The 64,148-nt window shown below is 50.8% G+C and overlaps 1 long non-coding RNA gene across 1 annotated transcript; it reads right to left on the bottom strand.

Moving 5' to 3' along the window:
- Window positions 1–4,440: 4,440 nt before the first annotated feature.
- Window positions 4,441–31,980, bottom strand: LOC116666935. The gene is made up of 4 exons (XR_004323738.1): window positions 31,970–31,980; window positions 24,486–24,489; window positions 11,260–11,264; window positions 4,441–8,405 (listed from the first exon to the last, which is right to left on the bottom strand). It is a non-coding gene; the product is annotated as an uncharacterized LOC116666935 (long non-coding RNA).
- Between the last annotated feature and the right edge of the window lie 32,168 nt (window positions 31,981–64,148).

Here is a 64,148-nt window from a genome sequence, read left to right as displayed (position 1 = left end):
ATGTGAACAGGCAGGCCGGATAAAAAGAAAACAAACAAACAAAAAAACCTCAAGCACAGTTCTAGAACACAAGGTGCCCAGAGAGATGGGCCAGGTCTGCAGCCTGATGCTTCGCCAATATTGAAATCTGGCTGAGATGACTCTCTGGTCACGTATCAAACAAGTTACTACACTGCTCAAGTCCAGATGGATTCTTTACCGCATTATCGTAAAACACAGACACAGATCGTCTCACGCTGCCCGAAAAACAGCAGCAACAGAGAAACAAGCCACGCACGTATCCAGAATTTATCATTTTAAGATTGCAACAGAGGTCAATGGCGAAACCCCAACATTAAGAAGCAAAACCGGAAGGAGGCTGCTGCTGGGGGCGTGTCTCTCTTTAAAATCTGTTTGCAAGGAGAGCATAACTCCAGCAGGCTCAGCCTGGCTTAGACCTTGCAGATCATTTTCCATATTCCCATGGATTAAGATTTTACATAGCCCACCAGGGACCTTAGGTGCAATAATGGAAAGAACAGGGGGAGGGTGTAGCTCAGTGGCAGAGCAAATGCGTAGCACGCATGAAGTCCTGGGTTCAATCCCCAGTACCTCCATTAAAAAAAAAGAAAAAAAGCAAAGAACAGCAGTTATTTAGATAAGGGGAAGCCCCACACAGGAGTATTAAAACATGTCCTTAAACACACAAACAGGTCCCCAAGAAGCACCACCACAGATTGGAACAGGACCCTCCAACTGCAGGTTCCACGACAAAGAATTCACAACAAAAACAAAAGCTGGGAATCATGAGGCTACAACGGCCGTGTGCAATTAGCGTGTTTAAAAATGAGACAGTTCGCATATTGGCAGCCATTTAAACCTCAGAGTGTTTCGTCTGCACCCACATCTCCCTCAACCTGAGATTCAGCTAGAATCTTTAGCTGAAGAGAAATGCCAGTTTAAAAAAAAAATTTTTTTTTGAACGAGAAATACTGAACATTTACTGTGGGAAAGAAAGCGGGTACAAGTCCATTTCCAGGAACAAGAGGCCCACGGAAACGCAAGGTAATTTAAAAGGGCAGTGCCTGCCCCGTCTCCCTGCACCCGGGTCAGTACATATTAAACTTGGGGACATGGCCCGCTTAAGCCAATATTATTCCCCAAACGCCGCTGGTCTCCAAAGGTCAGAGCTCTGTGACCCTGACTGACTACAGAGGAACTGGCCCAAGTACCACCTGGAGACGCTCCCCAGGGTCCCCAGTCTGTTACTTGAGCACCACGGCCTCCATTTCTGACCCAAAAATGCCAGTAAGGCTGCATGTTAACTGGGAGAAAATGCCCTGGCAGATGGCAAAGAGACTCAAATCCTCCCCCAGTCCCCTCCAACTCCTAGGACGCACAACAAGACAAAAAGGAAAAAATGAACAGGCCGCACTGCAAAACAGAGGAGTTTCCACGTCTGAGAGCAGCCTGCCGGCACCCGCGTCCCTAATTCCCCTGCTGGCACGCTCGCCGTCGTGGGCTGCAAGGCCCGGGCAGGGGAGACAGAGGTACCCAGCCTGGCCACACACCAGACAATGTTTACACGTCTCACCAGCAGCCTGAGGATGTGTTCACTTTAGAAGATACATCAAAAAGGACAGGAGAACGTTGGAGCCCCGGACCAAATGGAAACAGCACTATCTGGTTACAGCAGCTCTGCTCCCAGCTCCGCAGGGCAGGCGGGGGCCGGCCGGCCGGTAGGGTGCGCCCAATTCCTGCAGGTTTTCTCTTAGGGGCACTGCTGAGAAACCGGGCAGCGCTTCCCTGCCTCCGGAAAGGAGAGGGCTGAGAAAGACGGAGAGTCTCCCTGGTCACCCTTCTGAGAAGAAGTACAAGGAGACAGGATTGCATGGAAACGAGCCTGGTGTATCAGGCAGGACACACCTTCACTAACCAGGTGACTGCCAGCAGCCCCAGCCCACACCTGCCTTGTCACCTCCTTCTTTCAGTCTTGGAGCTTTTTTTTGCCTTTTAGGCTCCCAGGGGGCTTGTGCCCCATTGCTGCTGCCACTGCCAGGTCTCCCCGTCCTCCGCTGGCAGAGAACACAGCTGGCTGGCCAGGAGGAAAGGCCATACAAGACGACCAGAAACAGGGCATCTCTGACATCATGTCTTCCCTGTGGGAGAAAACTTTTGTTCAATGTTTGTACTGGGCCCTGTTCTAGCTGTTTTGTCCATAAATGACTCGGCAGGCAAGTATGATTGTATCACATCCCAGATGCTGGGGAGGGCGAGGTTGGGTGCCTTGCCCAGTCACACTCCCTCTGCTTTCTGGAATTCCACTACCTGGGGTAACAGCCCTGCTGGTGCTGGAGAGGGGGAAGCTCTATAACGAAGTAATTCTGTTAATTTTCTTATGATTTTCCAAACCCCTCAAAATATTAACTAACCGCTTGAGTATCAGAAAGTAACTCCTAAAGCCCTCAAAATGGGGTGCAGTGGGACCCTGTCAGAGCCAGGGCCCTCGGCCTTTAGCCGATGTATGGCACTGGCCTGGGGGCATCAGTGTTACACCATCTCGACATTTCCTTTTCCTTCCTTGTCATAAAAAAAAAAAGATTTAACATCACGCGGCGTTAATGCTACAAAACCCCACTTGTAGTGCAGACATGTGTGGGTGAGCTGTCTGTGCAGCATCTTCTGCAGTGGGGTAGCTGTCGGTAACTCACCCAGTTTATGGATAACCAGTTTCTGGTTCGAGGTCTCCACCTGAGCAGGACAGCCCAGAAGAATGAATACCTCATTGCCCCCAAGAAAGCAGTAGCAGGTTTTTGAAAAGGTGCCCAAGATGTAATACCAAGGAGAGGACAGCAGTGGGCAAACGAGCTTCAGGGAGGAGACACCCTCTGCCCCGGCCGAGGAGGCCCAGATTCACTTCCATCGACTTCCAACCTATTCTGCTTGGAAGCCTCCCAAACTCACGCAGCCTCAGCTCTGCAGTCCGCCAAATATTATGACAGATGTTTTCCTGTATTAGGTGAAAACACCTGTAACTGGACTTGCACTCTTCTAAACGCTCCAGCAGGTTTTTTTAAGCTCACTGCAGTCTTGTAGGAAAGCGCTGATTTTCAGAAAATCTCATGTTGACTAAATAAAGCGAGATCGGACCAATTTCTGAAAGATTAATGAGTCTCATGGACTTTACTTTTTAATCCTGTAAAGAGTCTCACTACAGGAAGTTGCATGAATTCAGGAACAACCCACCTTCTGAAAGTTGAGAAAGAGACAATCCCTTCTCTCGCAGACAAAATAAACCCAAATTGAGCTGATCCTGTAGAATAATCTGAACTGTAACCCCCTCGTTCTAAGCGACACCCACCAAAGCCAATCCGGGAACTCCCTGTGCAACGTCAGGCAACCGTAGAGACCTGACAACTCTTGAGATGACCTAGATGGTTTCAGAAGAGCAGGGAAGGAAGCTGAGGAGGGGGCGACCACCTACCCCTTCCTTCCACGGAGCAGTCCCCAGGCAGATCACCCACAAGCATTTTATGTTCTGGGAAACTGCTTGAAAAGAATGGGAAATAGAACTACCGCTCTGGGGTCTAGTCCTCACTTAAACACAAACAAACAAACAAAAAAACCCAACCAGGTATCTGGTGGAATCAGGGCATCTAAAGGCTGGACTCCCATGAAGGTCGCTGGGCCTGCCTGCCTGTCTCCCGACAGCTGTGTTGTTTCCTGGCCTGGCCCAGGGGATGCTTGTTCCTTCTCAGGAGGAGGCAGCCAGCAGCGCTGGAGCATGACTTGGCCAGCCTTCCCCATGCTGGGCTGTCAGCTCCCAGGTCTCCAGTCCTTGGGGCCATGAGCCCAAGGCAGCTCTGAAAGCAAAGGCAGAAAGAAGGAAACCCCCGAGATGCTTCCCCGCGCCTGCTGTTCACCAGGCGAGGCCAGTGCGGCGCCCTCGCCCCCGCCCCGCCGCAGGCAGCACCTCCTGGGGACGCTGCCGAGGTTAGTGGGTTACACACTGTTCCCCGGCAGAGGTGGCCAAAAATAGGCCTTTGACATCCCACTTCCGACTTTTAAATGTGTACAGGCTGTGTTGGGTTTTTGTCTCTGTCAATGTTTAAAAATAGCTTTCTGCCTTTAAAAAGTTTTCTTTCCTTCTGTCCTCCACCCCCCACCCCCAGCATCTCCTCCCAAAGCAACTTACTTGGTTAATCTACATCAGAGAAGGAGAAACAAACCCCAAGTGCACTGGCAAAACAGCAAAAGGGCCTGGCGGGACTGGAAGAGCCTTCGCCTAAGTGAGATGAGAACAGACCGCTACCGACCAGAACTTCCAGCAGTCCCAGGGGCAACGCAGCGCCAGAGGCCCCTGGATGCTGGCTCCAGGCTCAGGAGCTGGAGGCTGTAAGTCATCAGCATAATCCTCCAGAGAAAACCCAAGGCCTGAGGTGGAGCCTTGCAACCAAACCAACCCTTCCAAGATGAGCTGCACTCTCAACAGTCCCAGCCCTCCCCCCAGTTACTCAAGATTCAGCCATTTTAAATGAAAATGATGGCTCCTGACTCGATTTCTCGACTAGATTATAAAACGTAATGAGAGTCACGTTAGGAAAATAAGGTTTGATTCCCACTTGTTATGGGATACAAAAAAGAAAAGTATCTTTTACGGCATGATTCTGAGCGTGCCGGTGGAGCAGAAAGTGTGAGCTGGGACCCTGGCATGGAGGCAGCGCCAGGGCAAACCACAGGCCAGAGTCTGCCTGGAAAGGCGGTGCGGGATCCTCGACAGCACCTGGCAGGAGGTCCCTTCAGGCAGGTGCTCCAGGAACACCACTTCCTTCTCCTCCATAAAGTCCTCCAATGACAGCGCCTCCTGCAAGATCTCAGCGTCTCAGGTGACCCCCCCAATTCATCTAGACATTGCCACCCCTCACCCCAACACACTCGTATTTTAGATCTCCTCGTTTCTATTGGGTTCAGAATTTCCAGAATGTCGTCCTCTCACCTTGGTTGATGCCCCAGTCATTTCCAGCCACCAGGGTCCAGCTCAAATAACCCCCCTGTAGGTAGCTTCCTGAAGTCCCCCCGTCACTCTGTCCTACTTCAAAGAAATCTGCCAGCTAGCAAGGCGAGACCACCATCCAGATAACCCAGGGGACCAGATATCCCAGGGGTGCATCAACCTGCATCCATGGTTTTCTCTCTCACATAGTGATGGAGCCCTGTCCCCATGACGTGCCTGCCTCTGTCCATCACGGGCTCATTTGTTGGACACATGGCTTGTATAAAGTGTAAACAGTGGCCTGCTGAGTATGACTCTGTACAAGGAACAGGACTTGAAGACAACAGCCAGTCCTTACCCTCAAGGAGTGCATGCTGTGATGGGGGAAAGGACAGAGGTGTACGCGGTCACCACGAAGCCCCGACCCATGGCCACCCCGCCTCTGAACCCAGGCCCAGGCTGAAGCCGGCCTTCTCCTCACTTGCAAGGCCCCGGGTGCAGAGGGCATTAAGCTAAGACGACAGAGAAGACAACAGCCCTGAAGGCATGACATGGCCTGGCAGGGCCCACAATGTCCTGGCCTGTGGTGCAGTTTCTCACTTGGGTCCTGATTGGACAGTCAAGAGGATGAGCTACAGAGACCTTCTGTGGACACGAAAGGTCTGACCAGCCACCATGTTTGTTTCCCCCATTCCAGGGGGCTACTGGGAGAGGAGGGCCCTCTGAGCACAAACATCTCTCCAACCAGGACTTGGGAAACAAGCCCCGTGGAGGTCCCAGCCCCTCTGATGAACAAGTGACATGCACGAAAGATAGGAAGTGTGGAAAGCGTGGCGAGCAGGTGCACCCCAAGGCCCAGAACGCTCAGCCCAGCTGCCGGTGCTGAGCCAGCTTCTTGCCTGGACCTGGAAGGGGAGCTGGCATCTCGGAAGGCCACCTGAGGCCTCTCCGGAGATGGACACACCTGAGCTTTAGGGCAAGCGAGTCAATGTTCAGGATGTCCATCAAATAATGGTTTGAGGAACTGAGTATCAATCAGTCGGGACAAGTGCCTCCTTTCCCACGTGTTATTTGTAAGGTTCTAAAAAGGCTGGCAGGAAGCCAGCAGCAAAGTGTATCTTGGGGTTCTGGTATCAGTCACCCCCAAATACCTGTAATTAAGTTGAGCCACGTGGGACACCCTCTGAACTTGTGCAGGGTGCCGTCAGCGGGCCTACAGCTCTTCAGAGCCAGATGGCTCTGCTGTCTTTAGACCTACTCCAGCGAAGAAGGCTTGGCCTAGATGCTGGAACCCCTGTCCCTGTGAGGTGTTTATAAGGCCTGGAGCAGACACTCCTTCCTCAAAGGTACAAGTGATGAAGAAAAAATGCACCCAGGGGAGAGCAGGCTTGGAAGACGAGGCTGGTGGCTCACACTCGGGAGGTGTGACCCCAGAGGCCACAGAGATGGGCCGCCCACCTGGGGGAAGAGCACGACCCGCCGCGGTAGCCACAAAGCAAACCCCAGACACTGACAAGCACCCACACCGGCCACAGACTAGAGTCAACACACCCCCACCTCCAAGGTGGACACAGAGCAGCCTTAACAGGCTGCTTTTAAAAATGACGGGAGTCTAAATAAATCTGCCAACTATGGTGAGAGCCCACAGGCAAACCAACAAGTGCAAAGAGAAGCTGAAGCCTGCATTTTACCAACGAGAAACAGCAGACAAACGATACAACACTGAACCCAGTTCTCATCTGCAGAAACTGAGGGCCCATTGGGTGCGGGCAATTCTACACACCTGATTCCTAGATGACAGCGGGCATCCCAGGGGAGCGGTCGTTACTCCAAATTTACCTTAAAACTAGGACCTGATAAGTCAAAATGTGGATTTTTATCCCTCACAAATGACATCTATGAAGCTTCAACTTGACTATTCTCCCTTCCTCTCCTGATTCTTTACACAAGCACAACGTTGTTTCATTATATTCATTTATACTACAGAGTTTTAAGTCATGTCTGGTTGACTATTGTATATTTACATAGCTAATGTAATTATCACTAATCACATAATCACTGGAAATGTACATAATTGCCTGATCCAAACATAATTATAATGTATAGCAACATTATGAATCCCATTTTTAAGATCTACATTTTGGGGCTATTTAAAGATATTTATTAGAAGTGATTATGGACTACCCCCAGGCGGTCAGCTTCAACTGCAGTTTCTTGATAAGATGCTCCAAGTGCTTTAAAAAAACAAAACAAGTAGTGATTCTACAATGCATTTTTAAAAGACAGATAAAACCAAAGGCATACAAATAAAAGACAAAGTGATTCTAGCCTAAGTCTGGAGACTGCTCTTCCCAGGAGAAAACACAGGTGAATCCTTGCCCTCTGTGGGCTCTCATGGGTGTGAGCCAGGCCATGAAGGCCACTGAGAGAAAGTGCCCCAGTCCTCCCTGCTGGCCCGGACGCCACTCCACTTCCGCCACCTCAACGACCAAGAAGCTCTTAAATATCACCTTTTCTTCTTGAAAATTCTGGGACCATGGATGAGCTTTCCTGCGGTCTTGGGGGGTGGGGAGGGAACACTGCACTGAGACGTACGTTCACAACAGCCAGCTCATCCTATTAAGAGCAGAGTGACACTGGAGAAAAAGTCCTCCTCCACCTCATCGCTGCAGCATTTTCTGTGATTTTCTCCTCCTCCTCGGGAACAAAGTTGATGTAGACAAGGATTCCCAGGGTTTATAACCATCTATGTGTTTAGCAGACACCGGCTGGTCTCCATTTCCCCCACATCCATCCATCAACCAGCCCATCTTCCTCACCGCCTTTTATCCCCCATGCTCATGAGAACATCCCAGAGGTAAGAAAGGTTGAATTCGATGGTTTATTGAAAAGGAGGTTCGTATCACTTCTTTTTACCCTGCAGAGGAAAGGAGTCCTCTCCTGAGTTATGTTACGAAGGGGCCTTATCACAGCTCAGCTGATAGAATCCTCAGGACCATTTTTCCACATGCATAAGACATTTGAACAAAATGAAGTAAAATGAAATATCTACTTTTTTCCAAATTACATTTCTAATAGCCACAGGAAAGAATGGTGTTTAGTGATTTATTCTACCATAAGCCACAATAAGATGTTCTAACAAAAAGTCATCAGCAAGGCCATTGTGGTATATTACAGTTCTATAAACCCAGGTCTCCAGAAAATGCTTTTCGGGGTTACTTTTGCAAAGCTGAGCAATAGCAAGCCCCCTTCTCTGGCCAACAAATACTTGGGGCAAATCAAACCAGTTCTGCCATGATGCAGTTACATATTAAATCTCTAACTAGTGCAATTCACAAATGTAGTATGTCAATTACGCCAGCAAACTAAACAGTGCAAACCAAGACCTACATCACACATCCAAAAGAAGAGGCCGCAATCTGGTCTGACCAGTCTGTTAGTGGACCTTGCTCTGTAAAATGTTTGCACAACAGCCCTAGGATTAGTTGATATTAGGCATCAAGAAAGAGCAGAGAACAAATTACAAATATCAAGAGAGGAACTGCTTAAGAAAAAAATTTGGCTTTTAAGTCAGCTTGAAAGACCATCATTCTAATGGATTGGGATGGAGTCCCAAAGACTTTGGGTGGTGAGAAGCAAAGCTGTATTCTGTACTTTGCTTAATTTCGAGCAGAAACATCCCCTGGAGTGGGTGGGGCATACCAAGGTTCAGATTCTGGGCTCACAGACTGATCAGGATGCCTCGGGTTCAGGAGTAAGAGACCCCAAGGCTGGTGTGGAAGGTTTCATGGAGGAAGGGACTGGGCTGTGGGAGGCAGACAGGGATTCTGGAAGCAATAACTGAACAGGGATGATGCCCATATCCCAGAAGACTGGCTTGGCTAGAGGAAAGAATTTGAAGGAACATGTGTTCCCAGAGGCCAAGAGCAAGAAGACAAAGTTCCTACAAGCCCAGAGCAGAGAGGGGCAGCTTCATGGCTTTTAATCATACAATTAAAACAACCAACCAAACCAAACCAGATCAAAAAACAGTGAGAGACACAGGAAGTCCTTGGGGTGGGGTGTGGGTGGTAGGAAGGAGAGACCCGTTTGTGGGGCTCGCTGGACTTCCAAGTAGAACATTCAAGAACAGTTAGTTCAGGTTTACAGAACAGAGACTGGTGAGCATCCAAAGGGAGGTGTATGGGGCTTTCAGGAAGAAGGAAACGGAACCCACGGAGCTGACTGGAGGGAAACGCCAAATAGAGAACAGCAGGCCGCCTGGGCACACACCCTGCACTGCTCTGTAACTCACTGGCGGCACCTGGGAAACGGGCGCCCCATCCTGACCTTTAAAGGTGCTAACCCAGCTTATAAATGCATGAAGCGCCAACGAAGCACCTTGGAGCAGCGGTCACACTTAACGGGACACCAAATGAACGTTCGGGATCACGGATTACCCGCCACCCTGAGTGACCTCATGTCACACGTCTATCTCGATAGTAGCTGTTGGGAAATTAAAAACAAACAAACAAAACAAAACTGTCTCAGGAACACCGTTCACGGATAAAGGTGATGCTGGAATTTCTGTCATAAAAAAAGAGGTGGGGGACTGGTGAGCCGTGCCTCGGGGAAAGGGCCTGAAAGAACCATTGATGGTTCTGGCATCGCCAACCACGTGGAGAAGGAGGGCCACTGGCCCTTCAATCCCATTCTTGACCCCAGTGGGGCATCTCTAGATGAACAGTGGGGTTGAGGGGGTGGAATCAGCCCCACAGACATTCCTGACACTGACTTTGGGAGCGACTCACTAGCGCTTTCTGGAATGGGGACTCGGTACTGAAGGTGAAGCACCTTTCCACGGGAGGGAAAAACTAAATTTTTAAAATCCCCCAAACACTCAGGTGAACCCAGACTGTGGGACATGGGTAAACCAGCTGGCTTGGCTCCGTAGTGTCAATACTTCTGAAAGTCAAAAGGGAAATTATTTTAGACTAAGGAGACCAAAGAGCCATGACAACTAAACGCCACATTATGTCCCTTTATTGGTTTCTGCACAAGCAAACAAAGCGGCTAAACACAAAAGCGTGGGGGAGAGGTGAATACGCCATCTATGTTAGATAGTGTTGTAATGGGGTCCAGGCCCCTGGGGGTGACTGAGGTGGCGTGTTTCTGTAGGAAAGGATCCTTTAACACATGCCATACATACTTAAGAGTAAACTGCTGCATCTACAGCTTTCTTTCAGGTGGTTCTGAAAAAAAATCCATCCACCCATCCATCCACACACACATTACTTACGTATCTATAAAAAGAAAGCAAATGATAACAAATGTTATCAACTGGTAAATACAGCTGAACAAAATATCAGTGTCCATTGTACTATTCTATCAATAGTTAAAAAAAAAACAAACCCTTAAATCCCAAACCCCTTACACTGCAGCAGAACCCCAGGGATGTGGGGGGACAGTCAATGCTCTTAAATTCTTTTAGCACGGAGCTGTTGCAGGGCACCCCGACACACAGGAGAACACGCCTCTGATGCCTTCACCTCACGAAGCTTGAGCCGTGGCTAAAGGACCAACAAGTCCACATGGACAGCTTGTGGATACAGATTCCCGTGCCCGAGTGAGCTGGCCAGCCAGTGTGCTAGCACATTCGGGGGACTGGAGGGGGCTGCTGGCCTCCCCCGGCCCAGGGGCTCCCCTCCACGGCCTCTGTGGTGAACCCTGTGGTGAAGTCACCAGACGCCATGCTGCACCGAGCCCAGCCGGCAGCACAGACTCAGGCTGGGCAAGGAGCACTTCACGCGAAGGCCAGGTCCACACTCAGGATGTCCTGCCCCTCCCTAATTAGGAGAGGATGGTGCTTAATCAACATTTCAGAGTTTTGTCCCCATGTTTCCATTAGATTTTAATTATGTTTATTTTTCCTTTCATGAATAAAACACTTCCAGACATTTTCAAAGATACCAGGGATGTGAACACATCACCAGGGACTCTGCTGGGCTCTTCAGGAATACCTTGGAATTCATGATTGTAAACCTTTTAATTTGAAACAGATAAAGTCCAGGAACTTCAGGAAGTAAAAAAAGATGGTCCTAATAGGCAGTGTCTTTCATATGCAAAGTGATCTCGGGATGGAAAATGGGCCTCAGGGCCTGCCCCCTCCCCAACTTCCCTCCTAGCCCCACCCCTACCCTGGAAGCCACCTCAGCCTACTCGAAGGCCAGGCCTGCTGACCGCACCAAGGCAGAGGGTGAGAGGTGCCGGGGGAGGGGGGCCTCTGGCTGGAGGGTGGGCTGTGGTACAGAGCCTGGCTGGGGGCTGGTTCCCACAGGTCGGCAGGTGGAGGCCTCGAGGTCGGGGCTCCGCATCTTTGGTTAAAAACCGCCAATCACGCTGGCTCTTACCTTCACAAATTCTGTCCAACCGCTGTCGCTTGACTTTGTGCTTATCCACAAGGGCCATTCTTTATCGAGCTTTGCGCCTCTCTGATTCAGAAGGCAAAGCGGTCCTCTAAGAACTCAGGGGCACTCGCGGGAGTCTGCGGGCATTACGCCACTACGCACCCTGAAACAAGGAGAAAAGAATCCTTACTCTCTGGGCACCCTGGGGGCAAGGACGACAGATCGTGCAGGCTTGGCTGCCACTTTCTAAGAGGGGACCTGCCCTCGGGCACTTGCTCTCCTGGACGCGTCCACTGCACAGTCTCCTGCCTCCGACTCGCAGCAGGAAGCGAACACACGAGGGTCACTGGCTCCCGAGAGCAGTAAAGGCAGCATCTGGGTCTCTGGCTTTTGACTTCGGGGCTATAAACACCAATTACTGACCAACCTGAAGCAAAATCATTTGTACTCCAGTGTCTGAGACCAAGACAGCCGGCAGAGCCGGCCCTGTACTGCTCTGAACCACAGAGGGAGGGGCAGGGTCACAGCAGGCGGGCTCAGACCCGCCCGGACCGCCTGGGAGCACGTCCCACGGCCCTCTGCACTAAGATGCAGACATCCAGCCGTCCCTACCCACAGGAGGGGCTCTCCCAAGGCCTTGCCAGGCAGTTTACAAACCTTCCAAAACTGCCCTTTGGCCACTGCTCAGCACCTCGCAAGCCCCTCACCCCACTGCACGGGAACAGGGGCAGGAAGGTAGCACCTAACCGAGGCCTGCCGGTGCCATCTTCCGGAGCCGTCCCTGCATCCTGAGGGGACTACAGCTGGCATCGGGGAGGGCGGTGTCCAGGCTGCTGGGCTTGACCCTAGGCAGTGGCAATGGTGCCAGTCCCGCAGCCGTGGTGTTTCAGGCGAGAGTGAGGCAGGTGAGGAAGGGGCTCCCATTTGGGTTGGGGTACTTGGGCCTCTCCCGAGGGGAACCCACATGCTATCCCACCTGAGGAATGTTTGTGGAGACAATCAGGGCTGCGTGTTCTGGAAGGCTCTGCCCTTCACTTCCTGCTCATCTAGTGGACCAGTTGAGGCCACAGGTCACTGTCTGTAACCCCCAAAGCCCTAAGGCTTTGACTCATCGCTGCAGTCTTATCCTAACAACTCTCTTTTTCTCTCTCTCCCCGTCTCTGTTGCTATCTCTGTCTCTCTCACACACACATGCACAGGTCCTCAGCAAGCAAATGGGGGGGGGGGGGGACGACAGGAGACAAAGTGAGGCTCCAGGGTTAATAATGAGAATTATTATGTGTGGTCATCAATTATGCAAAATGCTGGGAGTTACTCTATCAAAGGTCAGAAGGCAGGTCTGACTATGAAAAGGTAGGCGACTTTCTGAAAGTTAATGGCTAATTTCTCAGCAATGAGGCTGCAAAAGCACCTAAAAGATTTATAGCAATAATTATGTGGTTTTTGTTAAAGAGCTAGGGGAAAAAAGGCACAATTTCTAATCACATAAATAATGAACGCAACATCCAAGAGATACCAAACCCTTTCCAAACCTGCGGCGTTCCCCACACCTGGAATGACCCTATTGGACCTGGAAGGAGATGAAGATTGTCCTAACGTGACCTGGGGAGGTACTGGGAAGATTTGGGTGGACAGAGATGGAGTAGACATTTCCAAAAGTCTGGTTCACTTTTGCTGGGCTGTATGAAAGGTAATCATGCAAAGAGGGTATGATGGTTCCTAACAGGCCAACTTGAGACAGACAGACACACAGACAGAGGAGCAGGACTACTGGACCCAGGGGTTTGTGCCCGAGAGAGACCCTCAGAGGCTGCTCGGTCTGAGCGCCCATCACCAGATTCCAGTGCGGCCCCTCCTCGGCTCTGGTGTGGAGACAGAGCAGAGACGGGAGTTGGCCGCCGTATCCAGGGTGAGAGAATTAATTAGTTAATATTTGTGAAGTGCCTCGGAGATGAGAAATGACAGCATTATCATCCGAGGCAAGGCGGGCTTCACACCCTCCTCCTTCAATTCCCCGAGTGAGGACATAATCATTCTTTTTGCTTTCCTTTGAATTTTAATTTGTATAATTAGATGGCTTCCTGAAAAATTGATAAGTAGAATCTCGATTATGCAATCAAAGGAAAGATCAGGCATCAGCTTACACAAACTGTCTGCGTCCTATTATTTTTAAAAAAAGGCGGCGTGGGGGAACTGATTCTGTGTCTGGTTGGGTTTTGGGGTGGGGTGGGGGTTAAGGGGATACTCTCTGTGGCTAGCTCTTCCATGGGAACCCCTCCAGCAGTGGCAGCCACCCATGTTCAGACTGGCCACGATGACAGAGAATTCAGACTTGGGAGGCCACTGGGTGGCATGTGGTCTGGACTTTATGGCCGTGACCACTGATTCCTGTAGCCTCGGTCTCCTTCCCCCAGTATTTCTTTTGAAGCAAGAATGTATGTAATGTGACATTTTCCTTCTCCGTCCTCTGAAGGAGAAAGCTATTTACGAAGACTCAACACAACCCTCTTCCTGATGACAGGAACAGGCCCTCCTCAGGGCTGCGCTGTGAGCAGCGGTCTCCACGCTGACAGTGCCAGCACCCCACCATCCACACGGGCCCTGGGCTCCCTCAGCAGAGCCCACAATGCCAATCTCTGCCTTTACACCAGTCTCCACTCATAAATCATCAACTTTCTTGCCACTGAATTTATTGCTACTATCAGTAATTGACACTATCTGGTCAATGTTTAACTACAAATAAAGAAAGGTCCTCATAGGGAAGAAAAACCAGGGGGGTGGGGTGAGGGTAGGGTAATGAAGAATTACACTGTCCCACTTTTATTGAAATTGTGAACCTTCAAACCATGGTGCTGCTGTAGGTTCTAGAACCTACTTGCAGAGTGACCATGGATTAGCAGCTCTGTGTTTGTACAATGGGGATGATGTCATTTATGTTCCAAGGTGGTGGGAGGATCAGATGAGAACCTGCAGGAAAACACTTGGTGCCCAGCAGCAGGCCTCTAAGAACCGCTCTTGCCCTCCTCTGGTGAGAGGCCTTCTTAGATGCGCACCTGAGCTGTCTGTGAGCACTCCCTCCCTACTGCTTAGCCTGGGGGGTAGACCTCAGCGAAACTCAAGAAAGGTCAAAAGGAAATTCAGGTCTTTTCACAAGTAGAAAGGGCATTCTGCTGCCAATCCTTACAAAACAACAAAAACAAAATAATTTTAAAAAATCAAAAAACCAGAAAACACTGCCTTCTACCCCAAAAGAGTTGCTGAAATCACACAGCAAACCACAGAAAGGTCTACCTAACGTTCTGTCAGCTTAAGATGGGGGTGTTGATCTAGGACTGAAAGGTTTGGTGTTAGGGAATTCAACTCATTTTAGAAAGAGAAAGAAGCCTGCTTAAGAAAGCTAGTTGGAAATGCTGCTAACCATCTGAGCCTTCAAAAAGGCAAGTCGTAGTAGAGGGGGGAAAAAAAAGCTACTTGGAGATTCTTGGCAATTACTAGAAAGTGACAGGTCTTGAAGAATTGTCCATGTGGGCTTCGGAGAGAAGCATGAGTTAAGAAAAGGCAGAACAAGTAGGCAGCCTTGGTTTTACAACCACTACGTTCGCGATCAAATGCAAAACAAACACCCCACAGTGAGTGCGAGAAAAACGGGGTCCTCATCAATCATCGTCTAAAATCTGGGCAGGTTAAGTTTACTGAACGACCATTAGCAGCCCTACCTGCCACGACCAAACCACTACAGGGCACAGAAATCCTGTCTTCACTAATTTACATTCTTAAAATCTCAAGTAAGTTTTAAAGACACCCTCAGTTCCATTATTCTGGTTCCTAATCTTTACAAAGATTAGGCAAAGGAGTTTACACAAAGTAAACGATGCCTTCAATGGTGTCTTTCAAAATGAAAAGTCCTCTAAAACCAGTTAAACATGATGACAGCCTTCAATCCCCTTAAGGAAATCTACTTAAACATAATGTTAATACAGAGATCAAGTTTTACGACATGCTAATGAACTGATATTGTTTTCGTTCAGTTACTGCCAAAGTTCTCTGAGTGGACCCCTGGAGTCTTCAGAATACATTTCATCGTTAAGCCTGCAAATGGGGGTGGATTGAAAGTTAGAGAGGTTGCTGGGACACAATGCAAGGAGAAAAGGCGCCCGCAGCCCTGGCGGCATCTGTGCACAGGCCTCCCACCTTCATAGGTCTCCCACCTTTACAAGCCTGAGATGATACCACCCCTGGGGTCACCACAGCCTACAAGGGTCTCCAGATGCGGCCACAGCGTCACTTACCGACCTGTGAATGGCCCAGCAGGTGGGTGCCGCCCACAGGGTCTGCATTTTAATGGTCCTTCCAGGGATGCTGGCTCACCAAGGACCCCGACGCCCTCAGCTTCGTCATCTAGCCCCAGATAAAGCAAAGCCATGGACCTTCAGGCTACCTCAGAAGAACCTGTTCCAGGATCTTCAGAAGCCAAATGAACAACAGATGATAGATAAGCTGGGGAGAATCCCCAAACAGGCGATCTGGGTTTTGCTTTGTAAACTGTACCCGAAGGACCGACTGAAATCCAAACAGAGCAAAAGAAATGTCCTACAGGGGTGAGGGATCAGCGGGAAAAACCCTGGCTTAGCCTTTGGTTAAGTGGTTGCCATAATGCCACAGTGAGTAACAAAATGATGTAAACTGCACTTCAAGAAGGAAAATGAAGCTTTGGAGGAAGATAGATGGTGGGAAATGAGCTTTCTGAAGTCAATTTTGTAAATGTCCAAAAGCTACTACTGCTCCCTGATTATGTACTCAGGTCAGTAGCTTTGGGGCATATTTAGGTTTCAGTTTTTATTTTTTCTTGGTTGGGGCGTGGGGGGAGGGAAACATATGGTTCAGACATCTAGTAACATAAAAAGGTGCACAGGGAGGTCTCCCGCTCTGAAAGCCCCCATCACATGGCCCAGGAAGAACCAGCAGGACACTTCAACACACCCTGAAGCTTCACTCTGGTTCCTGGAGCCACGCCTGTTCCCCATTAGGCAGAACTGCTCATCTTTCCTCAGGGAATGCCAAGCAGCCCAACCCAGGGTGACAAGGTCACACCCCGGTCACATGCCCTCCATCTGATCCAGGGCCCCACCCTCTGATCCCCTGGGGCTGATACAACACTGGTGTCCCAGAGAGAAGTGCACAGACAGCTCCAGTGCTGTGAGCACAGGTTCCCCACCCTTTCCAACACCAGAGGCCAGGCAGGCTTCAGAATTCAGATGGGATTTAAAAAGGCAACCCAGAGTTTATATAACACGATGATGGATGCCAAAATTAACCGTTAACAATTCTGCACTAGGACACAGGGGTAACCTTACCCAATCGGATTCATAGACAGAATATACAAAAATATTCCCCAACAATTCAGGCCAGGGCAAAAATCTGCCACCCAGTGGGTTACGAAGAATTAAAGCTCTCAGAGGTTTTCACAATTTGGATGTGAGGTTAAGGAATTTAGGGCCTGTGATTTCATTCCCCTCTGCCCAATCTAACCCCTACCAAAATATTCTCTGGGACTTTGAAGGAGACAGAGCAATGAAAAGTGAAGACCCTGTAATCTACATGGAGCTTGTAAGGTCAAAGAAACACATAAACCAAGTTATTTTAGCAGGTGGAATCCCCATGCTGGTGGAGGAGCATTCTGTGAGGTTTGAGAGCCACAAGGAAGAAGCAAATGTGCAAACCACACGTCTGCTGAGACGATCTCCTTGGCCAACAAAGAATTTCCGAGTGAATCGTTCTGTCTGGTTTAGATTTAGAAAATACGTCTCCTGGTGTTAAATGCAAAAACTCAAGAACGCTAAATATTTTCACTTGCTAAAAGCTTTCATCAGGAACGGAGGATCTGAGCAGAAACTAGCCATGATTTTCTTAATCGGTTGTTGTATTTGTGTCATAATGAAAATTAAGTGTTGCTGGAGAAAATGAGACGCTTTCTGTGTTAAGAATTTTCACACATTTTTTAAGCACCTGACTTACAAATATGCTTTAAAAATAAATACATTCATTTGAATACTAACACATTCTTTAAAGATAAAAGCAAGGAGAAACAAACAAGAAAGGTACAGGCCCATATGCAAACTTTCATCCAAGTTAAGAGGTGTAGAGACACCTTTCTTCCTCAGGTGTTAAGACTAAGGAATCACGCAAACACAGGTGACTTCTTCCTTTCCCACCTGTCAGAACCTTTCCTCCTTTGGCGTGGCAGTTCTGATCTGCAGCTGGGCAGTCTGGTCAAACAGGGCGAAGAAATTAGCACCCTCAATTTCTGTGTGGAGAGAGGAAGCTCTATCCTCACCAAACAGCTCATCTTTCGTTACACGTTACATGCAAGACGTTATTGTAGGATGCTTATATCTGAGCAAGTAAAAGTGAACACCACACAGAGTAAGTATCCAGAACACTGGAAAGTTTGGAAAGGTCTCATGAAAATGCCTGCGGAGGGGCCTCAGCCAGGGGGAGGCTTTGGGATGACCACTCTGTGCCCCAAAGGTGGCCTCAAGGGGAGGTCTGCAGCCTGTGCACCCATATGCATTTGCTGTGGTCCAGTGTGGAATAAAAGCTCGGGTATCTGATGGCCACTAGAGGCTTGGACCTGGGTTGGGCGGGGGCAGGGGTGGCGGGGCGGTGCACCACCAAGGCAGGAGCCACCAGGAGACAGCTAACTGGAGGTGATGTGCTGAATTTGTGCTAAACTTTAAAACTTGGTAGGGAATAGGCTTCTCTACTTTAACATTTTAAAGGCAACTCTGGATCACTTGGCTTATTCTAACACACGGGAATTGCACTTGTAGTTACGGGAATCAGTTGGTTATCAAGCAAATAGCAATGACAAGATTGTAAGTGTTTATAGAAATCTTGAGGTTAGATCTTGAAGATGTTTGCCCCTGGGGGGCCCTAAATCCTCACATGCCTTCTCAGAGCGTCCACCTTCCTTAGGGGGCACAACTGCTTTGCTGCCCTTGTGAGATCCCAGGCCATGTGTCTCTTGACACTGTGCAGTCTGGAATCAGAGTTTCAGGGCATGCTCTCTGCAGTTCTGGCTGACTCACAAATCCAAAGGGAATCACCCGTGTGGGGCCGATCTTCTGCTCCAGCCTTTCCCTGGAGCAGGCGCACCCAGCGGTGGGGCCCTCCGGCTGATAGAGGGCGCTGCACACCCTGCACGGCCTTCTCCAGGCTGCAGAGACCTGGGATGCTTTGCCAGGACTCGCCTTGGTCATTTCAGTCCCAATCCGGACTCTCAAAGAACCCAGAGAAAGTGAGACCAGAGGCCTCCAGGAGGAGAGGTCCGAGATGGCTCCAGGATGACACACTGCATGTCTCCTCAATCTCAGGACAGAAAAGGGACAGAAGAGACCTCCAATCTCCCTTAAAGCAACAGGCGTTCAGCCTCCAGGAACACGGCCAGCCAGGGGACAGGATCGCAGCAGGGTCCTACTGCTGTCTGACTCCCGGGCTGGCAGCGAGGTTCACCCTTTCAGAGAGGAGTGAGTTGAAGCTCAGGCCGAGGAGAGGCGGGTCACAGAGCAAGGAAGCTCTCCGCCCCGGGCTTGGGGTCCCTGATCCAAGAAAAGCCACGGGCCACCCTGAAGGAAGATTTTCCATTAAAGCCGTGCTTCTCATTGAAAGACACATCAGTGAAGAATCGCCCACAGTGATGAGAGAGGAAGACAGCTTGGCGGAGACATAACATGTAAGGTGAGGAAAGGACTGAGGTGTAGTTTCCATTACAGACCACAGATTCCGGGCACCACACGCACCTGGTGGACTGGTGACTGCTCAGTTCTCATCAACCCCGGCATCTGCTTGTTGTGAAACACAGATGACCTCAGAATACACAACCTTTTCAGCAGACGCTAATTTGGAGAGGAAGGTGGAAAAAAGATAGATGTTTCCAACCTTATTCAGGAACTGATTCTGGCCAGCAGCACAGGCCCAGAGGCTGCTCCTTCATGGCTGTGGGCTCACCCCGGCCAGGCTGCCCACAACGGGGGGGATGACTGACCTCTCTGGCCTTTTCTGATCACTAAGTTTTAAGAAGCCAGCACATGGATGCAGTAAATCAGCTCCCTCCTCCACACCAGCAGGGCACCCGAGTGGTTCAGGCTGCAGCAGGAAAGGAGGGGCTGTTGTGCGGTCAGTGCTGAAGCAGGAGGGAACACACGCCCCTGGCAATCCCCGCATCTCCAGGACCAGCATCCTTTCACCACCATTTCAAGGCCAACAGGTTGCCACAGCAACAGGTGCCACTGGACAGCACGGCTTAGTCTTGGCCTGACTTGGCAGGTGATGCCTCTGGAAGGACCCCACACGTGGAGATGCTGGGGCAGGATTTCGCCTTCTCCAGGAAGCCTCCTGATGAGGCTCTCTCTGCCCTTCTTCTTGCTTTGCTTCTGACACCACAAGCCCCTCCCCATTTTGTTCCAAATCACATTAAGTGGGATTTGCTTGGACCTCCTGGAGGAAGGTAATCTGTATGGCCCACCTCAAGGTGGACAATCCAGACAGGCACGTGGGCTACCTGGTGGCCGAGGAGAGGCTGAGAGAGGCCAGCAGCCAGGGTGGCCCAGGTCAGGCTGACAGGAAAGGGGATCCAAGCTGGTCCGGCAGAGATAAAGTCATCAACGTGAAGGATGGATGGCTGGGGCTCTTGTTTCGTTTTCAGAAAGCAAGTTGTCTGGAAAGATTATCTCAAAAACAAACAGAAGAGCTCACTCCAAATCCAACCAAGTTCAGCGCCGCACAGGTCACACAGTCACCAAAGACCCAACCCAATAAAGGCTTCTGAGCAACACTGCTCCAAGCCTGCAGTCCAGCCTGGAGTGTGTGGGCCAGGAGGAGGCTGAGCAGCCGGGGACCCGGGCACAGCCTCTCACTCAGCTCTGCCCATCACCTCCCACATCCGAAGGGCCACCATTCTAGGGCACGGCAAGGGACAGGAGTGCTCCACGCGGGCCCTGAAGGGCAGCCCATCCTTTACGTCAGAGGAGGAGCCGCATCACAAAGGCACTCGCAGGAGAGCCAGCTCAGGCTTTGGGAGCAGACTGTACGTTTGTTTTACGACAACAGATACTCTGCGTCTGGATCTTCACAAATATCCAAATTCCATCGTGATGTTTCTCTACAAGGCAGCTACTGGGGGCATCCATAAGCCCACACCGTGTTCTCATACAGGAGTTTTATGGACGTGTTAAGCGGGAATCCAACATCCCTAACTCCAGAAAGTCTTTAAAGAGGTTCTTCCCAGACCTTATCTTTTCAACCTGAGTCATGGAAAGGAAAACCTTAATCTTCCGTGTAGCTGAGTTTAACAACATGAAATAAAACAGCTTGCAGTCATCCATTTTGTTAAACACAATTTTAATGTGGAGGACTGGGTGGAGGTCGGGGGGTGGAAACCAGAGGGAGGTGGGCTTTGCTCATATCCATGCCGGCCACGGGGGGTGGGGGTGCGGGTCCCCAGTTCAGGTTGGGGAGGAGACGCAGGGGACAGTCACGTGTCACATGAATCCATCTTTGCTGATGAAATGTGAGAAGAAAAGTAGGGAGCCATTAAACAGCTCCTTGTGCTTCTCTGTTTTAGGGTATTCCTGAATTCCTTCACCTGTCTCACGGTGGACGCCACTTCTTTGATGGGTAAACAGTGTCACTTCTGCATTTACTGTAGCCCCGAATGTTCTGAGTTATGGCTAAAATATCACTTGGTGCAGAGTGGTTGCTGGAACAGAGGGGAAGACATGGCCACACTCCCTATGAGAATTTTCTAGGTGTGAATCCTTGTCATGATCGATGGGGTTCTTCACAAGTAGGGCAAGTGCTGGGACAGGTAGGGAGGATGGAACACAGTCACCTGTTAGGTAGTTGCAGATGACCAAGTGCCAACGGCCAAGGATCCTGATTTTAAAGAAATCCTATTAAGGGACTCTTGACAAGGTGAAGGCCATTTAAAAATCTGCTCTGAGCTAATTTATGGGGATACTGTACACACTGGAGGCCCCATCAGATGAAGAACAGATGGGGAAGTAGATTCCAAGGGGTTGGACATTTGAACACTAGGTTCACATCCCCGGACCAGACAGCCCATGAAAACGACACAAGATGAGCTTCTCGGGAAAGGCAGCCCCTCCCCTGCGGCTCTGGGCCTCCCGCCTTAGGGGCCCAACCTGCTCACCTGTGGGCTCCACGTAAGTATACAGACCCCCAAAGGCTTAATGCATATTTTCTAACTGCCCACAGTCACACTGCCTTGTTATGGACAGAATTATGCCCCCGCCCCATTTATGATGAAGTCCTAGGCCCCAACACCTCAGTGACCTTATTTGGAGAGAGAGTCTTTACAGAGATAATCAAGTTAAACTGAGGTCATATGGGTGGGCCCTAATCCAGTATGAGACAGTCCTCATTAAAAAGGGAACTTTGGACACAGATTCGGGCAGAAGACCACATGAAGGCACAAGGAGAAGACGGCCATCAACAAACCCAGAGAAACCTCGAATAGAGCCTTCCCTCGCGGGTCTCAGAAGGAACCAAGCCTGACACCTTGGTCGCAGACTTCTGCGCTCCAGAACCGTGTGACAATACACTTCCGTTGTATAAAACCAACGAGCCGGTGACCCAGGCAAACCTGCCATGCCTGCTGGTGATACTGGGGAGGACCAGCCCAAGAAACCCCCCACGATTCTCAGGGAAGCTCAGGACCATCTTGCCAGGAAGCCGGGATGTGGTGAAGGGGTGGCCTCCACGGGGTGTGATTTGTCACTAGTCCTGGCTTCATCACAGAGCCAAGTCAAACTGCATCCAGCCACGTGCCCCAAAACGCAACAAATACAGACATGCCCATGCCCCAGGGGCCGCTGTGCAGGGCGAGCAGAACCGGGCCTGGTGCAGAAGGAAAGAGCCGTGGGCCCCCAGCCAAATGCCCCCAACCCACGAGGAGCAACCTCCTGAAAGACAGAGACCTGTGTTTTCAGGGGAGAAATACAAAGAAAACTGTCCTAACCTTACTTTGCTTTCGACTGTGTTCTGCCACTGTGTCCTCTGTTAACAATAGGCAGATATCCGCACCCTGACGCGGGGGGTGGGGGACGGGAGGGTGGTCCCACACTGCCGTGTTCCTTTTCCTCCATCGCGTGCTGGCAGACTTCACTTCTGAGGAGGTGGGAATCAGCTCAGGAATCCCGTGTGGATTCCCCTTGGGGTGACAGCAAACAGACTAGGCTGTGCCTTAAACATCGGGTCTGAGTGGTAACGGTGTACCGAGGCCCAGGCCCTGGAAGGGATCTGGATTTTGTACACAGTGATGAGATGTGTTTCTGCCCCAGAGCCAAGGATCCGGGGCTCAGGCTGGAGACTGTGACTCCGATCACCTCCATTAAGACAGTGCTGGAGCAGCCTGCACCTCTCTCCACACTCCAGAGTTCCCGGGAAATTCGGAGCAGAAGCCATCTCTGACTGTGTATGTATACCCACACCACAGCATGCAATCCAGAGGCCTCCATCTGCGGGGCGGTGGCGGGGGTGCTGGCCGGTGATGCCCAGCCCTGATGTCCAGCACCACAAGGAACAATGACCGAGCCCAGAAAGGGAAGCTGCACAGGACTCCTGGCAAAGGCGGCAGGGACAGTATGTTGCATTCAGCTTCTTTCTGCAGGGGGTGCCCAGACCCAGAAACCCACGACATGTCAGCTCTCTCTCCACAGTGCCCTACTGCTGGCACGAGGGCGCTCACAGTGGGCATGCCTAAGGAACAGTGGGGAGGGGGCTTGAGTTGTCGAGGGTCCATGGAGGATTTTCAGAGCCATGACCCTTCCTAAGAGGCCTATGACCTGCCCCCTCTCTGCATGGGGGAAATCCATCCTTGCCATGGAAGCCAGAAAAAGAATCAACACACCTGGCCCCCAGTGAGCCCCACCTCCCGGAATCTGTGTCCTGTGTAAGTAATCCCTGCTTCTGACAAACAGACTTGATTCTAACAACAGGCAGGTGCAGGGGATGTCACTGCCAAGATTAAACTGTGGCTTTCAGTCTTGGGCACCCTCTGTCTCTGTCTCTGTCTCTGGAAGCCAGCTGCCGTGTCGTGAGCTGCTTTGTGGAGCAGCCTGAAGAACTGAGGGTGGCCTCTGGGCAACAGCTATTGAGGAACCAACCAAGTCATGCCAACAACCAAGTGGCCTCCCCAGGTCCAGCCTTCAGATGAGGTGGCAAGTCGGGCTGCCATCCTGACAGTAACATCATGAGAGACACCGGCCAGGGCCCCCAGCTGAGCTGTGCTGGATGCCTGACCCAAGTAAACCGCAAGGTGAATTATGCTGTTTTAAGACTCTAAGTGGTGTGTCCGTCACAACAAGAGACAACTAATACTATGCTTTACTCAATCTACCAGATTTACTGTGGTCACCAATAGTCAGTTCAACAGGAAAGACAAAAATAATACATTTGTACTGCACTGGCTCCAAGGTTCTATTACCTACAGGATGGAGAATGCCAACAAAAAGCTACCAAAACGCTATAAATCCTCAGCTGCCCAGGCTGACATGCAGTCTGCCTGTGCTACGTCCAGCTGCGTAAACTTGGGGCTAAACTCCATTCTCTGCACGGCACCAATGCCACAGGCCTGGAGAACGGAGACTCTGCCGGGGTTTTCACTCACCCCAGATGCTTCAATAAATTCCAGCGCTGTGCTCACCGCACAGAGTTAACTAGGGCACCCTGGGGTCTCCACTCTGACTCACGCACACCCATAAATCTGGGACATTAAGAAGATCTATCAGAAGCGGGGCCCTGCATTAAGAATGCAGCCTTCGAGGCCACCCTGTGCATGGTGATGCACTGGATAAACAGGACCTCTTGCTTTCTCATTCTTAGAAGAGGTCCTTGAACTGCAACTATTAAAGTTGAGCGCTCTGAATTAGAGGGAAAAGGATGCAGGCAACGTGAAAGGCACTCTGGGAAGAGTTTCAGAGTCTAAATGCAGCTCCCATCCCTGCAATGTGAAAAGACAGCGGGGCGCCTGCGATACCAGCACGCCTGTCCAGAACCCAAGGGGCAGAAAAGGTGCGGAGTGTAACTGTGGTTGCGCGTGCACGCACACACCTGTCCATGCATGTCCATGTGGCCCTTGGCAGTTTCTTGCAACCATGGCATTTCTGAGACTTTAGGTTACCAAATCGTCAGCTAGAGAGCCCGAGACTCAACCCCTAGCATGTATTTTTGCTCATCCTACAACTCCCAGGTCACCCCCGGCTGTTCTGCAGAGGTGTTATTGGTGCAAAACTCTGGAAGCCCAGGAGCCAGTTGGAGGCACGCCAGCCAGGCTGAAAAAGCGATGGCTACATCTCATTTAGCCACAACCCAGCCCCTGAAGTACACCTAACACATCCACCCCCTCCCAGGGGGAGCTCCTGGACCTGAGGGAGAAAAGCCACAGAACCAAGAGATCGATCAGCAAAACAAAGAAAAGCTGATCTGTAAACTCATTTAGAAAACAACGTCCAGACAGAAAGGTACCCAGCCGCTGGCAGGGCTCCTCTGAGGAGTGGGACTACTGTGGGTGGGGGTAGGGGTCTCCCCCTGCAGTCCTGGATGGCTGCAGTGGTTTTCACCCACGCATATCACGTTAACAACAGCTCACACTTACTGAAAGTGTGGCGGGCACTGCTCTGAGTGCTTTCCGAGCGCTGACTCACCCAACACGTACACAATATCCTGAAAACACATTCTGCTGCGTTGAATTCAGTAACTAAGGCGTCTACACTGCAGAGAACACACCCAGCACAACTACCCATCTCAGTTACCACACCTGCTCTGGGTGAGGCTTTGGGCGAGTCCCCAACATCTCAGGTGCTCACAGGACAGAGGTGCAACCCCCATCCCAGTCACTTTCACAAGGGACAGCCCAGAGGAAGCCCAGATCCTCTAAGATCAAGTCACAAACCAGAGTCTGACGAAGTGAGTGATGCCAGCTCAGAACCCCTTCCCTCCCAGAATTTGCTAGACTCCAAACTACACTCTGCGTGTTAGTTTCATGTAAAAGCTGAAATACTGACCCCATCTTCCTGTTTCCAGAACAGATCCAGCCTCTGGTCAGATGGTGGTCTGAGCTCTTGCACAAGAGATGTCACTACAGAAACGTCCACAGGCTTGGGTCATCCAGCTCGATCAGTCCCAGGCGTGGTGAGGCATACCGCAGTGACCCACCTCCCAGTCACAGCCATGGCCCCCAAAGTTTGACGAGCTGTGACCCCAGCACAGATGCACCTGCGATGCCTGCAGATTCTGGAAGGTTCCCTCACAGCCACACACTGGGTCCTCCACTGCCTTCTTGGTTAGCGGGTCTCCGTTACACCTTTCTCTGGATGGACCCGGGGCTGCAGGACCTGGGCTGGGCCCAGCTTCCCCGGCCAGCTCCAGGGGCAGAAGAGAGACGCTGCTGAAACAGGAGGCAGCAGAGTGTTCTTGTTCTCAGAGGGGGCTCGGCAAGGGTTAAATGGATTTTTAGAAACAAAACTTATGAAAATGGCCTCAGTACAATTTGATGAGGTCAGCGAGCAGAGCGGCCTAATGACACTCATAAGAAAAAACATCTGTCGGTGTCGAAAGGTCGGCAGGAAGTGAGTGGGGTTTACGTGGCTCTGATTGGCCAGACCGACACTCCTAGAAAGAGAGACACATGGCTTAACTTGGCCCAGAGGAACAACAAAAACCCCTTTCAATTGTCCTCTGACCAGCCCCGCCCCCTCTAAACAAGAGGCCGACCTCTGAGCTATGAAATCGTCTAGGACCCTGGCTGGCAATTAGCTCTTTGTTCACTCCCTGATTATACACAGAGGCTAAAATATTCCTGAAGGAGCAGTATAACCTTTAGGGGATGATGTTCTTACAAAATCTCTAGTTTTACTTTTTGGCTAGAAAACAACGTGGGTTGGTTGAATAGCAAAATGCTTCAATAAATCCATCATCGCAAAAACCAAAACAAGAGGTTTCTTTGGAAAAACAGGAAGTCCTGGTACATAACATAGCTTAAAATAGGGCCAAGTTCATTTGTTGACAAAACCCCAGCCTCCAGAGCCTCTTGGCCTGATCTGTCCAGATCCAAGTACCCGCTAATCCCCCTCAGGCCCCTGTCCTGTTCCCTCGGGTGACCGGCCGGCCTGGCCTTTGTTACCCCGACACGGGGCACAGGGCTGGGGCTGGCCAGCCGCTTCCTGCGCACAAGCCCCGAGGAGGGTCTCGGGAGGGGCCGCCCCCCAGCACAGCCGCTGCAGGAACCAGGCCTGGTGCTTTTCATGAGCTGTGGGCCTGTTTCAGGCTTCTCATCACATTCACACAAAATGGGGAGGCCCTCCTGAATTAGCGCTCTCTGTGTTCTCTACAGACAGCCACAGAGCTGGGTTACACAGAAGCCCTGACTGCTGCACGGGAACTCTACTGCCTGAGCTTAACCCGCGTGCAGTGAGCAAAAGGGGTACCTGGCTTCATCCACATCTAAGAACGAGCCTCTCTCTTCCTCCAGACCAGGCAGGAAAGAAGCCAGGCTGTTACAGTTTCCATTCTTCCCAAATGTACCCACTTTCAAGAGCATGGGCTAGAGAAAACTTCCAAAGAAACGCACTGAAGTTTCTTCAGTGGACAAAGCTATCCCCGCGTGAAGCAAAACCCGCATTCGTACACGGACTGCTGTGGCCACAAGACGCCGCCCGAGTGTCATCCCTGACCCGCGACAGCCAACTCCACTCCTTGCCCACTGAGTCCTACCTTTCCTTACTGAACACAGCATGGCGAGAGCAGGTATCAGTCACATCCTTGTTAAAATGTGAAACTGCCCAACGCAGACAGAATGACCCCAGAATCAAGTCAGCCAGATTCTTAGAGCCATCAGCACCATCAAACCCAGGGTCCAGGGGTCTTCTGTGACCTTCAAAACGTTTCCTCACCACCACGGAAGGGGAAGGCAGAAAAAGGTTTCCGCCCATTTCAGTCCTATAAAAACTTCCTGATGTATTGCATTAAGTAACTTTTTTCCACAGTGCTAACCCGAAGGGGAACTTTTTTTTTTAAAGTCCAGGTTTAAGTAGAAAGTGCCACTTGTTTCGGGATTCTGGTGGGTTTTGTTGGCTTACAGACAATTGAAAGGGATTTTTTTGCTGTTCCTCTGGTGGGTTTTGTTGGTTTGCTGCTGCTCCATGAAGGGTAAGAGGCCCACACACAACTTCACGTAAGAAATGAGAATTTAAAATTCAGCCTCACATATGTGGAGATTGTAGTGAAAAATGGGGGGAAAGAGAATATGTAACTTTGAAAAACAATGTGATTTGGATACAATTTAATTTGGACCCAAGACTTGCCACCATTGACCCACTGATTCACAGAAGTCCTGGACCCTCAAAAGGGCTGCGGCCTGAGGCCAGCATGCTATTCCAGCCAACTGGCCATAAGGATTTTTTTTTTTAAACATGGCCCGAGGGCACAAACGCTGGCATGAACCCTGGGAGTGCCCTCCTCTCTGACTTCCTGCCCTACCAGCTGGGGAGAGGATTCTACGGGTCAGGGAATTTGCCAGCCTCTGGGCTCATCAGGAGCCTGAGGGCTGGAGAACCAGGAATGGGTGCATCTGGGAGCCCGGGGGGGGGGGGGGGGGAGTCCTGACTCTGCTGCTCTTCTGGGGAGACACTTAGGATGAAATGGGGCTCAGGATCCAAAGGGGCTCACCTAAGGGAGCCCCTTTGGCCGTCACCCCCTGAACATGCCCCACTGCCTCGGCCCCACACTGGGGTCCTTCCTCAGCAGGGGCTGAAGGTGGGGAGGCCTCGTCCCCATAACTGAAGAGCTGCCCCGCGAGCCGCTTATCCAAGTCACTCTTCTGGAGAGTGAACAGTATGGAAAACGTGAACATATGTGACAGCAGGCAGCTGATGCACACAAGCATTCTACGCAGCCATTTATTTTAAGGCCTCGTGTGCTATTTTTATACCCCCAAAACCTTGCCAAGGGAATCCACAAAGGAAAACCAGTCCTCTGGAGCCGCTCTGGCTACTCCGCCTTCACACATTTACAAAAGGGACCAGCACAGCACCCTATTCAATGCCTTCTCTGAGACAAAGGTCATTAAATAAGTCATTCGAAATTATCTAGTTCAAGTCTTTTTTTTTTTTTTTTTTAAGGTCACAAGCGGCCTTTAAATGGAAATGCAATTTTCTTACCCGCCACCCCTGGCTGTGATATTCTGCACCCCTCCTGTGTGTGTCACAGTCCACCTGCAACACCGGTTCTGAGCAAGTGACCAGCTGGAAAGTCTGCTGTGGAAAGAGCATTTAGACCCCGGAAGGGAAAGTTCTGGAGCTGTGCTCTCTGCCTCCAATTACGTGCAGGGCAGCCATGCAGAAGAGGAATTGAGTGTATCCTGTGTGGGCAGAACCGTGACCAAGGAGGGCAAGGAAGCCAAGAGATTTCTGATGGATAAAGAAGTTTCTCACAGTTAAGGAAAGGCTGACCCCTGGATGTGAACCACACTCTCTTGGACAGATGCTCCCCTCCCCCCACAACCGAGGGAGCATGCAGTCTAGTCCAGGACTGTGACCCCCTTGTGCAATGGGGCAGGGATGCTAAGGTGAAAGGTGTGTGTGTGTGTGTGTGACATTCAGTCTCACACCTGTAGATGTTTTCCCATGTTCTAGAATCTTCCAGCCTGCACCAGAGGTGTGCCCAAAGGCAACCCACAACCAACCCCTATTGGATCCAGGCTCCCCAAGGTCCTTAGAATTCTGAACTCTCATGGGAGTCCCACGGAGGCAAACAGCCCCGGTATGTGCCATTTTATTTTCACTCAAAACATCCTTCCCAACAAGCTGAGCACAGTATTTTCAACTGAGGCCTTGGCATTGTCTAGGAATGTTTTCAGAACTAAGCAAATTGCTAAAGCAAACATCTTATTTTTGTCTGCTAGGACAGCTGAGCACTGTAAAAACACTTCCTGATGGCACTTCCAGGGGAACTGCCCCCTCTGGTGGAACTGTCTGACCAGACACTCTGGATCAGGGAAAACACTCTGGCTCTGGACAGGAGGGTGTGTGGGGCCCCTACCTGTCCCTTGGGGGGTGGTTTCTGCTTCAGGTGCCACCCCCAGCAGCTGGGGAAAGTTCCCTCTCCTTCCAGCTCCCAGGCACAGCCGCCTTTTGAAATGGAACACCAATTCTCTTCATCTCTGCTGGTGAAGATACACCCCAGTCCTTACTGGGGAAGGCTTGGGACTCAGCCTCCCGGTGACAGGGCCACAGAGAGGACAATAGGGTCTAGAAAAGACACCCCCCCCAAGCCGGCGGCAGTGGCTGGTACTGCAGGAGGAGCCAGGGCTGGCCCACCTGGGCCCCCGCTCATCCCGCAGGTCACAGGCCCCTCGTGGCTCCTGTAAGTGTTAATAGCATCGCTGGGAGCAGCAGCTGTGGCAGTGACAACGTCCCCAAGTCCTGGGCGCTGTTCTTAGTGCTCTGCATGAATCAACTCATTCTTCCCAACAGTCTTAGGAAATAAGTATATTATTAGCATTATTTTAAATGACAAGGCTGAGGCCCAGAGCGGAAAACGACTTTGCTCGAGAGGCACAGCTGGACCCTGTAACTGGGCAAAACCCACGTGCACCTCTGTTAGTGCTTTCAAAGGGCCGGACCAGGGGGCAGCTGAGGCCTGCAGGCCACACCCCTTGCCACTCTGGATAATTAGAAGGTGGCCTTGAACAAGAAAGGGGAGGGGGCACAGAAGCGGTTCATCAAGGTCACAAACCGTTCACTTTTCTTTAGGCGCCATAATGCTATTATTGCTATGTTTTTAAACGAAGGAGCTTTTATCTTTTAGGAATATAAACTGAAACATTTATTGTTGCAAGAAAGCGATGGTGACGATCTGCTTTAAAATGGCCTGGTGGGATGGGGGGGGTTGTGTGAAATGAGACTGGCCATCGGTTGCTAACCGCCCAAGCTGGCTGATGGGGACATGAGTATTCAGAACGCAATTTTCTCCACTTCTATATATTTGAAGTTCTCCATCTGTAAAATGCGGACAGCGTCACCCACTTTGCAGAGCTGCTGTGGGGACTGTGGACAGCGGAAGCCAGCTCTCAGCGCACAGTGGAGCTTGATGAAGGCAGCCCCGCTATTGTGTTATTAGTAATAAGGAATATTGAGCACCTCGCGTTTTCCAGGTGGCCCTCAGAGCGGCACAGTGGACAGATAGCTGTGCTGGGATGATGGTTCTGGGCTCCAGAGAGCGGGCCAGGCCCCTGCAGGACAGGAGCTTGGCGCGAAGGAAGCCTCCCGCCACAAGGCTGAGCACCCCACGTGGGCATCAGCCTCCACGTGGATTTTCACTCCCCCGAACTCAGCCTGCACTGAACGGCCAATACTGGCTGAACCAAGAGAGAACAATGAGCAAATTATCACATCATCCTTCTCCTTTGGAAGAGATCTGGAAAGCTAATTATGTGTTACTCCAAGCACATCTTTATTTCTGATGTGGAACTAGTGTGGAAGGCAAGCTAGTGGGTAGGAACATCATACTTCAGAAAGTCGTATTATTTGCTCACCAGTAAGCCACTGGCACGCGTGTCACACGTATGTCGTGGAGCCCATCACATCCCAAGGAGGAGCCTGGCCGTGGCCACACCAGGAACTTGACGTTGAGGGTGGCTTCCTTAGCAGGCCTCAAATGGAGTCCTTTCTCACTGAGGCAACACGGCTAAGTTCCTCTCAATATACACAAAACCGGGGGGAAATCTAGGCCCTTGGCTCCCCGCCAGTAGTAAAAATTAATTGCCACATAAAATTGCTGATTCCTACCAAATGAAGCGCTACGATTTATCAACTCACGGATGGCACAAACTCAATAGTGGTTTAACTACATCACCTGAGTTATTGCTGTGTTTTGTATCAGTGACAGCTTTACTGGGAATGAAAGTTCTGCAAATTCGTTCATGCAGGACAAACTTCCAAAGTAAACAAAAGCAATAAGCAGGCACCATTCCTCTGCAGCTGTGTGACAGGTTCTCGCAGCCGGAGGGTGTCTGGAAGGACAAAGTCTTCCCAGCCCAGGCCTGGGGTGGGGGCCCAGGGTGTCTCCCTGCACCAGAATCGCCCTCCACCCCCTCCCACGGGGTGCTGCCCTCTGACACCCTGAAACCGTGGCACCCTAGCCTTAAGGACCCATCGCGATTTCATTACCTAACTCTGCCCAGCTGTAGGAACCCAGGTATTTAAAATGCAGGGAAATAAAATCATTGCCGATTGCTTTTTTATTTTCAGCTGGGGCAATAAATCTATAAATAGCTTATATGGTGCAGCAGACAATTAGGTGGAGACCAACTCTGTGGATCGTAGCAGCACGAAAGACACTTCGTTCCGGCTCCAGTCACTTGCCTGGAGCCCGGGCACCCTCACCACTTCGTGGGCTATTACCGCTGTTTTCCTCACCCAAATCCCACCCCAGCTGGACAGCAACGGGTTCGTCTTTTTCTAATTTGAATCAGGCCAGACAGAAACAGGTACATTGCTTTCCCGTTTCCACAATCAGTGGAACAGGCAAAGACGTCTGAACTCCCTAACGTCAGGCCTCCGGAGAAAAAAACAACTCTGGGGGCAGGCGTGAGGGCAGAGTTCTCACAGAGAGCCCTGCAAGGCCCACCGATCCTCCTTCAAAGCCCTAACCCTCGAGAGAAAAGTACCCCGACTTAAACTCAAGAATCCAGTTACATTAAAAAACGCCAGCGTCACAGCCTAGTGTATACACGTGCTTTGTTTTGTGTTTGTTCTTTACATTCAGAGTGGAGGCTCTGAATCCATTTTAGAATCTTATTCTTAAGGAGACCATGAAACAAAAATCAGAGGTTGGTTTCCCAAAAATCAAGAGAGGTTCTTCGTATCCAGGCTGTTGCTTTTTCCCATTCCTGACTCCAATTTGTCCCTCTATCACTCTCATCCCTCCCTGCCCACGTAGTGAGGAAGTGGGATGTAGCCCCGGTTTGTGGTCAAGATCACAGGAAGAATGAAATCGTTCTGGTTTGGTCACTTGGCTCAAAGCTGGTTTTGTTCTTTTCTTCTTTCCTGGCCGTGTTTTGCATATTTCGGGTTTTAGTTTCACAAGCTCCCCCACCTCGCTGGTTTTACTACTGAGTGAGCAGACTCTTCTCTAATGATTGTCTTAGCCACCCCCACAGGTACCACAACTGTTTCATGTGCAACATGAAATGCTCTGAGGACATGAAGGCAGTTCTGAGTGGCGATGAAATGTTCGCCACTGGAAATGCATCGAGCTGTCCCCAGTGTCACGGACACAAACTGTGGATCAATCAAGTGGCGGCTTCAGAGAACACCTCGAGATCAGCTGCTGGGAGGAACCTGGGTCTCATGCTAGCTCAAACAAAATGCACATGAAAAGCCACTCTCCCTGCCACCAGCGACAATCCGGAATGTTCTTTGACCCTGGTGTCTGATCCTTCCAGGACGGCCAAGCCATCATCAGAACCCACATGGAAATCCACAAACTGTGCATGTCGGCCGAGCTCACAACCCCACAGGGCTGCTGACACGAGGATTCACTGAGTGCAGTTAGCTTCTACATACTTCTTTGGGGATAACCACACTCCTCTAAAAGTTGAAAACAATCCAGGGGAGAGTCAACATTTTAATTCGACTCATACCTGGTTGTCAAGTAACTGCAGCAAAAATACATGCAAGGAACCACTGCTGTGAGGCGGCCGCCCTCTCTGCTGCCTCCACGAAGCCCCTGGGGGCTGGACAAGGAAGTGGCTTGGATCCAGCCACATCCACACCCCTGGGCAACCAGCTCCCCAGGGTTTTGATTCTGTGGGTCTCTGAGCTGCAGACTAAGTGGGGACCCAGAGAAAGTGCGGAGTAAAGTTAGAGGCGGTCCCACGGCAGAGGCACATGCTGGCTGTGTGGGCAGCCCCGGGGAAATGAAATCCTCCCCAAGGCTAATGTCTAAGGGTAGCAGTCTGCATTCAGCCTCCACTTGAAGGGGAGGGGTTTTTTTTCCTCTTCAGGATATTCAGTCCTGCCTGGCTCGAATGTAAGGCTGTCAGGAAAGGGTCCTCAGCCACCTGACTACCAGCTCCCTGTAACATCTGGGCCACCATCCGGCTGTCCCGAGACCACAGGCTCTCAGCAGAGGGACGTCAGAACTGTGAGCCCCCACCGCAGCTTTCATTAAGGTGCAACAGCTGGGCACAGCTGGCTACCCCTCTACCACACCATGGGCCAAGACCCCATCCCCAGCAGAGTGAGACAGTGCTTTGGTGGCAAGCGGTGCTGTGGCCAGCAGGACCAGCAGAGCAGTCCACAAAACCTCAAGGGGAGTGTTCTCTGCCTTCTCAGTTCTTAGCTGCACACACGGTGCTGGGTGGTGCCAGGGAGACAAATAAGGGCAAGAGGCAAGATCCCTGCCCCTGGGGTGCAGTTCAAGGGGCAGGGAGACACGTGGGAGTGCTTTAGAAAGTGCTGCAGTGCTGCTGTGCATGGGGTGGGAGGGGGCGGCCCAGGGATGGCAAAGAAACATGGACAACCTCCGGGGGACACCCGAGCACAGGGAGGGGCGGGTGCCTCAGATGGGCTGCTCGCACAGAGGGGCTGTGCTGGTGACTGCCAGCCGCACTGAGGGGTTCCTGGGACATGGCTCTGGGGCCCCAAGGGCCCAGGCCCTGCAGGAGGACGTCTGGGACCGGCAGGCCCTCGGGGGGGGAGGGGCGCCCACTGCATCACCAACTCCCTTGCAGCCTGGAGACCAGGCTCACCTGGCCCACAGGGAGGACAAGGGCCTTCAGTTCTCTGGGAGGCTGGTTCCCCCTCAGCAACACACCAGGCCCATCTCTTACTGCACGAGACTTGGAATCTCCTCTGGACTCCACTGCTTGACCTTGGATGCCTCATTCCATCCCTCTGTTCCTCCAGCTCCGGATCTGAGAGGTAAGCCCCAGGAGTGAAACAAAGCGATGGCCACGGCGGGCCTGGGCAGAGCGGGTGCCCAGCCCAGTCCCAGCAAACAGCCGCGAGGCTGGGACTTCCAGCTCAACTCTCCCGTGACCGCGGCTCCCTGGCCCCTGCTTTGTCCCTGAGTGCTGGCCTCCCCAGCGAGCCACCCGCCAGCTCCCAGTAGTTGGGGCCCCTCTGCTGACAACACTGGCACTGCAGGATGACAGCATCACCGTTCTGTAAGGTTTTAAATTCCAAAATCAGAATAAGTCTAATCTACAAAACATCTATAACAATGAGTTTCACGCCGCACGGACTTGCTCAAAGTTTCCATGTAGGCAGTTCTATTTTCCAGTATTAAATTTCTAAGCTACGACATGGGTACTTCTGTTTGTTTTGCTATTTAATCAGGAAACAGAGACTTTCGCTGACTAAACCTCCTTTTTAATGGAGGTTTGCATAGAGAATATTTTGTTTGCCTGCTCCTCTGATAACCACTCCCAGAAGTTGAACAGAAACCGAAGATGTGTAATTATTTCCTTTACTGCATCATTTTAAACACACACACACACACCCCTTAAGGAATTAAGTACTATAGAAAGATAAAAAGTAACCCTCTCTAAACTATGGATTTAAGAATAATGTATCAATACTTGTTCACTAATTGTAAAAAATACATCATACTAATGTCAGATGTTAAAGTTCTAGAAAACTGCATGCAGGGCATTTGGAAATGTTTGTATTATTGTCTCAATTTTTCTGTATATCTAAAACTTTAAAAAATATAAATGTAAAATGTATTGAAAAAATTTAAATCAAAAGAAAAAAAATTACCCTCTCTCCCTGACACCACATTCCTATAAAGAACAATCCCACTTTGGCAGGGATTACCTGCTTCCATGCTTCCTGAGCACACTTGCTCTGTGTGTTAAAGCAATATTCCATAATCATCCAGCTGCTTCTGTGGGGTGTGCTGGGGCAGCCCCCTCCTCTGCGGGGGCAGCAGGCAGGCTGGCAGAGCCCAGTGAGGGGGAAGGGGTGTCCCCGAACCTGAGAGCTTGCTAAAGGCTGGCTGGCAGTCCTTGGTACTGGACTGGGCAGGGGGAGGGGATGGGGGAAGAACCAGGGATTCAGGGGAATGAATGGCAAAACTAGGAAATAAATGCAGAATGCCACTGATGGTGGAAATGCTCGGGCCCGCTAACAAATGCGTCATTTGTGTAGGAAGCTTGAGCAGACGGGGAGCAGGAAATTAATCCAACATGCTGAGGACTCGAATTCTTGGAACAAGGCAAGGGGGAACCCACCCACCCCAAAAGTGAAGTAAGACCAGAAAGATGGCAGTAAAAACTTACAAGACTCAAATTAAAACAGAGCTAATGGCGATGACAGGCAGCCAAGGAGCCAGAGCAGGGACCAGTTGGCCAGGTTTTATTTAAAGAGCCCTTTAGAGAAGCAAGGCTGACTAGAGCCATGAGGGAAATAATGACAAAATAAAATCTTTAACAGATTAGACAAAACATCTTTGAAACCAGAGTCCAATATTTTTCCAATGATTTTTTTCCTTCAACGGTAAGATGATCAGCAAGAATCAACCTCTCAGATACCTAGAAATGGACGCCACACTGCCAAACACTTCCAAAATCAGGTCACAGACCTCTGCAAAGATGTCCACCCAACACTGCGACTTCAGAAACGGACAAGGAGAGCAGGAAACGGAATCTGGCAACATTCTTTGGGGAGGATGAGCCAAAACAGTCAGCTGCATACAGATGTAGAAGTTGGAGCCCTTGGTGGAAGACACAAGGACCAGGACAGGTGCCTCCCCCCCTCCAAGCTCTGAGGGTGGCCGGCCCTGGGACGCACAGCTGCCTCGGGGCCTGGGCACTGGTTTCTGTCACCAGGTGCTGAACATCAGAATGGAACCCACGCCCAGCAAGAAAAGGCAACAAGAGAGGAGTTCAAGAAAGAAAGTCACGGATGCCAATTCCTGGGCCTGGCACACACCAGCTTTCTGCTCCTCACGGTGAGTAGGGAGGGGGCCCCCAAGACCATCCACCACCAGCTGCCAAAGGAGCTGCTGGTACCCCAAGTGACTGTCTGGAAATCTCTAGAGGGACATGCAGAGCAGACACAGGGTGACAGATCTCTCCTACCTGGCCTTGAAGGGCTCGAAAGTTCCAATCAACACAAAGCTGCTCTCAGAGACGCGGTGTACTCCCTTCCATAGGTGCCTCATGGCTATTTTACAAGCAAGTCGCCAACTCATTAACAAAAACGTTGCCTGCAGTTTTGGCAATCATTATTTAAGCCATTACTAAACCTGTTAGATGCCATAAATAGAGTTAGGACGGACTGCGAGCAGCTGAGATCCACCCCCCAGAGCCGAGCACACTGCATCCAGAAAAGAGCGTCAGGAAAAGAGGCCACGGTACCTCCAAACGCGACTGCTCCGACTTTAGCCAAACCCTGCCCGAGAAATCACCTTGATGGCTCTGCCCTGCTTTTGCAATAACAGGGGCCACTGTGTCACTTCTACATTGTTTTTCTTCCCTCATCCCAAGTTGGTGATGCCCACTTAGAAGCTCAGAAGCATTACATTTCTCCAATGGCTTCCACTTCTCTTTCCAATTGGCAGTTTACACAGAGTGAGCATACTAATGGAATGGGAAACCAGTTTTTATTTGGCAAGTCAACAGCCGTGATTCATCCAGAGGTTATCTGATATTATGGTTACAACAGATTTTTTATTTCGAAAGAAAGATAAAACTAAATTTCTTTTAGAATACAGGTTCATTATGATTTGACACACCTAATGGGCAGTACTTGGGCCTGGTGTATGGGTCCACACTCCTCGGTGACATGAGTGACCTGAGCTGGGAACGCTCACCCCAGCCAGGGCCAGGAGGCAGGTCACAGGACAGTCTGTTCTCCACCACAGTCCAACTCACGGAAACTGATTCAGAGAGGTTTCAGGGACTTGCCCAAGTCTCCTGGTCCCTAATCCTCAAACTCACTCAGCATACTGTGTGTGGTGCTGGTCACCACCTGGGCATCTTCAGGCTTTCTCAGCCTTGGCACTGTGCACATCTGGCCGGCTCATTCCTCACCGCAGGGACTGGTCTGCACATCATAATGTGTTTAGCCACATCCCTGGCCTCCACCAAGTAGATGCCAGGAGCACCCCCCACCCACCCACATAAATGTCTCCAGGCATTGCACCTGTCCCCTGGGGGACAAAATCATCCAGGTTGAGAACTGCTGGGTGATCTTGGGACCAGCCCTCCTCACCAGGGCATGTGACCGTAGTCAGCTGGGAATGCTCAATGTGCAAGTTCATTCGTGGCTTCTCTGTGTGGTCAGGAGGATGACACAGTCCCACCAAGCCCAGCCCAGCCCAGTCCCTTTCAGCCAGGACCCTTCGAGACGAAGTTTTGGGATCCTCTTGGCACCGTGGCTCTACAGGGCTGCAACCACCGCCAGGCCCTTGGCACAGGCGAGGTGGCGATGCAGGGCTGGGAAGGGCACCTGGCTGGAAATGGGGGTGGAGGGAGCTTCTCCTCATAATTACTATTTTTAGACTAAAGAAAACTTTCGCCCAATTAGATGATCATTTGTCCTTAAAAAGTATTACATAAAAACCCGCACATGTATGTTTAATGCCAAGGGTCTAGAGATATCTTCTACTCTGTGAAACTTTTTGGCAAGATGATCTTTCTTTCCAACAGAATTTATTTTTAAAACAAGTTCAGCACCATTCACAGGAGTGAGGGCTCCATCTAGAAAACACCACTTTGGCCCAGGCTGAGGAGAACCAAGTCCTCTGCTGACGATTCACGGGGACTCTTAAGCATCACCGGGTCAGCCTGTGTCACTCACTGCCATGGTGACAGCGGGGGAAGAGCTGGGACCGGATGTCTGGGCCAGGATCTTGAGGGCAGTTCACCATTTGGGAGAATTAGCCTCCAATTCACACTGGTTGGTTTTTCCCAACTCATCTCCTTCCACTTCTCACTCCCACAAAGGGAACCGGGAAGGTAACCGTTCTCACCCAAGTTGCCGTCCCGACGACTCACTGAGAATCTTAACGAAAAGGGCCGTCCAGAAAGCAACTCAAAGCTACAGTAAGTCAAGAGTTCAGATGCTTTTCTCTCCCTGGAAATAAGCCACATTTTTGGGCCTCAGTCTTCTCATCTGGAAAACAAGGAGGGTGACCGAGTGGCCTCCAGAGGGTTCCTTCCAACCCTTGCATGCTGTTGACTTTCTAAAGCCCACAGGCCACTTTCTAATTCTGAATGAGAGGAATACAGCCAGAGGAACTAAAAGAACAAGCTTAAAGCACTGTTCTTTTTACTTTGCAGACAGTTTCTTGGGACAATATTCTATATAACTCAAATCCTAGTTGAGAGGTTTAGTATAGATAGATAGATAGATAGATAGATAATAAAGGGCGGGGGCGGGGCTGTTAGACTGGAAAAGTCATGAGCCAAAGTAAATGACCATGAGCACACTAACCACACACCTGCAGTGCTGGGGAGGTGATGTTAAAAATGATGGTCACAGCAAGGAGCACAATGGAACAGCTCAGGGAGACAGGGGATTCCATACAGTTGACCACAGGGATGATTTGGGGTCCTGCTAGCAACGAAATAAAGACCACGGCGAGCACCGCTCTTTGGACACGGAAGTAAGTGTGACTCAGGCGTACGTTCTGAAACACACAGCAATCTGTTCATCCTCGTTCTCCAGCGGTGTTTCTGCCCCTCGAGGCGCACCTGCGCAGCGCTTCCTGTTGCCCTGGCCCATTCTAAATATTAACCAGCACAGCTGCCCATCACCTGGGGCAGTTCCTCCTCCTCAGCTACAGGTTCAAGGAGGCAGAGAGGGCTAACTAGGCGAAATGTCAAAGCTGCCCAGGTTGTGCTGCCCAGGTGGGAGGGGCCCCTCGCCCTGGGGAATGGACCAAGGCCACAAAGACCCAAAGGGCCACCAGCGGCAGGATGGATATGTAAGTCGAAGGACATTCATACAATGAAATATGACACAGCAAGGGACAAAATGAACCACCACGCACACCAAACACAGATGGACCTCAGAGACAACACAAAAGACACAAGGGGTTGGGGGAGGGCAGAGCTCCATGGTAGAGCACTTGCTTGTGTGCATGAGGTCCTGGGTTCAATCCCCAGTACCTCCACTAAAACAAACAGGTAAATAACTAAACCTAATCACCTCCCTCGACAAAAAACAACAACAACAAAACACAAAGAGTACAAACCGACTCCAAAAACAACGCTAATCCAAGCCGAGTCAGAGTATGCGTGGGGAGACGGAGCTACGGCTAGAGGGTCTTCAGAGGAGACTTCTGAGGGGCTGGTAACATTAGAACTTGCCCTGGGTGGGAGTCAAATTTTTTTTTGATGTGCAAATTCATCAAGTTGCACACTTAAGATTTGTGCACTGTTCTGTTTGTATATTCTATTTTCATGAACATTTTAAAAGAGGTATAAAAAGCGACCCCAAGTCTCACCACTTATCCTGGGGCCTTCTTCCCTCCCTCCCACAAACAGCTGCCTTCTTTCTTTTCCCAAGCTTCACGTCCCCATTATCCAGATGCCACCCCCAGCAGCAGAGGCAGCACCCACCTTTGGGCCACTTCCCACCGCCCCAGCCCAGAGGATGACCTGAACAAGTGTGTCTTAGGACCCAGCCATGCCTTGTCCACTCTGGGGACTGGAGTGCTGTGCTGTTGCGAGGAGGATGGTAGAGGCAGGACCCGTGGGTTCCAGCCTCATCTCTGTGGTTCCCTGGCCATGTGTCCTCAGCAGAGCCACCCTGCCCTGGTCAGCTCATACACCATGGGAGGCTTAACCCAGAGGAAGAGTCAACCTCTCTTCCGGGTCTAGAAGCCTTGTTCTGCCCACCATCACAATCACAACAACGCCCCTTTCCCAGAACCTCGACCACCCTTCTTTCTTCACTCACCCAGTCTCCTGCCAGCTCCCTCCAGCCCTTGCCAGGAGGAACACGGGGATCTGAGAGGCAGAGCCTCCCCACAAGCACAAGCTCACTTTTACGAGCCCTCCTGCCAACAACAGGACGCAAAAGACATTTAACACAAACGAACCTCACAATGCCACACAGCCAGGTCAGCACTTGCTTTGAGACGGCAGAGAACAGCAGAAATTGAGTTGTGGCAGGGGTTAAGAACGTTGCATCCAAGCCGGCCAGAGGCAGCTCGTTTCTCTGGACCGTCTGTGGATTTCCAGATTTCTTCCCAGGAGAGTTTGAACATGCAGAAAGGTTTCTTCCTTCCCAGACCCTCTTCTCATCCTTCCCCCTTTAAATTATCATTTCTGCCAAGAATCATCTGTCTCGCTACTTCCTGCTGCTCCATTAATTACAATAACAAGAAATAACCCTGCAGTGATGTCATCCAAACTTTTACTTCCCGTAGTGAACCAACGGGTCTGCTCAAGGCCAGCGGCTTCACGCCTCCATTTTGGAAAGAACAAAATCCCGGCTCGTGCCCTCCATGGAAGCTTTTATGTCTACAGAGGCACTCACTCCCGAGGTTTTACAAGTTAAATAAAAATAAAATGTGTGTCAGGCACTGCTACCACCAAAATGTAGCGATTGTAAGGGGAAAGACAAGCAATTGATTGTGTGCAGCTGTGAATGCAGGTTTATATACATAAAGAAAAGCCACATTTTCAAGACGCATGTAACGAGGGTATAAAATACATTCAGTGTTTCTAGCGCGTGTGAGCTAGGAGGAGGTGGAGTTTAGTTTCTGGCATCTGCGGGGACATTAAGGCACCTGGGGGTGAAGAGGACACGTGGGAGAGGGGACGCTTCCCTGATGGGTATCGTCAGGGGGACAGGACAGAACTGGCAACTGGGAGGAAGGACCCCAGGCCACTGGCTCCGAGCTCCAGGGACTCAGGGAGCTTGGCCTGGTGGCCAGCACCGAGAGGTGTTTTTAATTCTCTGAAGGGATCACAGGACCGCTGTGCCCAATGGCACACTGTCAAAGTTCTGTGCTTGGGATTTCCAAGCAAAAGGGCTCTCTGGGGCAGCCAAGTGGGAGCCTCCCGGGAAGACGGGGGCCCAGGTTAGCCACAGAAATCAGCCAGGAAACAGCTGTGCCCAACCAGCTGTACTCCAGTCTTATACCCCTCTGTACCCTCATCACCCTCAGGTCATCTTTACGACATGTAGTCGAAACGAGGCCACCATATGGAGTCTCTTCTGCGGATGCTGCGTTTTCAGCCTTTGGTTACCTTGGGTTACTACTCAAAGGGCTACAGCTGAATCCAGACACACGGGGCAGCGGTGTGCAGCACTGATACAAGTATCCGCCAGCCCCCAGGAGGAAACCTGCCCCGACCACATGGTCACGATACCTGCAAGAATCAAAGCAGAGCCTTTCTCGTGAAAGGGCTTGGGCACCAAGACCAACAATCAAGGGGACAGCTAGGACTTATTTCCGATGGCAAGGACAAAGATTCCTTTGCCCGAGATTATTTTTTGTCTCTAGCCTGCCAGAAGTAAGGTCTTATTATCAAATATATAAATTATTTGCAGCTGGATTTGCTGTGTTCCCAAGGACACTCCATCACCCAGAATTCGATATTCTGTCGCCGCCCCATCACTCTCCTTAGTTCCACAGCTGTTTTAGCCCAAAGTGCCTCGGCCAGTCCAGCTCCGCTTGTCAATTCCAAGCATACGGGGAAAGTGCGGAGGAGACGCGGGCACAGGCAGGCCAGGCTGTAACAGGACCGGCAGGGTCGGGCCAGGAGGGAGGTGGGGGCAGCACACCTTTATTTGGGGGCACCCCTGGAGTTGGAGCCAGCCTTAGTCACACGGGAGACTCTGTGAGCATTTCTTTACATTTTGTTTTCTTGAATTTTCTTGAATTCTGTTTTCCTACTGCGGATCACGTCCAGAAAATTGCTTCGAGGGCAATCCAAAAATTGGTGAAAAAGCATCCCAAGCTCTAGAGAGTTTGAAAGCTGTGAGCGTGGCTCCTGGTCCCTAGGAGGGGCGACCCTAGAGAGACAGCAGTGTCCGCAGTGGGTGCCAAGTCCGAGGTCCGCTGTCCCTTCCCCGAGGCGAGCACAGAAGAGGGAGTCCTACCCAACAGTCTTCACTGACCCAAACGTGGGACACAGCCCCTCGGTCTCATGGAAGCCACACCCTCAAGGGTCTCCACCCACAACAAACAGTGGACTGGTTTCAATAAGATAGGAAGAAACAAAGAGGAAAGACCATTTTGAAACAGCCTATTATATGCAGAAAATTAAATCAAGCCCTGGCTCTAAGCAGAAGGGTGGACCCCGTGCTAGCAGGCCATTACTTATTAATTCTCCTGCGAGGTCCCAACACGAATCAAACGACCGACCGATTCCCAGAGGAAAACTTACTCTCACAGACTGACAAAAAGATGACCAAACTACCTCTAATGGTTGTTAATTTGAATACAATCAGGTCCAAAATGAGGACGAGAAGCTATTTCAATGGTGAGTTTACTTATAAGGCATTTTCACAGATGAAACTAGAGAGACTGATTTAGAAACCACAGACTCTCTCCTGTGACAAAACCCACTTCCGGTAGTAAGCGTGGTATTAAGGGCTCCGTGGAGAGATACTGCCATTCTTTCCCTTTGATTTTGAATGTTCTGGGCAGAATTTAAAAATCCCAGTAACTGTGCTAAAAGGTTCTGATCTTGTACCCGAACACTGGAGTGATCTTGTCAAATAAAATGTTCCTCCAGGTTAACTGCTGTATACGTAGGCATTTAATATCACAGCTTACTGCGAAGTGCACAAATCATTTTAACAGAGTGTAAATTTAACTACCATGAAGGCATTTTATACTCTGCTTAACTTCTCTGAGGGGCTCATATTTTTTGGAGCAGATAAATCAAGTTTCCATATAACTCTACTTAAGGGAACAGCAGTCAAAACTTCTGAAGAGAAATACACCCCTCAAGGCTCTCTGGCTTAGAGGGTAAACAAACACACACATCTACGCCCTCAGTCTAGTCGTCTACCTCTGGCACTTGCCTCTGCCCTTATCAAGGATGAACAGCCAGCAGCACACCTGAGCCAGGGCAGGTGTGGTCGAGTGACAGGCGGGGTTGCCAGAGTGCCCTCCTCCTGCCCCCTGACCATTCTGGAAGGACACGGATTGACGACTGTTGGCTGGAGAACACCCCTAACACCACCCCACGGGGGCTGACGTCTGTGCCTTCTTGTTCACCATCACCAGAAACATGATCTCCCATATACCTCTTCTCAAATGAGCTCCATGCAAGACACCAAGAAGGTCCCCAGATGCACACAGGAAATTTTTTAAAAGTGGTAAAAAGAAGAAATCCATGCCTATAGCAGCTGAATCCATCAATTATTTACTGAACTGAGGGAACCTTAGCCATGGCCCATCTGGAAGGGCCAGACTTGGGTCTCAAGCTGGACACCAAAGGTTGAGACATGGAGTCTCGGCCGGCCTGAGAGGAGCCCAAGGCAGCAGCCCCCAAGCCGACAGGCTCAGGCACACGCCTCTACATTCCGAGCACGCAATCACATACGTGTCCTACACAAATGAGAAACACCCACCACTGCCTACCTGCTAGTGCGTGCCCACGCGTGGTATGTACGTGAAAGAAAGATGCACCAAACCACGTACAGGATGAGTTGGGGGAAAGAAAGGAAACTGGGCCAGAAAGCAAGGAAACAAAGCAAGAGACATTTTCAAACACACACGATAACACTGCAGCCAGCCAGGCACCCACTGGCCAAGCCTGAAGCAAGTTGAGCATCAAAATGAATGACAACTGAAACCTACTAAAAGAGATAAGAACTGGAGTCTTTATATAGATAGATAGATAAAGTAATTTGTCCTGTTATATGTAAGGGAAAGAGGGAAGCTTCTTGTCAACAGTAGAAAGTGAACACATAAATGTGGGTACAAGAAAGGATGGCATTGGAGGGTTACCATTTGGCAGCCGCCATAATGAGTGATTCGGATGAGAACTATCAGCGGACGCGGAGACCAGAGGGTGGACAAGTCTGGGGCTCAACAACGTGTCTACATGGGCTCCAAACACCTCCTCACGACATCCTTGTTAGTGACAAAGGGAAAGAGAGTAGCTTTACAGCGGAGAAAAGAGACACCACCGAGCCGAAGTGACTGAATCAGACAGACTGACACCGCGTGCCTTCTCTAGGGTGTCCTGCCAAAGGTGTGTCTGGCCCGATCGGGAGAAAACCCGAGACAAACCCAGACGGAGGGACAGTCTATACAAAACAACTGCTGTGCTCTTGTCAAGCCAGCAAGCCAACAACGCTGTGGACCAAAGGCAGATGAGGAGCTGCGTTAAAGACGGCCAAGGAGACACGGCAGCTGAACTTTCTATTGCCATAAAGGACGTTACTGCGACAACTGGCAAAACTCTACAGAAAGGTCGAAAGACGAGATAATGTCATCGTCGGTGTTAATTTCCTGGTTTTGGTACTTGGGTCATAAAGACTGTGCTGGTACTTAAGGAAAACTAACTTCTTTATCCCTGAACACTTCCGCTCATTCTGATCATTCTCAGAGGGTTCAGGAAAAAAAAAAAAAAAAATCCAGTGCTTCTGTGTGTGTGTGTACGAGGGAAGAACTAAGCAAATGTGGTAAAAGATCATCTAGGGGTGTCTGAGTGAAGGGTGATTAGAAATTCCTTGTCCCATTCTTACAACTCTTCTGTAAGCCTGAAATTACAGCAGATATGAAAAACTTTTTTAAAAAAGAAAAAATGGGCATAAATACAGTGGTTGTGTTTTAGTTTCAATATGAGGACTGACTGATATGCCCCTACAGGACCCAAATTATTGCAAGGTGGTTTTATTACTCTTAAAGGTAAAGTGACCAAAAGTCAAGTAAGAGTCATGGCACATCAGGGGCTTTAGGTGGAAAGACAGGTGGGTCCCCCCGACCCCGCGCTGCCCTCACGGCAGCGACGGGCTACGACAAAGGCAGCAGGGGCCTTCCCTACTCTGCCGCCTCCAGTCTGGGGTTCACAGAGGCCTCAAAGGAACTGTGTGCAGGGCTCTGAGAAAGGCCTGGAGAGACCACCCAGGAGGGCTGACCCATCCGCCCCTCGCCATCCTTCTGTCTGAGCTGGGGCTGCTTTGAGGAACTGGCCACGGAGTGCCCAGACTGCGACACCTCCAAACCCCAGGCCCCTCACGTGGGCTCTGGACGCACCACCCTTGTCCAGTCTCTGGCTCCAGCTTGAGGTGTGAGGCCCACAGCCTTCAGGCTGCCTGCGTGAGGGCAGAAGGCGTGGGGACGCTGGGGCTCCGGTGCTCTAGGACTCACTGACCCTCCCCTTAGTCCAACCCCACGGGGCAGGGCTGATTCTCCACCACAGCCAAAGCCAGAACCAGCCCAACAGCACGACTCAGGCCCAAGGCAGGGTGTGAAGGTCTCCAAGTTTAACATGTCCTCCCTGGTGGCCCCAGAGCAAGGCCTGGCCAGGCTCCCAGATACAGCCCGATGGCCTGATGGCTGGACTCCCTGGGCAGCAGCTCACAGGCCCCAGTCAAAGCTGCCTCTTAAAAACCCCATGATCCTCACAGCTAACTGACATCCTCCCCATTTAAATGCAGCCCAACTGGTCACTCTCTGGAGAAGACAGACAACTGTCAGTAGCTTTCACACACAAAAAAACTTTTTCTATAACTAACTTTGACTTTCCATTATTCAATCAATCCTTATAAAAATTTAATACGCCTCTGCCTCAGGTTAACATTTTCAGCTAATTTTGCCTCTCCCCCGTCACCAGATCGCAGTGGCCGGGCAAGGTGTCTCTGATAAATCTTCAGTCAGTTTTCAAAGGACAAGGCCCGTCGGCTTCAGCATCACCTTCTGCTTTTCACATTCTTGCTGTTAGAGAATTCAGCTCAGAAGCTATTTCTCCAGGAGAGGGCTTCCCGGAGCTCAGAAAGCAAGATTTATGTGTTCCTTCCTCTGAGCCACACAGGGCAGCGGCTGCCTGGGATCCAGGGGAGAGAGCATTTCTCCGCGTGGCTGTCCCCACCATCCTGGCAGGCTGGGGTCCAGGAGGGCAGAGGTACGCCCGTCATCTCTGCCTCTCAGCGGCGGATGCCGAGCACCGCTTGATGGAGGCTAGCTAAGGCGAGCGCCAATACAGTTAGACTAATATTTTACCTTAAAAATGGAAGGTTTCCATCTGGCACCAAAGACTTATGTGTAAGACCACCGGATCTACATTCCCAACATGCTTTCCCAAACTGCAAGAGAGCACGGCCAAGTCACTCAGAAAAAAGCTCTCGATTTGACTCTGGATCAAAAGAAGTCTCCAAACATGCAGCATGGAAGTGACTCTTGGGGAAACCTAAGGGGCTCATGGTGGGCTCCTCTCTAAGAAGCCTCAGGCCGGAGGGTGGGGAGGACACTCAGCCAGGCAGCCTCGCACAAGCTCCTGCCCCTGAGTGAGGCCTCAACCCTCCAAGACTCAGTTCCTCATCTGCAGAAGATGAGGAAGATGCCCATGACGGAGGCCAAGCTAATGCAACTGTGGCCAGCAGAGAGGAGGACACGGCCCTTGGAGTCCCCTGTCTCGGACTGAGGGAGCAGCCAGGCTGCATTTGCTGCTCCTTCTGAGCGGGGATCCTGTGACTCTGCATCAGCCGGCAGCACTGGGGCCGCAGGCCACCTGCACGGGCAGGGGGGCACCGCAGGGGAGGCTGGTCCAGGGACCTTCTATTTATCCGGAGCCCACAGCAGCCGAGTGGCAAGGAGACTAACGAATGAGTAAGAGCAGGCTGGAGGGTGTGTTCCTGCAGGGTGTGTTCCTGCAGGGTGTGTTCCTGCAGGCTGGTTGCTACCCATCCACTCTGCCCTGCCCCGCCCCACGCCCTGCCTCTCCTCTCCCCTCCGGGAGGGGAGGGCACTTCTGGGAGTAGTACCCTGATGCCACCCCCCCAGCCACAGGGTCGACACAACCTCAGTCTTGGGAGCCCTCAATGGTGGCCCCAGTCTAAGCAGGATTTCCTAGGCCATGGGGTTCTCAGAAGCACCCACAACCCTCTCCCCTTCCATCCTTTATTCCCTGGCAGAGGGTGGGCCTGCTGACCACAGAGCAGGTCCGGACCGCGCCCAGGAAGCAATGCCATCATGCGTCCCCCTCCCTGTTACCTTCCTTCCTTCCTTCCTTTCGCCTTGCTGACCAAAAGGGCCCCTTCTCACCAAGGCACCTCATGATCCCCCAGACATTTCCCAGCTGCTGCCCCAGATCTGTCCCCCAGAGGTGCTGGCTTCTCCACCTGTTGCTGCTCATGCTTGACACACAAGCCCAGAGAGAGCTCTGCCTTCGCCGCGTCAGCAAGTCTTCGCCAAACTGCACTTGCCCTTGAGCATTCCCCAGGCTCCACGCAAACAAAGCCCTCTCCTTAGCAACAGCTCGCTGGGCAGAACCCAAGCTGGGCAGAACCCAAAGGCGACCTGACCTGGAGCTGCTCCGGCATCCGGGGCTCCTGACCACCAGGACAGAAGTCACTTTCCATCCGCCGTCCCCACCCATCGCCCAAGCTGGGGCACCACCATGTCAGGAGGAAACATGAGGCAGATTGCAAACAGCTGCCCAGCTCCAAGACAAAGTTTCATTTCAGTGGCTAAGAGGGAAAGTGGAGAAAAGGCGCCAACATTTTTGCTAACAGCATAATTATATCCGAGGAAACTCTTTCGTCTAAGATTCCTACGGGCCCTGGCAGCAATTTAAGCAGCTGAGAAATGATGGTGAAGACAAAGTCATTACCACAGGATCCCTTTCGCGTCTGACATCTGATGTTCTTTAATGACAATGAAAGAAAGCTCCGTGGACGTCTGGCGGGGGGCCACCCCGTGTGCGCCAGCAGTTACAGGAAGTGTTCAGTGGGGGACTCGCTGTTTTAAAGATCCCATTAACCGGAGACAATTCCATCTGACTCTCCAGGCTTAGCTGGTAGCTTTACTTCTGAAATCAGAGCAAAAAAGTCCTCTGGGGGCGCGCTCTCCTCCAGCAGGAAGCCTGGGGGAAGCTCACTCCTGTTGACTGCACGCTCGCCACCCCTGCGCTAACGGGGACGTTCCTGGCTAATGTATCTTCACATGGGGACCCACTACCATAGGGCCCTTGTAGCTCTTCTTGCTTCTTTCCAAGCTATTTCCAGAGACACCCAGGGATCTTTCTTTTGGGGGGGGGGGGAGTCTTTTTTTAAAAACTTACATCTGACCATATCACACTGTCCTTGAATCTCTCCAAATGGCTCCCACAGCCCCCACTGCCTCAACGGTCGAGACCAGGAATCTGATGGGCGACCCACTCAGGGCTACTGCACAGCCGCACTGGTCATGACCCCGCCCGCTCTGCCCAGGGCCCCCCTGCCCAGATCTCCACAAGGCTGCTGCCTCCTGCCAGCCCACCTCGGAGGCCCGCTCTCCACACTCCCACCAAATTGGCTCCTCTGCCCAAGACATAATGGATTCTTAGCCTGACACGTCCACATCTCACAGGAAAACAATCCATCAGGGGTGTACTGTCCTCTAGAACACAAACCTGGTGATAGCTTGTCCATGTACACACAAAACCTGGAACGGTCCCCGTCACACACGCGCTTACTGTGTGGGCACACACATACACACAATTTTTTTTTAAGTGTGAACAGACACACCATTTTTGAAAGGGTGTGCAACTAAATCTGTAGTGAACATAGGCTGGCCAGTCCCAACCTCAGCCCTGAAGAGGGGCTTGGGCATTTCTTGCTTTGGACAGAAGCATCTGTGAGGGTCAGTGGAGCCGTCCTACACAGGCCAAAGGGAAAGAAACCCCTGGGGATGCACCATCTATTCAGGCCAGGGAAGATCCTGCAGGTGGGGGGAGGGTCTGTGGGCCAAAGGAACCCCCGCCTCTCAGCTCCGTAATTCTACTGGCCATCACCCCACACCTCGAGTCCCCCTTTGCATTCACTTTCCCCGTGAGTTTTTCTGTTTGACTGACAAGTAAGCTCCCACGTCCAGGGGCATGTAGACATCTCTGATGTGTTTGACTCTAGGGGAGATCCGGGATGTAGGCTCTCACGATATGCAGGCTAGGCCAGGTGGGCTGTCAGGCAGTCCTCCAGACACAGGGGTCCGGCTCACGGCTGGACAACATGTTAAGAATTCTTCAAGTTTTTAAAAGAACTATGCTTCCCGCTCCCGCCCAGCTCTGCCCTCTGGGACAGGCTGCCTCCTCCTTTCTCAAGACAATCCTCAAGGACACACGTTCCTCCTCTCTGCTCAACAGCCCAGTCCCGGGGTGTCCTCCTGGCTCTCCATCTCAACCTGCTTTTGTGAGCTCTTCCTGGAAGCCAACCCCTGCACCCACCCGAGGCCACAGGGCCCAGCGAGAACACGCCCCCCACCCTCCTTCTGTCCCATTCTGCCTGCTGGGACCAAAGGCCACCTGCATTCCTGTCCAGACAAACGTAATAGACACCTCCTGTGTGTCGGACACGCAGCACAGCCCCTCAAGAAGCTCACAGAATGGGGATGCGACAGCAGTTAGGGTAACAAAAACCCCAAGATAAACAGAACAGAAGTTGGCGAGAGGCAAGGTCCCTGCTGCTAGTTACAGGGAAGGAACAGGGGTGGGGAGGGGACACCTACACAGGTACACAGAGGCAGGTCATAAACCACTACCCAAAATGAAGAGTTGGAAACATACACTCTCTCTCTCTCCTCTCCACAAACAACTGTAAGCATCGACGCTGCCCCTCTGGTACCTTCTATGACGTTCAAGGTTCTATTTTGACAGTGCTCACCCCCCAGTCATGGCTAAATAACCCAACCAGCACTGAAGCACCGTCCACGCATCAACACAGCCGAAAAGCCTGGATCACCCTGATAACCTCAGGACTTTTCTCTGTTGCCCATTTACCTTTTGGACCGTGTGGTGCAAGTCCAGGGCATCTGAAAACGTCTCTCTCCTGGAAACCACCTACTGTTTGCAACTGCAGAAACCAACAGCCCCGCCTAAGATCTAAGAATGTTGCGATGCTTTAAAATACACACCCAACAAGGGAGCAAGCAACACCCCTCGCAATTCCTGCTTCTGACCGTCGTGCAAGCCTGCCTTCAAGAAACGCCCCCAAGTAAGGGGACGCCCTGGAAGGGGGGTAAATGCCAGCCTCCGCCCTTCTGCCCCCGCCCCGAGTTCAACAACAACGTCTACAGAGAAAACGGATTTTAAACAAAGACAAGATAGAACATCAAACGGAACCACCTTAACTCAGTAGCCGGTCCAAAGTGCTTTCTACTCTAGCTGGGATTCATCGGCTTGGTTCCTGAGATATAAAATTGGCATCAGAGACCAGAAGCCCGCATTCTAATTTCTTCCCCCAAACACGCAACAGAGTACGAAGCAGCTCTCACCAAGCGGATTGATCACGTGTGACCCCACGGAGTCGCACCCTACACAGTATTTCTGAGCCTGATAATATATGTTGGAAAACATTTTTTTTTTTTACTGTAAGATATTTGCTCTTAACAAATTTTAGGCTAGAATAAAAATTGCTTTTACACAAGAGTATTAAAAAGGAAAATAAAAACTATTAACGAGATTTCGTTTTTTAAACATCCGGAAGTTCTGACGTTATCAGAAAAGTTGACGCAAAAATGTTAAATCAGGGCAATAAAAATGCCTAATAGAATCGATGAGATTATTCGGTAAAAGCTGACCAAACTCAGTGAACTGGAGAAGTTACAGCCCGACCAGGGAGAGCCTGGCTCCAGGCGGGAAGAGGCAACCCAGGGTTATTAAATGACAATTTGTCAACCTAGGGGCCGATCGCCCACCACACAGATTTCTTGATGCCTGTCCTGGTCAGTCTCCGCTCCTGCTTGTTCCTGAACCTACACAAAGTGTGCAGACTGGGCGCCGCTCACAGCAGGCACACCATGCCCACGGGGACAGAGAGAAACTGTGCAACTTTCAGGGCAGAGGAGAAGGCAAGGAAAGCAGTGGCTGGAACCAGGCTGAAGCAGGACAGTCTCCTAAACTCACCTGCACATCATTTCCTGCAGTCCGAGCTCCGTCCTGCACATACAGCTGGCACTTAATAAATGCCTTCTCAATAAAAGAAATAAAGAAACCACTACATGCAATCTGGCTGTAGAGGGGAACCCCTAATGAGGGACTGAGTTGTAGGAGGATTCCCACCCTGGCCTCTGCTGGCTCAGTGTTTACACCACCCCCCCAGTATAAGTTAGGACTCACTTTGTCCTCAGGAACTCATCCCGCTGGGTTTCTCCACTGGTGGGACATCAGGGGGCGAGGCAGCCTCGTTAATGAACTGGCCCCAGGGGGCAATTCCAAGGCAACAGTCCTTGAAGATCACAACCCAAACACTCCTTGCTCCAGACAGATAACATCTGCTCGTGTGGGCAGGAGGAGGGTAAGGAAAAGGTGCAACCAAAACAGGATTTTCCTTGAAAAGCAGAATTCGTGAAAGCACTTCGGAGAGGGATACAGTTTGGCAGTCAAATGCAAAGAACATGTACCGCGAACTGAAGATCTATGCTTGTAAGTGTCGTACAAGTATATGTGATTATCATCATGGGGGGAGGACTTACACACTGGGAAGATGAGAGAGACACCGCCACCAAAGACAGCAGGTCGGTCCTGTGATCACGATGGGTCCAGGCGCTGCTTTGCCTGGTGTACAAGCATTAGCTCTTTAAAGTCCTTTCGAGCCCACCAGACAGGTACTACTGTCCCCGGTTTTAAGGAGGAAACTGAGGCACAGAGAGGATCAACTATTTTCCCAAAGTCACACAGCTACCAAAGGGCAGCTGGACAGTAGCATACACTGTTCTGCCAAGAAAGAGAAAAATGGTGGTGTGGAGCGGGTGGGGAGCCATTTACAAAAACCTAAAACAAAGCAAGTACACAGACTGACTGACATAGACTTCTGTGTCTGCACATGTACCCACAGACACTCACAGGGAAATACTGGATTTGTCTATGTAAAATCTGCTATATCCAACAGGAAATACAAGGATGGCAGGATTCTTTCCGGTATGTCAACAGAAAGCCCCCTCTGAGTGCTTATATACACTTGAATAATTTAGGAAAAGCAAGGAGAAAGGACACTGACAGCATCTCGAGTTAGAATAATTAGCTTTGTTTTCTTAATAAATCTTGTACTTCTTCCCTCTTCATTAAGCTTAAGACCCTTCTGTAAACACTAAAATGATCAGCAATTTTTCCCCTATTAAAAAAAAATGGGTGCGGGGCGGGTATAGATAGCTCAGTGGCAGAGCGTGTGCTTAGCATGCACAAGGTCCTGGGTTCAATCCTCAATATCTCCATTAAAATAAATAAGCCTAATTACCTCCCCCTTAAACAAACAAAAATCAACATATATTCATTACAGAACACTGAATAGGGGCGAGAGGAGAATGGGGCGGGGAGAACCAAATTCTACCAACTGAAGATAACTACTATGAAATATTCATGATCAGATTTCCCCCGTGAGTATTTCTCTGGCTTTATTCATAAATGTACATTCAATATTGGATCTTTCCACTTTAAGACAAGCCTTCTACTTATGTTATTTCAAACTGTGAAAGCATCATTTTAAAAAGAATGAGCTATTTTCCCACTGTTGGAGGCTTGAGGCATCTGTCTTTTTGCCATCAAATTACCCCATGACGAAGCATCCTGACGTATTAAGGCTTTTCTGGCACTGGGTGGGGGAGGGAGATTAGTAGGTCAGAGGGCACGCATGCTGTTTTGGAAGGCCGACGCTGGTTTCCATGTCTGAAGAGTCTGACTAATCACTTCTCAGTCTCTGGCAGCATCTTATTGGCTATTCCATCAATACATGGACACGCACACCCGCCTGTACACACACGACAGTCTTGTCCCACTGGGTTTAATTCTATAGCAGAGAGTCAGGCCCGCGGACAGCCTGGGAGGAGAGCAGAGGTGGTGACATCAGCAGAGGCAGGTGCCCAGTCTCCAGACAAGCCCACACCAGAACAGACCGGATTCTCCCATCCAGCGCCAGATGCGGGTGCTGGCCGCTGTGGAGGAGCCAGGGTGCTCAAAGACACCCGCCTCCACACGCTACAGTGGCCCTCAGCGAGAGGCTCCCACGGGCAGCAGCGGCTGCTCCAGGAACACAGCCCGCCTCCGGCAGAGGCCCAGCTCCTGCCGACCGAGTTTAAAGGTGGCCCGCGGCCCGTGGCCCAGCGGAGCCCAGCCCGGACCATTGGGAGGGCAGGCACCCGGTACCCGGGGGCTCCTGCGCCCCAGCAGCCAGGCTCCTTCCCGCCTTTTCCTCAGCAACTGGAAAACCTGCAAGTCAGAGCAGGCATCTCGTCTGCATTCTCAACAGCACCTGACACCCAGGTACTGGGCTAAACACACCCCAAGGTTTGGGAGAAACGAGTCTTCACCGTGTCCTGTGATCTGAGGAGACGTCCACAGGGACCCTGAGGCCCACAAAGAAAAGGGAAGATTGGCTCAGTAACAGATTTCCCACCCAAAAGCTGCAGGCCCCAGCCTCCTCTACCCCCACGCGCTGCTCCCGCCCTCTGTCTGCGGACAACCACTGCAGCGGGGCCTATTTTAGGCAGATTTTCCACGTTAGAAAGCAAGTTGGTTAAAACGAGCACGATACACCTCCCACTCGTGACACTTTGTTTAATTCAAAATCAAACAGCAAAGCAGGAAAGGGGCCTGTTCAGCACGTTCGTAGATTTATAAACGGCCTTCTGCCCGGCGCCCCAGCTGCCCCGCCCCCTCCCTTCTTTCAGACGCAGCTGGGGAGGAATCCACTGACCTAATATTACTGGACAGATAATTCCTCGCCTCGGGGAAAGACTGGCAAAGCCCATGGCATCTGCCATTTCCAATCTTTGTTTTGAAATGGTAAACAGGGGCTCATGCCAGGCAGCTCGGGGTGGTGGTGGTGGGGGGGGCAGCAGGGAAGACACTCCTCTCCCAGTGAAAACTTTAAAATCCACCTACAGCTCCGGTGGAGGCACCGCTTTGCATTGGAAAACCGGGCATCTGACTCTACTAAAGCATCTCAAAGCCTGCAGTGGAGGAAATAATTGAATTAAAGAGTTGCTGTAACTCATCCAAGTGAGATAACAACCATCCAGTGGGAAGCAGAGACAGTGCCGTTCAAAGCCGCGGTGTCTAGAGATAGCGAGGAACAGGCAATATAATGTGGTTCAAAGGACAGATGGGACTTTCCTAATTGTCCCCAGATTCCTAGCAGCAGGGGTGGTAGCTAAATGGTTTCAATTAAAAGTTAAAGAAACAGAGAAAAGCAGGCGGTAAGTTATGCCTGGTGCCGATAAGACTCCTTCGGCGCAGTCTGAGGGATGCTCTGCCCTAATTTCACACAGCCCAGTGTCACCAGCACATGAGCGGTGAGGCCATCCCGACGTGTTGCTGTGACAAGGTGACAAATCTGTCTGTCGGATGCACTGTCATCAACGCTAGTGTGAGTCCAAGGGGATGAGTGCTAGGCAGGGCCACGTCTCAGCGCAGGGCCCCTCCGGCTGCTGAAGCTGCCTCCTCCACCCCCGGGACCAGCGGGCTGAAAGGAGCGAGCACAGGTGAACACAGGTGTGCAGGCGCACGTTTCCCAGAAGGACACAGAGACTGGGCCTGGAAGGTGACTTCCGTGCTACTCCAGGCTCCGTGCCCACATGAACCGGGGCTTGTCTCTGTGACTCAAGTGCAGCGTGACAACAGGGACAGAGGTAACATCCTCCCCCAAAACCAGTGTCTCAAGTGGGGACACGCTCCACCCAAGGCACACTTGGTGATGTCAGGACACATTCTGGGCTGTCACACCGGGGCAGGGAGGGAGGGTGAAGCTGGGCATCTGGTGGGGAGAGGCCAGGGGAGGGGTGCTTGTCCTACAAGGCACATGACAGCCCCCAACAAGGAATTATCGGGTCCAGAATATCAACGGTGCCAATGTTGAGAAACTTCCATGGAAGAATCCTAAACTGAAGTTTCTCAAGTTTCAAAGGAATAGGAATGCCAAGAAATAGCTGGGGTCCACTGCACACAAGTGAATCTTCCACCAACATGGGATATAAGAAGACATCACTGATGTGAAGGCGGGGCTGATAAAGGAGACAACTGGAGACAAAAGAAGGAACTCAACCAAGTTCATCCTATGAGCAGAGCAGACAGGCCCCACCACATGGGGACGAACTCGTACCACGCTGTGCGGGGCCGGGCCCGAAGAAGTGGATTCAGAGAGATTCTGCCCCCATGCCGACCCACGCCCAGTGCGCAGAAGCAGAAGCTGAGGACGCAGAGGGACATCTGGAGCCTGGAGGGTGGCAGCAGCCTAGGTGGGGTCTTAGCGAGAGTCTCTCAACCCCACCCCAAGTTCAAGTCTCCCAGTCATGCCACCAACTGTGCTCTGAGCAAAAGCTGGACACGCACCTACAAAAGCACATCTCAGGAAGGAAACACCAAATCCCTCAATGTTAGAAGGTCCTTAAGTGACAGGCAAAGAGAGGGACGGAGGGTCTCAGAAAGCCAAGCTCAACAGGTAAGAACCTAAAAACGAACAACCAACACCCACCAGCCCACTCTCAGGACGCAGCCTGGGCCCAGTGGTCACTAACCAGGTGGGGGGAAGGGTGAGGAGCTGGGGACGGGGTCCTGCATCCCCCTGGGACCGACAGGTAAACGGCAGTGGTTCCAGGTCTTCACTTCCTCAGCCCCAGTGGCATCCTTCCTGGGAAGCCCTTCGACAGCACATCCAGAGGCAAACCAGGAAAATGAAGGATGGGGTGGAGGCATTTTCCCCTGCCCCTTTTAAATGCTTATGGGTTTGGGCTTTGTCCCCATTATAAAATAAACAGAAGCCAGCAAAAACAAAAACAAATAAACAAACAAAAACAAAGAAATAAGTGTGAAAAATCTGGGAATAAATAAGAAAATCTGAATATTCCTTAATTATACAGCATGACAATTCCTTAACTTTTTGCTGCTGAAGTTAATATTTCCTGATCATCTTTTTTTCTGAGAGTAGGTTAAAAGAGAAAGAGAAGGCACTGAACTCAGTTTTCAATCCATTATTTGAGGGGTGAAGGGGGAAGAAGCCCAACACTACAAAAAGTGAAAAAAACAAGTGTGAAATAAAATAATATGGCGAGGATGATAAAACCCTCGCATGATTTGGGATGGAGCCTCAGGAATCTAATGCTGACTGATCAAAGTTTGGTATTTCCCAGCTCGGAAACAGGGACAACAGACCACAGACCAACAAAAGCAGAGAGAAAAAAAAAAACCAAACAAAAAAGAAGTCGTTAGTCTCCAGAATACAGATGAAGTCGTGTGGTTGTTTACAGATCTCCTTGTGGGGGAATCTGCCGGGTTAGGTTCCACAGACACAGCTCGGCCTGACGAACTCTCTCACTAAAGACCACCACGTACATTACGGTTTTAAAAAAGAAGGTAAGCTAACTCCGGTAAGAAACACAGAAGTCTATGTACCATGAAATATCTCCAGGAGACTTGTTTAGCGAAATTAACTAGCAGTTTAATGGGGGGAAAGCCTGATATACAAGGGCGCCCCGATTTCGTCAGAGAAATTAACATTTCAATCCCGTTTTTATCTAGAAGTCATTAAACTGTGCAACATGAATTATTGGAAGTGTAGCAGAGAATTAACTCTATTCATCAACGAAGTCCAAACACTTTAGAGTGCATCAGTAATGAAAAAACAGCTCTACATTTCTATCTCTTCTCATTAAAGTAAACCGGTTTTCCCCCCTCTCAGTATATAAAACTGTCTTCTCTTCATATAATTTATATTACCATAAGCTGGCTCACATTCTAAACTATTACACGCCTCCAATTAATTTTTGCAGCTTTTGCCTGAAAATTTAATGAGATAGTAGTGTGTGAACCTGCTGACTCCAGATTACGTGTGTGCTCCCAATATTAATGTTGGCATAATAAAATAATCCGACCCATTCTTGATGAGAGAGGCTCCCCTCGCCACAGTGAGAAAGGTAACGCGTAAGCCAGGTCCACTCATCTCCCGCTTTTAAATCCAATTATAAAATGTACTGGCCTCAGAGTAAACTGCACCTGCTCATCAACCTGGGGAGGAAGAAGAGAGGAGCCGCACATTCTAATTATCCCCCAAATCCATTTCTAGAAAACACTCCAGCCAGCAGTTAAGACGGATGACTGTCTAAGACCTCAGCCCTCTCCACTGCGGAGCGAGGAGTCTGCTCTTAGAGCCAATCCCGAGGCAGCCAAGGTGAGCACCCAGCAGGACGGGGTCCGAGAAACCCCTCACCCAGTCCAGCTGCAGGTGCCCCCAGGACACACACGTCACAAGGTGCCCACACCCTGACGTGGGTGCGTTTGTGTGTACATCTGAGTGTACAAGTTCAGCCAGAGATGAACAGGTCAGGGGTGCTGGAAACTCAACGACAGCCTCAGTGGCAACCCCTCTGTGGGGATTACCTTTTGCCAAAGGGTGTGGGTTCAAACAAAAGGGAAGAGAAGCCAACAGTGAAAGCAGTGGTGGCTACAGTCACTGACCACCATTCATGAAGGACCTACCATGCACATGTCTTAAACCGCACTGCGACTTCGCGGCCGCCAGCCACTGGGCAGGTGTGAAGCAGGCTGTGTTCAGCCTAGGGAATGGGCTGGTGCAGGACCCCAGGCAGGTGACCTCAGAACTCACAGCCCGTTCCTTACCTAGCCTGCTAAGGATGACAGCTACACACGCCATCGCTGGTGGCTGTGACTGAGTGAAAACAGGAGGATATACAGCACCGAGCAGTGTCGGCGCTTGGCTGGCCCTTAATACATCACTTGGCTGGAGTCTGTGTGTCCAGCAGCCTGCAGGAAGGCCGGGACCTGGGGAATGAGAGGGCCAGGCTTCTGAGGAGAAGACTCTGCTGTTCATTCCTCTACCCGCCTTGCACCCACCCCAGCCACACCCTTGCAGTGTCAGGGAGCCAGCATGGGGGCTGCTTCCACAGGACAGCCACTCTGGGGTTTGAGCTCCCCTCCCTGCACTGGTCCAGCCTGTGGGCCTGGCTACTGCAGAATCTAAGGGGCTTGTCCTGGTCTGGAGACACCCCCAGCCAGGCTGGGCTGGCGGGGAAAGGAGCTCTGGACCCCATACACACAACGCAACAAGGTCGCCTGGCTGTGGGCATTTAGGTCAGGAAGCCCCCTCTCAGAGGTTGTTCGCTTGTAAACAAACTTGGGGTCTACAGTGAGAGAATAGCCATCAAACCAGCTGGTCAGGTGCACTCAACATCCAACCCTTTATACCAAGATCCAAACTGTTTTGGGAGATGGAGACAGAGCAGAACATGCTGGGGGTGCAGGTCAAACCCAGACCGGGGTTCAAACCCCACCTCTGCTCCTGCCAGGAGCCAAGAGAAGGCAATTAATCTCCATTATTTGTTAAAATAATAAAAAAATAACTAAGATGCCCCCGCCCCACCACTACTTTGCAGGGCCAGCCACATAGACGAGACCGAAGGAGGCGGCGTGCCTAAGAGGCACAGGTGAACTCAGAGCACTCAGCTCATCCGGCTTCCTTTTGAGGGCAAGCGCGGGACCACTATGGGACTCCAAATAAAAGAGGCGGCTTTTCAACCCTGCCTTCCACGGCCAAGGAAGGCCAGAGACAGGGGCTCCAGCACCAGGCACACTGAAGGCACACTCCTCCCCCTCAACCTGGAGCATCTCCCACCAACTGCTGAGGAAACTCTCCTTTTACAGGAGGCTGCATTTAAAGGCTGCAGCCCCTCACACCTGATAGGAAGAGACAGGACACTTCCTGGCTACAGATTTGCAAGAAAAATAAGCTCTTGAGTTACCAAAACCACTGCCTGAGACAAAACACAAAGGTGCGCAGCTACCGGAGAAGGTGGCATCTCCAAGGAGGGCAAAAGGGCTCTCAGGACTGCCCAAGCCCAAGCTCACTTACTTGCTCTGAACCCATCACTCCAGCCAGTTTGGTTGAGGCTGGGGGTTGGGGGCAGGGGCCCAAGACTAGAGCTGGCCACCCTGGGCTCTGCCTGGAACTAACACGATCCCAGCACCCTCAGATCCTCTAGCTCAAGGCACCCTCAAAATAGGGTTCTACAAGGTCTCAGGCACCAAGAAAAGGCCCCCAAATTCCACACTGCCAAACCCTGGGGAAGACACAGTATGACTCAGTAAGGTCACAGAGTGAAAACCTTTCCTTATGTTGAAGAACGGAAGCTATTAACTGCGTTACTGGCAAGCACAGATGTTGTCTATATCTAAAAATTCCCAAATAGATCAATTAGCATATTATAAAGAATTTACTTTCATTTTCCCTTGACAGAGCATAAAAGCCAAAACACAAGGCTCAGTTTGAAACTGACAAGTGCATATAGCAGGAGATGCTCTATTAAATGGAGACAACAGCAAAAGAAAATGGTATTTATAACGATTAGCCACCTAATTAATTCTAAGAGCAGAACGTCAAAAGCTATAAATCCATCTCTTTGGTAACTGAAGCTCAACATCAAACAAGTCACTTCCGCACTGAGAAGGGAAGCCTAACATCCTCCTGAGATGTGCACCCAGCAGTATGGCCGTTCCATCTGTTTCCCGGGTAAGGTGCTCGAAATATACGTGGAAAAGCAATGGAAGGCTGGAATTCGGGGGAATAAATACACGTGCACACACACAGGAGGAGCGGCAATAAATTCTAAAATTAAAACAGTTTAGGTATCAGCAATGTGTATACATTTTAATAGAGTTCTAGGATGTGCATTCATCTCCTTCTGGGGCAATTAGCTCAGTTTAAAGGGAGGAATCCTCAAGCTTCCGCCCTGTGATGAAATCTGGGAGCCTTTTATGTTTCTCCAGCTTGGCTATAGTGGGATGTGTGTGGAGGAAAATTCTAAGACAGACAAAGGTATAACATTATTATCCTCTGAAACTTTATGCATTTTCCTTACTTGTATGTTCAGGAATTACCCTTTGGGGGAGGAGAGTCGGGGGCTAAAAGGACTGACGGAACACGTGCATGAATAATAAGAAACCAAAATTGATTTAATAGATGCAGGGTTGTCCTTCTTCCTATAGTTCCTGAATTCTCTTCCTAGGTTGCAAATCAAAATCTGCATTTAAATAGAATATTTTTAATGTAAAAAAGGAAGCCCTAGGGTACAGAGGTATTGCATTCAGTATCCATGGGCACAACATTGCATTTTAAAAGAGGTGGCATTTTGAAATATACTGAATATATTACATATTCCAAATTGTCTTCTTATTACTAGTATTTTTACCAAATTCTTCTAAATAAGAGGCATGTTTCTTTTATGGCCAGGACTGTTAATAAAAATAATGTGATATTACATCATGCTATCAATTGAATTTTGAGAAAAGATTACCCTGATCCAAGGATCTCATAAGCCCCTGGCTCTGATAACTCCAGCCATTATTCAGTGTGAAATTCAAACAGTCTGAATTCATTAACATTGGTTGTTACAAATCTGCATTTTTAGACTTTGCCATAAAATGCAAGAGTCCAAACCCGGTGACCTGAATCTAACAGCCTTTCATGTGAAGTGGCCGTGCTAAGCGGCCTCTCCCAGCGCAGCTCTCTGGATAAAGCCCCATGTGCTTGTCCTCTCCACGGCTGACCCGGTCACCGCTGGGCAGAGACGGGGGCCCAGTCAGCCTCGGCCCCGCTGGTCACACCTCATGTTCAGGCAAACTGCAGAGATCTGAGGCATCGACAGGAAAGGGGACCTGCTCCCACAAGGACGCACATCATTAGACAGGAATCCAGGCAGCCAGTCACACCTGGGCACGGTACCCTGATGCCAGCACCTCACCTCTGCTGTGGCTCCGGATCCGCTCAACCTCAGGAAATTAAGTAACAACTCAAACTCACTCTGCAACATATGGGAAAGGCTTCAGGAAATCCCACACCTTCACCCCTTGATGAAGACAGATCATTACTGGGTTGATGGGAAAAGGCGGCTCGTTCCACTCCCAGCATCCCAGGAGGAAAACACAACAGAACTGCCAGGAACAAGGAAGTCTAGAGTTCCCAGGCATCTTCCACCCACACGTTCAAACAGCCCGGGCTACAGGTGCCTCCTTGGAGAGACACACTCTCTGCTCTCCTCCAGTTGTGGGCGGGTCACCCCTCCTTGCTAAGTGAACAACTGTCCTCTCATTTACTGATGCTGTGATGGTGACGATGACGACGATGACTGGCAGTCATTCTCTGTTAAGCCCTTACCAGGTACTTGCTAAGCCCCCCTCGGTGATTGCCGCATTGACCCCCCACAACTCTTGAGACTCAGTATTACTACTGACTCCCATTTGGCAGAGCGGGATCCTGAGCACTAAGCACAGAGGGGCTTAGTGCCTTGTCAGGCCCAAGGCTGACTCCATCGGGGTGGCCCAGGTCACCCTGCAAGCATTTCTTGGCCCTGGTTTGAGAACCCCTCCCCACACCCAACACCAAGACCAAGGCCAAGTTTTGGCCTGGCCACTGGAATCTTTACCTTCCCCATGCAAACACAAGAAGGAGGTGCCAAAAAGCTGCTGGGCTCTGGAGGGACACCCGTTACGATGCAATTTCAGACGAAAGACTAACACCGCATCACTCTGCTCTGTTTAAACAAGCGAGCAGAAGGCTTTTTGGCCTTAAACAGGCCTCTGTGGTGCTGCTGCTTGAGCCCGTGGGAGATCAGAGCACAAGTCAGCAGGAATCCTTCTTCCTAGAGGAAGCTGCAACCCTATGTCGTGGGTTAGAGGTCATCTGCTGTAACTAGGAAGTGGCACTGAGTCTGACTGAGTTATGAAAAGCCAGGAGTACTGTACTCTCAAATTTAGGGCTTTTAACAAACATGGGACTCAGGTCATCAGATACACATGCACAAAATACCAGCTTCCAAATTTCCAAGGCAGGCAAAGCAAGCAACCACCATGCTGGGTCCACGAAAGAATTTGATAAACGTGCCATCTGTGCTTCAGGCCCAAGGGACCTGGGGCCACGGGTCCTCATGATCTCAGCTCAGATGCAATCAAGGCAGCTGAGTCACACCCTCCTTGCCCAGGAAGCTGCCACAAGCACTGCACCAGATGCCAGGAGAGCACAGCTGAGTGCCGGAGCCACACCAAACTCAAATTCCCTGCCCCACCTGCACGCAGGAGAGGCAGGGACATGCTCTCCTGTTGCGGAAAGCTCAGGAATATGGATTTATTATTTCAGGGCACATACACCTCCTCCAAACAGGTAGCAGAACATGCTGGTTTGCCTTCTGTCTGCAGGAAACAGTCCGAGCTCACGCAAAATCAGCCCCACCTTCTGACAGATGCTCCTTCACGGATGGACCCAGCCACCACGTCCTGGGATTCACTCGTTCAAATACAGTCCTGTGGCATCTAGCGTGCGGACCACGTATAGAAAATGAAAAGAGATGACGAGGGTGTGGGAAATGGCCTGTGCCTCAGAGAGCTACCTCAGTGACTTCTAATCACTCTGGAAGATTCTGCAGAGCACCGCTCCTGAATCCGAGTCCGTTTATGAGACCTTTGTCTCATTTCACTTGATAGGGTTCGAAGGCCCAGCATCATCAAAGGAACTAAAAAGTCTTGGGTCCTGGTGCTGACAATGACTGGGCACTCCTCCCGCACTCAGGATACATGTGATGGGTCCCTGTGCTGACAATGACTCGGCACTCCTCCCGCACTCGGGGATACACGTGAGGACTAAGCCGTGTTGGGGGTGGGGGATGATGGCAAAGATAAGCCCAGCAGGTTAGCAATATTGATTAAGAGATGCATGAGGCCAAGGCAATAATATCTCACAGGACACAGAACCCACCCTCCCACGGTGCTCCTGACACGATGTTTCCATTGCTGAGTTGCGGACAAGGATACCTGCCTCCCGTCTGCAGAAGGGGCAGGACGCAGGTGGCCATGACCTGATGAGTCTCCTCCTCATGGTGAGGTGGGGGGTGGGGGGTGGGGAAAGGCCTGTTCTGAGGCTCTGGTGTCCAGAACGAAAGCACCACCCAGCAAACAGCCTCCCTGCTGGACCTGACGAAACCGATCCAGTTGCTGCCCTGTGCTGCTTCAGCTGAATTTTTCAAGGAGTTGCAGGTTACACCCTGTCCAGGCCAACAAAGATTTCCTTTGAGTTAAACAATGTATAGCTGAACCGGAAGAGGGACGGCGACCACAGACAAGGTGTTGAGTTACAAGACACAGGAACCAGATAGCTTTGCCACAAGGTCTCATCTCCTGCAAGCCTCCTGTTAAAAGGCAGCACGCTACAGTCTGATAAATCAAGGCTGCTCTAAACGGATCCGACTGCGAGCTCACGGGGACATCCGATCCGTCAGCCTGGAGAAAGGACGGGACGGGGGTCCCGGGTGGGAGCCACTGCGGATGACCAGCATACGCTTCTGAAGAAACGGAAATAATGAAACACTGAGATCAGATGCTCGGAACTGCTACTCACCCATGGCTTGTGTTTTTCACCCCTGCACATTAGCATTTTTCCCCCTAATGCTCTATCCTTTTGCCGAATATAATTAATTTTAACAGCTTCTGCAACTTACCCACAGGTTGCTGCTGTTTCCTTTAAACAGTATACTGCTGAGAAATTGATTTGTTTGCTCCCTCTGCCTAAAGAAACCGTATCATGAAATATGTATAAATG

The sequence above is a fragment of the Camelus ferus genome, chromosome 11 (assembly GCF_009834535.1).
Source record: "Camelus ferus isolate YT-003-E chromosome 11, BCGSAC_Cfer_1.0, whole genome shotgun sequence".
NCBI classification, from domain to species: Eukaryota; Metazoa; Chordata; class Mammalia; order Artiodactyla; family Camelidae; genus Camelus; species Camelus ferus.
Note: the sequence above shows the minus strand (reverse complement) of the source record. Positions and strands in the feature narration are given on the sequence as shown.